The 72,089-nt window shown below is 34.1% G+C and overlaps 2 protein-coding genes across 2 annotated transcripts; one reads left to right on the top strand and one right to left on the bottom strand.

The window, feature by feature from the left end:
* The first annotated feature begins 14,264 nt into the window (after nucleotides 1-14,264).
* Nucleotides 14,265-32,561, top strand: LOC128983106 (mitochondrial thiamine pyrophosphate carrier-like). The gene is made up of 8 exons (XM_054402268.1): nucleotides 14,265-14,574; nucleotides 18,016-18,174; nucleotides 21,672-21,827; nucleotides 25,618-25,788; nucleotides 26,683-26,842; nucleotides 27,419-27,582; nucleotides 30,204-30,374; nucleotides 32,336-32,561. The coding sequence occupies exons 2-8, from the start codon at nucleotides 18,052-18,054 to the stop codon at nucleotides 32,345-32,347; spliced, it is 957 nt and encodes a 318-aa protein (XP_054258243.1). The 5' UTR covers nucleotides 14,265-14,574; nucleotides 18,016-18,051; the 3' UTR covers nucleotides 32,348-32,561.
* Nucleotides 32,562-47,939: 15,378 nt separating this feature from the next.
* Nucleotides 47,940-51,676, bottom strand: LOC128988777 (uncharacterized). Its single transcript, XM_054410404.1, has 2 exons — nucleotides 51,425-51,676; nucleotides 47,940-49,721 (listed from the first exon to the last, which is right to left on the bottom strand). The coding sequence occupies exons 1-2, from the start codon at nucleotides 51,674-51,676 to the stop codon at nucleotides 48,522-48,524; spliced, it is 1,452 nt and encodes a 483-aa protein (XP_054266379.1). The 3' UTR covers nucleotides 47,940-48,521.
* Between the last annotated feature and the right edge of the window lie 20,413 nt (nucleotides 51,677-72,089).

Genomic DNA, 72,089 nt, shown 5'->3' with positions numbered 1-72,089 from the left:
GCGTGAACGCGATAACTTGAGTAATTTTTGTCCGATTTTGATGAAATTTGGTTTAAAGGTGTAAGGCAGGATAAACTTGAATGAGTTCGCAAACCAGCATGATCGGACCATGGGAACGGGGTTTTACGGGGGGTTTTATGGGGTAAAAAATGGTATTTCTAATTTTTAAACCTCAAAACACAAAATTTCCTAATTTCTCTCAAAACTTTTTTAAAGAGCTTAAAAAAAACAAATAATTTGGTATATCAAAGTGTTTTTGTACGGTTATTGTTAACGGAGAAAATTTAAAACATCGTAAATGTAAAATTCCCATACTATCCTTATGGAGATATACATAAGACATGTTATTCTTATGGAGGATATTGTAAAATGTTGTAGTTTGCTTTTTTATGGATATATTTTGATCAAACTTAGCAAATTTATTTATTTTATACTAAGCTATTAATATTTTACAAAAAATACACTTTATTAGTTTCCTTGTTGCAGCAAACCTAGGTACTCATTAAACCTAATGTTATTTCAAAGGTTTAGTTGACAATGAATGCAGACAAATGGAAATTCACTTAGTCGGCAGGTTTGCTGCGGCGGGGGTATTTAAATATACTAGAGGTAGTCCAGTGGTTGAAAACTCGACCAAAGATATGTAATGCACTGACTACTCTATTTTCACCATAAGCTGTAAACAAAACATGTGATTGAAATTTCTTCCATTTGTTTTGATTTGCTGTTTATATTTTGTTTTTATTTCGTCCCCAGCATGGCAATCCATAAGGCCCGTATTAATTTTTTAATGAGCTTTTTTTAAAATGTATCAAGGAATTCTGCACATCTAAAGAAAAACGTTTTTCTAACAGTATGCATAGGTTTTCTCTGCTATGCACACAAGCTGAGAAAAAGGGTTTTAAAGAAACATGCTTGCCTATTAATATATAGGATACCAAAAAAGTAGATATTAAAAATTTACAAGAACCCATACAGTACAACATTTACTTCACATTACTGATACTTATAATACATAGTCCATTTGTATCAAAAAACGTTTGCAGCTATAATCATTGTGCGATCCAAATTCTTGGCATGGAATGTAGGGTAAAACTAGAAATCTGTTGTTTTATTTATTAGTTAATACATGAGTTGTGTAGCGTCGGCAACGTAAGTCGTTTCTGCGTCTTTTATGACTCATAAAATTTGTTATTGCTTCTTCATAGTGCACAAATAGACTAAACTTGGCACAATCGATGGTTTTATAATTTGATTTTGGAAATAAGTTTAAACCATAACAGTCTAGGAAACCTTTTGCAGACATGTTCTACAATTGCATTTTGTAGAAAAGGTCAATGTTTAATAGAAATAGCTATAATATTAATAACGAACAACAATTTCAGAACAACACTGATCCAACCAAACGGTGTTTTCAGATTCTCTATTTTATACACAGAGCAAAAAAACTTATTCTTATTTCGCGGTAATATTTCTCGATAAGATAAGGAACCTATTAACGTGTGTTTTTAGTAAAATATTAATAGCTCAGTGTACAATTAATAAATTAGCCAAGTTTGATCAAAATATATCCTTAATCAAGCAAACTGCTACATTTTACAATATTCACCATAAGAATAACATGGGAATTTTAAATTGAAAATTTTTTGAACTTTCTCCGTCCCCAGTAACCGTTTAAAAACACAAATTTTTAGGCTCTTTAAACAGGTCTAGAGAGAAATTACAAAATATGTTTTTTGAGGGTCAAAAATGGGAAGACCCATTTTTTACTCCATAACCCCCCCCCCCCCCCCCCCGTAAAACCCCGTTCCCATTCATGCTGGTTCGCGAACTCATTCAAGTATATTCCGCCATACACATTCAAACCAAATACTTAAGTTATCGCGTTCACGGACGTAAATATAAACATATATGAAAATTTGAACGAATGGTGTTTTAGCCTCTGTGGACATCAAAATTAAAAAGTAAATCGGTCTCGAGCCTATGTCTTTCCGTGCCACCTACGGTAATAGCTACTTCCCTATGGGGAAATTCGCTAAAAGTAGCTGTATTGTTTTTGTACTTTATACAAAAACAATTTTATAGTCGTGATAGAAAGAAATGTGTAAGAAATTAAAACCACGTCCATAGTAACGTAAAACATTCTTGTTCGCTTATTGGTGTTTGAATGCCAATATTATGCATCATATTTGCCCTATGTGTGCCCAGTATTTGCTGAAACACTTTGTAAAGCAAAGACAACTGTGTGTGATCAAAGTAAGAATGTGGACACAGAAAGTCATAGACATGCTTAAAGGTTTTCCCTTCTTTTTAAATGTGCTAGCTTATTCAATTAATTTCTCCATGAATTGCTCTGTACATTATACACAGGAATATGTTGAGATATGTGTTTGAACAAGTGTTTCATGGCTTTACAAAAATACCGAAATATCAATTAAATATAATATCAAGTCAATCTTTACGTATCGTATGAGCATTGAGACATTCCGTGGTGACGAAATAAGTTATCATATTTATCACCGAAATGATTGATCAAACAAAATTGATCATATTTATTCGAAATGATTGACCGTATTGAGAAATTATAAACTGCTTTATCTTATGCTCTTAAACGTTGCTTCATACTTATATCCCCAAAGTTTTACTCGAAGAAATGGGGAAATCGTAACATATTTTAATTTAAGAATGTCTAAAATCTCCTAAACACTAAACCAATCACAGTATATTTAAAATAAACGGTATCAGCAAACTGACACAAACTTTCTCCCATTCGCTTTTCAACAACCTTTATCGTGGGTATGTGGTGGGAGTAAGCATTGTATTTTTTGGGTAGAATTACAATAGTTGCAAAAACTCTTGGAGCGTAATGTTTACAGCAATGGGGGTTTGCACTATTTGGTTTGGAATTATAAGGACCATAACATACTAATTTCAATCAAACCCGGCTTTCTTTCAAAAATCCGATTTTCCATTATTAAGAGTGTTTTATGGGAAGATAGCATAAGTTACAATAACTTTTGAACTGTAATTTTTGCACCAATGGGAGGATACCGTTTTGTTTAAAATTTAAAGGGCTATAGCATACTTAATTTTTATCAAAATCTTTCTAACCATTTCCGATAAAATTAGATTTTTCCATTATTTGATGGGTTTTATGAGAAAATCACCCTACAAAAATATAAAAAACACCTGGATGTATCCCAGAGATTGGTAACTACATACCAATTTTCATCACGATCGGACAGCAGGTGTGGTCTGTACCTCTGTACAAATCCACACACACAGACATCACTTAAAAACCACGTTGTTGTGTTCAGGGGGACCCAAAACGGATATATCCACTCAAAACTCAAACAATTAAAAATTGAATCTACTATCATAGTTTATAAAAGGATAAATCTATGAGTGGAAGCATCAGTTCTAAGACGTCTACCGAAGGTGAAGGAGACTGGCACAGTAACATGGGAAGTCCCGTGAGTCAGCTGGGAGTCTGTGATTCCCGCGTTTTGAACTCGGGTCAGGAAATGCCAACCAACCACATTACACGTACCTTCTAGTCTTCGAGGTATCATACAAATTAACCACCACCAAGAGTTCCCTATGACAAATTCCTGAACTGTATTTGATATCGTCGTCAGTCTTAACCGAGTGCAGGGTACATTACAGTCCACTTGTATGTATTTAGGGTTTGAGTTCCTATACACATTAATTGTTGGTTTTGACACCAATCGTTATAAATATATGATGCCACAGTTCATCCAAAAAATGACTCAATGTTTAAAAATCACACATACACTAACCACTAGTCTGTTTATCAGATACACAAGAATAAATTAGTAACCTAGCACGTAGAAAAAAACATAATAAATTGTATCTTATACCTTACGGAAACGATCAGAGATCAATATTACGTGAAGACTAAAACATAATGAACCAAATGTCAGAGGACAGCGTTTTAGATTTGTGCCCCTAAATTGATTAATTAAAACGGTGTTCTATTATTCCAACTAAATGGTTAACGTTACGTGATTCGCTGCAATGAAAATTTCTCCATATTCCCCTGTTTATAACAAAGAACTTCCCGAAATGTTATTTGACGAGGTTATAATTTTTTAAACTTTCACAGATGTGTTTTGAAAACTAGACAACACATAAAACTGATTGCATTGTTGAAAGCAATGCGCCACATAAATGATGATACTCCCATGTAAATGTGGTGCAAAACAATTCAATGAGAGCCATTTGGTCCAGACCCCAGACAGCCCCATTTGGCTCAATATTAGCCTCAATGACGGTGTAACGACCACTTTGCTTTTCGATTGCACTTTTAATTCCCACATTCTCATATTTTACAACTGCCTGCTCAACACATACGCTGCTGCTTTAAACATCCATAAATCACAGCTGTCTCTCGCACGTAATTATCATGCTCCGCTTTATACTTACCACAACACGGTGTGAAAGATTCTAAAGGTTCAATTTAGTATGGGATTATATTGGTTTTATGTCAATAAGTCTTGAATATACCTAATTTATGATAACAAAAGGATTAAATTACCTGTACCCGTCAAGAGATCCTAGATTGTTGTTGGCTAACTACAACTTTTTCGTGTTGAAATTAACTTATCTTCAGGTCGAGATCAAACGTTACATTGAATTGTCATAAGGTTAAGAGTTCACAAATAACACGTACACATACACGAAACATTATGAGATATGTTAACTTCAACACGAAGCAGCTGTAGTCAACCAATAGGATCAATTAACGGATACAGGTAATTTAAACTTTGTATCGTAAAATCAGTGATCCAGAGGTTATACATAAAAATGTAATTTATCATGGGGTGGCTGTGCCTAATCCCTGGTGGAATACATAAGATTGGACATTAAAAATGGATTTGATTTCGAAATTCAGGGTTTTGCTTCTCCTGGACCTCATCATATGGTTTAACTGGAAAACTGAACTAAATCAAACAAAGTATGATCTATATACTAATTACAGAACCCCCTATTATCAAAAACAAACACTAATATTATCTTAAACATATATGTACATATTAAATGGCATTATTATCTTAAAAGTCATTTTGTTAAGCCAAACTTAAGATTTGTCTTTTGTAGTTACAATATTTGTTTGATAAGTTGAACCGTTTATAACGAACCTTACCAGAGAATAGTGAAATTTGTTATTATCTTTAATTTATTTCATTGTTCTTGTTGTTAAATATATTTCAATTGTTGCTGATGTTCACTTTAAAGATATCTGTTTGTAGGCTACATTATTTACTGTTATTTATTCGTTTAGCTACTCATTGTATTGTTGTGAAATTAAATAACAAAAGTTATTTCATCAGCACGATGGAGTTTGACCTTACAGTATTATTTATAATGCATATAAACAAATGTTTGTTAATATATTGATGATGCGTTGTAATTGGGCGTTAACCTCTTTTATAGAATTGTAATAAAATACATAAATTTAAAAAATACATCAGTCTTCCTAGGAACTGTAGATATCACCAAACACCTTTAGGTTCCTGAGACGAATTTTAATATTTAAACTTGAATACAATTCAATGTTGAAACATTAAACAAATTTTCGTTGTAAAGCGGATTGGTTCTATCCTTAAAATCATCACCAATAACACCAAACTTAAGCTTAGCAGTTTAATATTTATTGAATTATAATTAGTTACTTAATCAAAGTGGCTTAACACGGGGATGGGATTACCAGTTTATAAACCATTAGTACATTATTGTGTAAAGGGAGGTTCCCATGTTTAGCTGTATTTGTTAAATAACCAATTACAAACCTTTTACCAATGACGAGTCATGTTTGTTTCCCAGTTGTTAACTAGTACTTTTATTACCTTTACGGAGAAATTTGCGTCAGTTTAAGCTTCAGAATAGTTTGTGCATCAGATGTTTTGGAATTTTCTGAACTGATTTAGTGTTTTTTTCAAACGAATGTACCTACGTTCGATATTATATCGCCTTAGTTCGGCGATAAAACTAACAACTCCGCGATAGTAGGGAAGTGACGAAAATTGACTTTCCTGCTAAGTAATGATAATCTTGATAGCAGCGTGTAGGAAAATTTTAGAATGAAAACATATATAATAATAAGTACATTAACTAGTTACTAGTTAGTGTTAGGTCTGTATCTATGGTGATATACAGTAGACCACTATTATAAAATTGAGGTGTTGTCTGTCTGTCTGCCTGTGTGGGTGTCACGACTAAAATAATAAATCGATACAGCAATATTAGGCAAAAAGATGGTCCACATATCTATGAATGGCTTAGTCCTATTACCTTCCCTAAGTTCCACTCGTTTTACGTCCTAACTAACGTCCAAATCTTTGAGGTGAGGTTTTCAAATATTGATTGGTCTCCAAGGAAGCATGAGAAAACTCACAATGTTTACCTCTGACCGTTGACCTACAGGTATGTGGTAGGTTGGTTTATTCTAAAACTTTTTCATTGATTGTTTATTCTAAAACTATGTCGTTGCTGTATCTACCCAAGATATGCACACCCGTTCTTCGAGACTGACTTTTCTTCCCGTTGTGGAACACGGATACAGCAGCTAGTAGACTATAATGTGAAGTGGTTTTTCTTATCCTCATTATAAAAAAATCCCCTTCACGCTTGGGCTTATGATGTAGCCTAAATTAAACTGACTTTTATTTGGTATAGGGTCTATTGGCAGTGGCATTTTATTAAAGTTTTTCGTACTGCACGGTCCAGGCCCGTTTTGTTACTATCAAACGTCAACCTATTTTTTGTGTAAGTTAAAATCATAATTTTCACAATCGACAGTTTTAAGTTAAGGAAATATGCATAAAAAGACTATAATTCATGTATTTAGATATTTTCAATAGAGAACAATCTGGCAAAAAGTTCATGAGTACAGTTGTATAGTTGTAAAGGGAATTTACATGCCGTTGAAATACACCGAATGTTTTTAAGAATGAATTTACAGAATGTTTGTGACATTCTGAATACAAGAATATCGGTGTATTGCACAGATATTCTTTTAGGTAGACTGCTAATTTCATGTAATTATTTTGAATCGAAAAACTTCAAGTTTGTTTAGTACTGGTGTATACTTGGTTTACATTGTTATTGTAAAATTGTGTTTATTTAACCGCAATAAACAACTAAATCAAATTTATTAAAAATCATTTGGGCCATCGACCTACGTTTTAACTATATTTTTGACTATTAAAAATATATAGTTATTTTTTTCCTACGACTGTACACAGTGTAAAGGACTGTACAGTAATAATTGATAGAAAAAAGAAGTTTTCTAGCAATTGAAGTTTGACTATAATACTTGAAACACGGAACAGTTTTAGGAATGAACGCTGTACCGACAATAAATTTCCAAAGTAACAATGCAAGTGCCTTGACGTTATGACCCTATTGCTGCGAATATCAACGGGAAATGTAGTCAGTGATAACAACCGTTGTTCTGGTATTCTTAATACTTCTACCAATTGTAAGGAATGCAATCCCGGAAATTTTCTACCCACCATGTATATCAGCAGAGTTTATATTGACTTGTAAAACAATAATAGAGATTTAAAGGTATTTTGGCAACGCTTACACCTCATAAATGTTTCTGATTTCCGCAACCACATACATTACAAATATAATCTTATATTTTGATAACAGACGCCAAAAATGCAACAACTTAAACCTATTTAATCGGTTATAATAGCATTTTAAATGTTACACAAATGTATAATACTCTAAATTTAACTATTTATATGTTTAGAATTATTACATTGTATACAATTTACTTACTATACGGTAGTTAAAATACCCCCGCCGCAGCAATACCTGCCGGCTAAGTGAATTTCCATTCGTCTGAATTGATTTTCAATAAATCATTAGGTTTAACGAGTACCTAGTTTTGCTTCTACAAGGAAAAAATGAAAATGGTTTTTAGTTAAATATTAATTGCTCAGTATAAAATAAATCAATTTACCAAGTTTGATCAAATATATCTATAAACAAGCAAAATGCATTTTACAATATTCTCCATAAGAATAACATGAGAATTTAAAATTTAATTTTTTTTTTTATTTTGTCCGTCCCCAGTAACCGTCCAAAAACACTTTGATGTACAATTTTTTTAAGCTCTTTAAACAGGTCTAGAGAGAAATTGGGAAAATTTTGTGTTTTGAGAGTAAAAAATTATAAAACCCAATTTTTATCCCGTAAAGCTTCAGCAAAACCCCGTTCCCATGGTCTGATTATGCTGGTTCGCGATCTCATTTAAGTTTATTCCGCCTTACACCTTTAAACCAAATTTCATAGAAATCGCACGATAAAATACTCGAGTTATTGAGTTTAGGGGCACATATATAGCTCTATATATGTACATAAAAATTTGAACGAATGGCGTTTTTGGCCTCTGAGGACATCAAAATGAAAATGTAAATCGGTCCCGAGCCCAGGTCTTACCGTGCCACCTGCGGTAATAGCTACTTCCCTGGGTAAATTCGCTAAAACATTAAACTGTTAGAGTTTAATCGGAATCAATTAAACTCTTTGGCCTTTAAAGCGTATTTTATTAAAGTAGGTTATAAAGTTGAAATATTTACCATACTTTTGTTAGCCTACCGGTATTGCAATGTTTAATTACACGCTATATAATTTGCTGGTTTATGTCTTTTGCATGTTATGCCTGCTTCTCACATTCATTCTTATTTATTGCACGTATTTTAGTTGCCATACCTAATTATGCCATGTTTATGTATGTCATACACTTGAAGTGATTCAGCCTATGTAATTTTTTTTTTCTTTTATACTGATTATGTCTTTTGCATGACATGCCTGCTTTCTAATTTATTTTTATTGTTGCTCATATTTAATTACCTAACTATGCTATTTTTATAAAGTGATTTGATCCGATTTAATGTATATTTGAATTTTAAAATGGCGTTCCCGTTGAAAGAATAAACAAATAAATGCATATAATTACTCCTACTTCTAATAACGCTTTTGGAGTTTTTATTTTAATAAAAAAAATTAACTTACGTTTATAAAGGCAGAGTACACACTCGTTTACATTTATTTTATTGTATATAACTCTCTCATAGCAATAATAACATATATTTTACAAATAATGTTAAAACATTTTACGTTAAGCGTCTAAAAAAGGAGCCAACGTCTAAGCTACTGAGTGTAATTCAAGACCGACATTCAACATTGCCCAAGGGACACTGTGACCTTTCACATCTATGATACATGTTTCGTTGTACCCTGCTGAAGCGATGGTATGATTATAACAGCTTGTGTAGGTGGATAAATAAAGAATAACTAATGCACTTTTTAAGTTGTTTTTATGAATGATGATAATATTTAGTTTTTAGCGAATTTCCCGTATAAGAAATAAGCTATTACCGTAGGTCTCATGGTAAGACCTAGACCCGGGACCGGTTTTCTTTTTCATTTTGTGGTCCCTAGAGGCCAAAATTACCCTCCGTTCAAATAAATATATTTGAAATTTGGTAGAAACGTGTAAGCCTACGTTTATTAATAGCATCGAACAAATTTTAAATACTTTGTATATTGCCTAACAATGGTTTACAAGAACTCTTCCCCCGATCACAGATCAACAGTCTATCCGGGGGAATAATTCCATGTAATATATTGTTCTATTATTGTACTGTTTAATCTTTGGAATAAAAGTATTTTGATTTGATTTGAACGAGTTCGCGACCAAGCATGGTCGAGCTATGGGAACGTAGGTGTATGGGGGGTTTAATGCGGTAAAAATTGGGTTTTCCCATTTTTTACTCTCAAAAGATAAAATTTCTTTCCAAACCATTCTGTAGAGATTAAAAAAATTTATAATGAAGTGTTGTTGTATGCCTAACGGTTACGGAGTTAATACAAATGTTTAATTTAAAATGTTCATGTTTAAATTGTTAGTGTTAATTATGTTAAGTTATGTTAATGTTAAAATGTGAATTTAAAATTTTATGGAGAGTAAAGTGTTGTATTTTGCTTGTTTATGGATATTTTTTAATAAAATTTGGCAATTTTGTTTATTCCATATCATTCTATCAACAATTCAATAAAAGAACACACCTCAATATCTTCCCTGTATCAGCAAACCTAAGTACTCATTAAAATTAATGTTATTTAGATATGAATAGGAAATATTTTAGTAGAAATCCAGCCAGGTAAATGGAAATTCGCTTAGTCTGCAGGTTTGCTGCGGCGGGGGTATTTGTATATGGAATGGTAAAAGAATAATGAAATAGGTGCTAACTCACTGTAATCTTACAAATTACCCAAAAACAAAAACGATTACCAATGTCATCGGTTTCTCGAATCATGTGCTGGAGACTGGAGACATATGCCTGTGGTATGATACAAGCAGCGAATCCTGGGTACAAGACAGCAGTGAGGGTAGGTAAGCCTTAGAGGGGATGTTTTACTACTGTTGTGCTTTCCATTGATTTTTCGTACCTCTGGTTCTATCTGGAGAGCTGCCAGGTTGTTTATAATCGTCATATTCGACTACCTATTTTCTTATAACATTGGATATGTGGCGTAGCAAAATATAGGCTACTTTTAAACGGTGGGTAGGGTGTAGAAGATAGAATAGTAGGCTATAGCCACCTCACAATTAGACATTTTTTTAAATTATATATTGTACTTCCAGGTTTGAATAATGTCCAACAGACATATTTAATAAATTTACATACATCTGGACCAGATAGAAGATGTATTTTACTTAGACCCATAAAATATGTTTTGAACTACGAATAAAGAAAATTTAAATTATTTTAAACAAATTGACCATGAATAAATGCTATTGTCTGAATTGCATAACAAACTTTACTTTTTTATCATGCAAGTTGAAGCAACCAGTTTATTACTGTTGACCTACTAGGCTATTGCGAATAAAATCAGCGATAATTCTTGGAATACAACTATGCATATCATAGATTAAACACACTCCCATGTGTCGTCCCTTACACTAAGGGAGTATGTTTAATCTATGCTCTTATATCTATCATTAGCTGTTACCCGCGGCATTGGAAATATTGTATTCAATGCCCGCGGTCTTCGCCCCGTTTAACTTAATAAGTACACACTAGTGTACCTGTTGCTCGAATTCGAGCAATTGCGAAGCATTACAGGCAACTCACGAAGATTATGGAAATACTCACGATCTACACAACAGTTAGATATAATCAAAATCTTTTGTAAATATCTTATCTTTTCTCAAAAAGCTGATCTTGTAAGTTAACTCCTTAAGAAATAATTTTAAGAGTTACTGTGATATTAGAATTTTCCACTGATTTGGTAATAGAACATTATATTGCAAAACATGACACGATGCAGAATAAAATCAATTTTAAAATCAGAAAAACCCATTGCAAATACTGTACTACATTTTGAAAAAATCAATAAATCACAATTTAAATATTAACAGCTGTTTCATTAAAAAGTAGTGTAGAATTATGCATATGGTAAACAAATTTGAAGAGGCAACTTTAAAGGCTTCTGGGGCAGAGCCCCAAGGGAATTTACCTCGTTCCTCTTTTGATGGCTCATCTATAGACCAAGACCTTTCTTTAGAGACCCCTACCAAGTTTCTATGCCCAGCCGTTCTCTCAAATTAGCTGGGACAAAAACCCAGTTTTTCCTCCATAAGAATAACATGGGATGGGAATTCAAAGGCCACTGGGGCAGAGCCCCAAGGAAATTTACCACGTTTCTCTTTTGATGGCTCATCTACAGACCAAGACCTTTCTTTAGACACCTCTACCGAGTTTCTACGCCCAGCCGTTCTCTCAATTTAGCTATGACAAAGAAAAACAGTTTCAAATTAATATATAGATACTATTGACTTGACTTACTAGTGAAACAGCTGCTAAGATTCTAATCTATATATAAAGCCAAAAGTACCCATGAACTTTTGAGAAAACTACAAGTCACACCCCCATAAACCATATACTTAAAATGTTCGTCATGACGAGAAACCTTGCGCAAAATTATCCATTATTTCATAAATTGCCCTATAAGGTCGTAATTGCTTTCCAAAGGGACCTTTCCATTTACCTAATGTTAAAAATACCTCTGCTGTTATTATTTGTTCGTATTACCATTACTGTATTCTGTTTTGTTTATTTTATCTTAACTTAACCAATCAATAGTTTTATTAATACTAATGTAGTAAAACGGGGTGGAGCAGCCCGTGGGTAACAGCTAGTTCATTTTAAATATGAAAATTCTTAAGGTTAACATGGGATGGGAAACTCCAGAGCCAACTGGGGCGGAGCCCAAACGTCAGATCAGAATTGATCTACTTAGTTTTCCTATTTAATGCCTAAAGAATTAGAGTACTAAGTTTCAGAATGGTTTCAGTCTCCTAGTTAAATAAGAAGTAGAAGAATAAAGTTATGAGTGAGTCAGTCAGTTAGTCAGTACTGTAAGACTTTGCATTTTATAGGTACAGAGTATGGATATAGATTCACTATTGGTAGACTAATTTAGATCAGTACAATCACAATCGATCGGTGGCTCACATCAAGATACGACAATTTTGATTTAAAAACTGGTGACAACTTTAACATGGGAAGGGAATGTCTTATTAGTTGTATCAATAGTCGAGTCAAAGGTATTGTCAAAGTTTTATTTGTATTTAAATTCAAAATTAATATATCACACGCTCAATAGTAGAGTGTCATCATTCTATATACACCTCTTTCTTCAGTCTCCTGCCTGTAGATACAAGCTGCATAATCTATTGGCGTCCCATTGAACTATGGTCTACCTTACCGACATATTTTGACATCAAAAATTACATGTTCTTGTTAATATAGCCAGTACCCTCCTCAATTGGACATCACACGTGCACTGATGCACTGTTACAATCTGTCAAGCGGTTTCGGAGTTCATAAAGGACTAACAAACAAACATACTCATTGGATTTTATTATAGACTAGCTGGCCCGACAGACGTCGTCCTGTCTTAATGTGGTTTTATGTCAAAAGCTCGTCCATTTTCAAGATGAGCTCGTTCGCATGGCTCAATCACGTCCTGGTTGAAGTTCGTTCGCTACGCTCACTCGCCTTTAGGTTGGAGCTCGTTCGCTGCACTCACTTGCCTACAGCTTAGCTCGTTCGCTACGCTAACTCGCCTCCAGGTTGAAGTTCGTTCGCTACGCTTACTCACCTTTTGGTTCCAAATTAGCTGTTGTCATAAATAAAAAAAATAATAGTGCTGCACCCTGTTGGTAAACCTATTTTCTTAAATATTACATTTAAATATGAGTACTCATAAGATTAACAAGGGAAACATCAGAGCCACTGGGGCGGAGCCCTTTTGACGGATCTGCACCAAACTTCACACAAACCATCCTTGAACAATGCTTAATAATGCCTGAAAGTTTCATTACAATCTGTCGAGCGGTTTCGGAGTCAATAAAGGACAAACAAACAAACATACATTGGATTTTATATAGATTTCGCCACACTACTCTGTTTACATACATACATGGTGGTTTACATAATGAACTTCCTACGCAAGGATTTAGGCCTAGTTCCGGAAAACAGCTGTTTGCGGGGTTTCACGTACTGGTATTAGTACTGTACTGTATAGAATGAGTTTTGAGTTTTTACCGGACACAAACCAGCTGATTATTATTTGGTCATGCACCGCTGGTCGAAACGGCACACGGAAGATTTCTCAGGTGCCGTTTGATGTCACTAACTGCTGACGTCACTTTGAGGGAACACCAATACCGCAACGTATACGGCTTCAGCCATCGGCCTCGATGGTGCAGTGGATAGCGTTGCGGGCAGATATTCCGAATGTTTCGGATTCGAATCCCGCCGGCGGCACTAACTTTTTATCAACAATTTTTTCATATCAGCAAGTTTGGTTGGTTTGGTTAGGTTATTACAGTTTAATTTTATAATTAAAAAATTATAAAACTGAACTTTTAGGCAATTATAATTTTATTTTATGAACAAAACTATTTTTTATATTAGTAAACCTTTATTCGATTTTTCCATTATCAGCACGTTTGGTTAGTTTGGTTAGGTTATGACAGTTTAATTTAATAATAGAAAATTATAAAATTGTCTGTTTCTTCAGACGCAGCAGTTAGTGACGTCAGCAGTTATTGACGTCAAACGGCACCTGAGAAGTCTTCCGTGTGCCCCACCGCATGTCTGGTTATCAGATTATAAACAAAAACATAACCTCTAGTTTTATGAATATGAGGAGTGATTTTTGGTTATTTAGTTGGTTAAGTATGTTTTATCTAACTTTATGGTTAAACCAAACCAAACAAAACCATAAACCAACGAGCTTAAACAAATGTAATGTATATTGAAGTGAACGAACAATAATTGAACATTAACACTAAGTTACAGTCACACACAAGTCATAAAAGTGGATCTGCTAATCGCATCTGAACAAACAGAACCCTAATGACGATAATTAATATATAGAAACCAGATACCAAACATACGCTGGAGGAGGTTTGAAGAGTGCAGATAGAAGCCAAGAGGTACAAATAAAATCATCCGAAAGGTAAGGCCTCGGTTAAGTAGGCCTAAGTTATAAGTTATGTTTCTTGAATTTATAACATTGCTACAGGTATGTCTATTAACTTAATAATTAAAATAGGCCTACACAAAATAAAAAAGTTGTGTAACTTAGGACAGTATTAGTAAGTTAGGCCTAGGCTAGGCATAAGTTAGATAAACTTGTGTACACAAATTGTTGAATTGATTTAAATAGGCGAAGCCTAAGTTACCGGTACACTAAATTAAGAGACAAAACCTTGTGTAGATTAGCTTCATAACCCAAGAATTTGAGACTGTTAGGCCTACTGGTTGAAACCAGAAAAGTTTAAACAACTTTTAAAAAAGCCTAGGACACCGCAAGCCCATACAATGTTAACTTACACACCCTATTCTAAAGTAGGGTAAACTTCCGTATCTGTTGTCAAAAACAACCGAATGAAAAATTATTCGATAACTTATATCGATTATTTCATTCAATAACTTATATATCGTTTGGTTTGATTAGGTTAGCTAAGGTAGCCTAACTTAAAGTGATGAGCATCAATAGGTCAACCAACGATGTAGGCTACCGATAACATAGGCCTAGTCTTCAGTTAAAAAGACATCGATGTTACATTGATGTTTTACTGGCGTTTTTTCAGTTTTTCATCTGCTCTCTGTAAATTATAGGCCTACTGCCTCAGCTAAGTTAAGTTAATTAACCTAAGTTACTTAAGTAAGTTAAGCATAGGTTACTCTAACTTAGGAGCATTGATTAAACACTGCCTTGGATTGGTTAAGTTAGTTTAAATGCTGCTTACTAACTTACACGTTCAAGATTGGCAGTTTCTCTTTCACATTTGCAAGACGAAATAAATAAATATCGGTATTAACTTAACTTACCTAAGCTTAGGCCTAATTTATCATGCTGGAGAGCAAGAGTGAGCGCTGCCTTTGAAATTTATTACATCCCAGTTAACTTAGGTAATTATATTCCGTATATCTAACTTACACTGGTTAAAAATGTATTGGGTTTCATGCAGATTCGTGACTGTAATTAAGTGTCTTGAAGTTAGGTTGGATTAGGAAGGTAAAGTTTAAGTTAAGCATTAAGAACTGACTTATTAATTTATGTTACCGGGGTACCTCCAGACTGTTTTTGTTCAATTAAAATAAGTTACAGTGTACGTGAAACACAGTATAACAATAAAAAAATGCTTGCATTCAATTTGAAATTTGATTTTAATGACTTGCACATAAAATAATTTTTCAGCTCTTTGCATGAAGTTAATCTAAAATAAACGGTATCAGCATTCTGACACATACTTTCTCCCATAAGTTTGTCAACAACCTTTATCATGTGTAAGCGGTGAGAGTAAATATACGGAAATGGGATTTGTACAATTTTGTTCAGAATTTAAAGGAATATAACATGTTAAATTTTTATCAAAATCGTTCGGGCCTTTTTTGGGAAAATCCGATTTTTCTGTTATTTAATGGGGGTTTTATGGGAAATGACATAGTTTACAATAACTTTTGAACCGTAAATTTTACAGAAATGGGATTTGTACAATTTCGTTCAGAATTTAAAGGAATATAACATGCTAAATTTTGATCGAAATTGTTCAGGCCATTTTTGGGAAAATCCGATTTTTCTGTTATTTAATGGGGGTTTTATGAGAAAATGACATAATTTACAATAACTTTTGAACCGTAATTTTTACAGAAATGGGATTCGTACCATTTTGTTCAGAATATAAAGGACTATGACATACTAAATTTTTATCAAAATCGTTCGGGCCATTTTAGGGAAAATCCGATTTTTCTGTTATTTAATGGGGGTTTTATGAGAAAATGACATAATTTACAATAACTTTTGAACCGTAATTTTTACAGAAATGGGATTCGTACCATTTTGTTCAGAATATAAAGGACTATGACATACTAAATTTTTATCAAAATCGTTCAGGCCATTTTCGGGAAAATCCTATTTTTCCGTTTTTTTATGGGGTTTTATGGGAAAATCCCCATTAAAAATAAAAATGTCTAAAAAATTTAAAAAAAAACATCATAATTGTAAGGACTATAACATACTATGTTAAATCAAAACAGTATTTTTTTCTAAAATCCTGTTTTCGTTATTTTATGGGGTTTTTATGGGAAAATAACATATTTGACCATAACTTTTGAACCGTAATTTTTACAGATATGGGATTTGTACCATTTTATTCAGAATTTAAAGGGCTACAACATACTAAATTTTTATCAAAATCGTTCGGGCAATTTTTGAGAAAATCCGATTTTTCCGGTTTTTTATGGGTTTTTATGGGAAAATCCCCATTAAAAATCAAAATTTCAAAAAAATGAAAAAAACGCCTGGAGATACCATAGATTAAAACCTACATACCAAATTTCATCGAAATCGGACCGCAGGTGTAGTCTCTAGCTCTGTACACATCCAGACACACAGACACACACACACACACACACACAGACATCACTTCGAAAACCACTTTTTTGGGTCCAGGGGGACCCAAAACGAATATATCCACTAAAAACTCAAACTCGAAAATTTTGACGAAAACAATACTTTCTCCATATACTATGGTATAGGGGGAGAAAGTAAAAGTACAACTTAATCGCACATGAATAGGTCTGGCGAACGAGGAGGCAGATTAAATGCTTAATGTTAAACTTACCAAATCGCTTTCATTGATGAATTATTTTTCCAAATTTCTATCCGTGAACATATATTTTTTTAACTTACTTTACCCCAATTTTATTAGTCATTGTGTGAACTTTTGCTTCAAAAATCATTAATTTTACATTGGGAAAGGTTTAATTGTACAATTATAGGTTACCGGTAAACTTACATACAGATAAAAAATAAAAATAAATAAAAACACTGTAAGTTCTTAGCCTACATGTAAAATTCCCATGTTGTTCTTATGAGGATGAAGTAAGTTAGAACCCCAATCTGACAAATGGAAATTTACTTATTTAGTCCGCAGATTTGCTGTGGCAGGGGTATTTTACTGCAAAAGCTATACTACAGGGAAGAAATTAAAAAATACATTCCTCTAATATTGTCTATGGCCAACTTACATAAGTTAATCTTTTAGATTAAGTAAGGCAACATGGATGTTCCTAAGTTACTCGCTGCATCACGCTATGGGTTGATTGTTGACTGAAAATAGCATATCTACTATAAAATAAATAGGCCTACATTAGTTCACATAAATGAATGATTATCCTACATAACAAGAAGAAATTGAATCCTCTTAGGTACTTGTGTCAGCTCCTCATTTTGTAATTGTTTAAATGTTTCTTATAACGGTTATTTTAAAATTAGGCCTTAACTTTATTACAAAGATATTAGTCACATGCAAAATTTGCTTCATAAGTCTTTTACAGTGTTTTCAAGATCTAAACTTAATCTCATTTTAACAATATGCGATTGTTTCAGGATTAATATATTAATGATTAGTTCTTATTCAACTTCATGTCTCACAGCGAAAAAGACACAAACGTTCCACGTTACATCCCTCTCCTAGCTGGTGGCTTCAGTGGAGTTGCCACACGGTTTATTTGCCAGCCGCTAGATGTTCTTAAGATCAGATTTCAGGTAAAGCAGCATGAATTAAGTTTAGGTAAAAAAACAAGGTGAAAAAATTGTGTGCTAAGAAATTGAAATTACTTGCTATAAAGCACATCATCTGCAAAGTTTCTATGATGCAAAATTGTGAAACTCTAGTTATATCTATGATGGTTGTTTAAAATCATCAAATTTCTCTATAGGAAAGAAGCTACCTATTTCCATAGGCCATAGGTAAGACTTAGATCCAGGACCGATTTACTTTTTACCTTGATACCACCAGAGGCTGAAATAATATTTGGATATAATATACAATATATAAGTTACTCATCACCACTAACTTAGGTCAAGATCAAGTGTTATTTAAATGGGGAATAATAAATGAATTGTTTAATAGATTTGAGTCCAACCACACAAATTGGCATTCACTTAATCTGCAGGTTTGCTATGGGGGGCCCTATTAAAAAAAAAAATTAAATAGAGTTTATTGGGTCCATATCAATTGATCCAGAAGAAAACAAATAATTAATAATAATACCCCCGCCGCAGCAAAACCTGTGGACTAAGCAAATTTCCATTTGCCTGTTTTGGATTTTAAATTAAATCTATTTAAGTAACATTAGGTTTAACAACTACCTAGGTTCAAGGTTTGTCGCTACAAAGAGGTTAAATACATTTTTTTTTTCAGTGAAATATAAATAGGTACCTAGCTTAGTATAGAATAAACAAACTTGCCAAGTTTGCTCAAAATATATCTATAAACAAGCAAACTACAAAAGTTAAGTAAATTCTCCATAAGTATAACATGGGAATTTTAAATTTTCATTTTATTTGATTCTGTTACCAGAAACCGCACAAAAACACTCCAGTGTAGTAAAATATTTGTTTTTTAAGCTCTTTGAAATGGTGTTAAGAGAAATTTTGAAATTTTATGTGTTTTGAGGGTCGAAAATGAGAAAAACCAACTTTTAGGCCTATCCTATAAAACTCCCCATAAATCCCCGTTCTTAGTCTGATCATGCTGGTTTGTAAAATAATTCATGTTTATCCTGCCCTACACCTTCAAGCCAAATTTCATCAAAATCGGACAAAAATTAATTAATCAAGTTTATGGCGTTCATGGACATATACTGTATAAATAACGACTAGTTTTTTTGGCCTCTAGGGACATCATAATGAAAAACTATATTGGTCCTGGGCCTAGGTCTTACCGTGCCATTTACAGTAGCCTAATTGCTATTTCCCTACAGGGAAATTCACTAAAATCATGAACATCTCCGTTCTCCCACTGTCATTAGGAAATTATCGAAGTCGCGATTGCAGCAAAATTCATATCATCTCCGGTGGTTGTGTAGACATCATTGTTGCTTTGCGGTCGTGTAGGCCTAGACATCATAATCATCTCCTGTGGACTTGTAGACATCTTAATCGTCTCCTGTTATTTAAAAAAAAAAAATTGATAATTTCTCTTATTCATGAAGACATCGTCATTGTTTCCTGCGGTCATAGTGAAATCCTGAATATTCCCCGTGGTAACTGAAACATCATCGCCTAGTTTTCCACGATTACTGCAAAATCATGAACACCTCCCGCGGTCATTATCGTCTTGAGCAGTCACGGAAACATCATTGTCGTCTTGAGCGATGGCGGCAAAAGCGTTAATTTTCTGATTGCGCGATCCTCGCCAAAGTGTCTGATATCGGTATCGAAATCCACTTTTGACGATTGTTTCTTGATATCGATACCATTGTCCAAATATCGTTGGTATCGAGATCTTGTAGCCTATCAACAATCAACACTTCTTTAATTAATAAATTTATATATATCAATACATTTTGGGCAGGCCCGGCCCCCTTGGGCCCCCTACCCCAGATACGTCACTGCTTAGTAGATTTCTCATCCTTGTGGATGAGCTGAAGACAATTTTATTGTTAGTTCCATCCGGTGTACTGTAGTAGTAGAGGTCGTGTTTTGTTTACAACTTGTTTCTTGTTATTTCAGTAATTTAAAACCTCGTTTAATCAAATAAAGCGATCTAATTATACACAATAACTGGTCTAGTGACAATAACCAAACCGTGAAGTAAAAATCATGAAATTAACCCTAAATAATAATAGAAACAAAATTTCATCGACACTAGATGGTGAACTAGACACAAAAAACGGGCTTCAAATTTTACAATGGAATGAGAAGTCTACTTGTGTTGGTTAGTCTATGATTTAGATTTGGCACCCTTTTCTAGCAATGCGAACACAACTAAAATTGGACATAAACTGAGGTGGACTAATGATATCATTTTTGGGGTGGTAATACTTTGGATCATTTAAAAGAATGCAAAACATGATGTGTCCTGTGAGTTAGTCGTCAGTCAAACACACTGCGGTAATCACCTTATGCTCGTTCAGGGTCCACCGTGGTCACTGTGTAGCGGATCGCTACAATAGCGCAAGTCACGTAACGACGATGCGCGCGCAGTCGGCCCGGGAAGGCACGTGCAACGAGCCAGGAGGGTAGTAGTGTGTCGACCGCCTGGAGCTGTACATCTTGACCGGATAAGTACTAGTGACTATGTCTAGATAACTTCGTAGGGGTTGGGGAAGGGTGTAGGTTAGGGTAGATAGTAATTAAATTATGTAATTTATTAGGTTCTCGAATGGTCGTGGTCTGGCCATCAATATCACAAATTTAGAATTCACATTTGCTAAATCTAGTTACCTTTTTCACGAATTAGAATAAGTCCATATATATATATTTCTCTGTTCACTATATTATAATTAGATACATTAAGAACATAAAAGCTGGCTGTGATAGGCAGCTAAGGTAATATTGTGCACTTTGACGAGTTAGATAATTAATTCCTTGCAATAGAGTTGGGTTAAGACAGGAAATGTGCGTGATTTGGCAGTGGTTAGAGGAAGATATATAGGGCCCAGGTATCTTCATTTACACTCATACTACTCCACATCATCACAACTGCACTGGATTCTTGAGAGGGCGATGGCGTCTGCACCCCTTGCAGACACGAGGTTATCAAGTTTTATGTTAATTAATATAAATAATATGCGTAACAATGTGGTTGAGCATTATGAATAATCTGAATACCAAAACAACCACCTTCAAAACAAGCTTATCAAGTTTTTTCTAGCGTTTGCCGTGTTTTTGATGCCATACTCGAGCAAAAGTAATTTCATTAAAAAACCTGGTTCATTAGTATGGACTATCTTATGACTTATTTTGTGTACAATATTTAAAAACATATAGCCTTTTCAATTTTAAAACAAGTTGTAAACAGGAAAAAAATTCTAATGCTTTCCAGTAAAAGCAGTTCAAACCCCTAAATGATTTCACGGAAATCATTTACTGACTTCCCGGGAATCAAACGTGGCCCTCTCGCACCATGTGAGACACTAACCATTAGGCTACAACAGACTCAAAACATTACTTAGAATTTATTCAAAAACCTTTTGGATAATTGCAAGCCGTATCTTACACAAGTTGCCTGGCTCAACTGGTTTTTCTTGTTTCAGCTTCAAGTGGAACCCATTGCAAAAAGTGGAGTAGAGTCTAAATATAAAAGCATTCCCCAGGCTACACGGTTGATCATTCTAGAAGAGGGAGTTGGTGCACTATGGAAAGGTCATGTTCCAGCTCAATTTCTGTCTCTCACCTACGGAATGATCCAGGTAACAGAGCAATCAGAAACCATCTATCATCAAATATCCAATAATACACCGAGAGCATATGTAGGATTTATTATCTCTCGATTTTTTACATTGCATTTTAATAACATGTAACCGTACCCAGTTCTCTTATCTTTAAATTGAAACTGGACCATGTTAAAAAAATGTCCTGTACGTGACAGTTAGATGGATAAAACGCTAGAATGTTTGCTATTGAGAACATGCTCAATTGTATTTCATAGTACACAAATTTAAACTCAAATAACTTGGTAACATACAATGTCTACAAAATGTGATAATTAAATTTAATACTTTTTAAATGTAAACTCATAATTACTTGACTTGAATAACCCTCAAGATTTATTTATTATTGATCTAGTATTAACTTAAAACCATCTATAATATTAAAACGAAACAGAGTTTTTTTATTTCACGATTCTGAATCAACCACTTGACGGATTTTCATGATTTTTGTGTTGAAAGAAAGATAATTTTGAGAACTAGGGAATGTCGAAGCCATAATTTTAGTTTAGGGTTTCAGTTTTTTCGAAATTAAGTTTTAATTTTTTAAAAGTCTAGCAGCCGACGCTAGCAATTTAAAGTATTTTCAATGCTGGTTTAACTAACAGCTGGTTTATAACTGTCATTGAAATGTTTATGTTACGAGTTGTTTGTTTACAAAAATATTGCTCGTTGGTATTTGCGTTTGCTTACATACGATTTCACTTTAAAATGTAGGTAGTTTTCCCTTACCGTGAAGGATCTGCGTTATCAGGAAATGTGTTATTTTTAACTAAACATCTCAAACACTTGCGTTCAATCAAGTTTTTTCGTAAATACAATCTGTGTAAGTATTTAGTTTATGCATTGCAAATATCAACTCATATTTGGGAAATATTTTTTCAGCAGTTTATCGCTTAATTGTTTAAGATATAAGTGGTTTACGTGTTGATACTTCTTTTTCTGTATGTTTGAATGTGAGTATGTCGGCATACTAAAATTTTGGTTAGTAGGCTAATGAAAGCGTCAATCGGTGTAGTAGGTCTCTTTAAAACTGTTAAATAAACTGCAGGGTGCAGCAGAAACCAAAGTCGACTCACCATACCAACTATCCCCGTAGTACTGATGATTCAGAAACTCGGGCACTGACCAAAGAACCGAAAAACCTTAATAGTGGGTTAGATAATAAAGTGCAGAGAAAATATACAGACCAGTTCAAGATAACGGCCCGGAGGTCGAAATAAAAAAGAACAGAGAGATAAGAGAAATGTGTTAACACCGAAATATAGGGATGCTTTCCAGAAGTAGGTAAAGCTTGGATGGACAGGCTGTGCATAAACTTTTAAAAAGTATATTGCAAGGAGTACCACACGATAGACGGGAAATATCAAGTTATGAAATGCATCCTCAGACTGGGGTCCAAATTTTGAATAGGCAGGTGATAGAAAAGAATCCTCATAAAAGTTTCAGTGGTCACGGAGGTAAGATAAGGTACGGTAAGTACATATATTAAGTAAGTACATAAGTAGTACAGTATGCAATTGGAGGTGGCATGTAGCTACTCTACTCAAAACCAGTGTGAATCGGTCGCCAATCTCACTTCAAGATTTTTCAAATCGACACAAAATGCTGTTTTATGGTAAAATTATCGGATTTAAAATACATATTGCCATATTTTAGGTCTATATTCGAATGGAATAAATAGGTGGTCACGTTACATTTGTTTATAAGGTGATCTTCCCCATTAAAACTGCCAGAATTTGTGTATATGCGTGTAAACTAAATGTTCTGAATTATTCAGTTTTAGTTGACAAGTGGATTCCCGTACGTAGGACGGGCTATCAGCTCGTCTCAATAAAAAAAATAGCTCTGTATTTAGGTTTTTTCATTATAGTTTTTTATTAGGTAGAATACCTTGGACATTTTGCTTCTTTGGTTCAAAGTTGTTTACTTCAACAACCACCAATGATTAACTGATAACAGCATGCTGCAGATGAGTAAAATAAGGCACTTTTTAAATCTTCTTTTGTTTTTTAATTTTGTTATTACTAGGCGTACATTACCTTAATTATCTTCCTTGTCACCAAGACCAGCGATGCCGGATAGGTTGTTTCAATTACTAATACTAAATAAATACTAATAAAAACTTCTTTTTTAAAATCAAATCTTTTATATCATGGCAGTGGATGTATCAAATCTTTGAAAAAACTCTTACAATATAATATGGCCTATCTTTTAGCCAGGGCAGTGCTAAATTTAGAAGCTTCCAGGTTCTTCAGTGTTTGGGGGTAGGCTACCGGTATTGTAGATGGTCGGGTATGAATTTTTTGTTTTTGAGAGTCTGCAGAAAGGGATGTCTATTTCATTGTTATGCCTGGTTTTATGTGTATGTATAGTACTTCTGGTAGGGAAATTCAAAAAGTTGTTTTTAACATTGACAGAACACAGAAGGGTGTATTGGCTATAGACTGTTAAGACATTTGTTTTCATGAAGAGTTACTTACAATGATCCAGTCTTACTAAAAGTAACTATACAATTAATTGACGTTGCTATACATGTATTTAATGTCGATGGCAATAAATGGATTTTATTTTATTTGCCTTCTGGAGTAATAGGATATCGTTGCAAGCAGGCACATGTTTCCATAGCATTAGGTCATAGCTCAATTCACTATGGAAGAGAGCGTGGTATACCACCAGCAAATAGTGTGGACTTATTATCTGAGTGAGTTTTCTAAGCAGATGTACAACTCTTGACAGTCTTGTGCTGACCTCATCTATGCTTGGTCCATATAAGTTTCTGGTCCATTCTAAAGCCAATGAGAAAGACTACGCCATTTTCTTGGACATGCTTAGCCAAAGTGCAAACAATCGCTTGTGTTTTGTCTTCATTTAGCTTTTACAGTACATTTTCTCTCCAATATTACTTCTAGGCCTACACATAGTCTCTTCAATATTATTTATTTTGTAAATGATAGACGTGTGAGGAAAAAAATGACCACACATATTGACCATTGACTTTGATATGCATTCAAAGTCAATGTGTTTGTTATTTCCCAGGCATTTTTGGTTAGGTTTGCATTATCCATAATCCCTCAGCCCCACATTATTGTGGATAATCAGGATTATACTCTAATAGCATTGACTATAGGGGAGCGAGCTGGCGTAGTGGTTAGAGCGCGGGACTTCAGTCCCTGAGGTCCTGGGTCCTGGGTTCGATCCCCACCAAGTCACCAATGGATTTTATCTAAGTGATAATGCCGCAACCCCTAGTTCTAGCCTGAAGTAATGTGAAAAGCAATCCCAGGCTCATGCCTAGCGTCCTAGGGGTGGGGGGGGGGGGGGAATAGCATTGACTATACACAGAATAGACTTCCCATGTTATGTAACAATTTGAAGCGAAGAAAATAGATGAAGTTCAGGACCATCTCACTTGAGGGCACTAGTGTATTGGGTTAAATGTTGTATCAATAGTCAAATGTTGAATATAAATTAAAATCAACGCAGTATCATAGCAAACAGCTGATTGGTATACCACTTGACACATAATATTGTAATTAGTTGGTACTAGACCATCTCAAAAGGTTACACCACATTTTTGGCTTCATATTTTACATTACATGGGAAGTTGACTACTCCCCAATCAAACAATCGTGGCAAAGACACCAGAAGTAATAAGTAAGTAAGTAAGAAGTAAGTTTTTATTCTGTGTATAGTCAATGCTAATACTGCTAATAGTTATTGCAATCCTTATAAAGTTTTGTTTGAACTTATTTGGATATTTTTTTTTCAGTTTGGTGTCTACAATGGCTTGGTTAAGGAATCAAAAAGCTATCCACTGTTAGCGGATAACAAATCTAAAGTGGAGTTTGTTTGTGGATTCACTTCAGGATGCTTGGCTACTATCTTTTCGTTCCCATTTGACATCGTTCGAACACGGCTCATCATCCAAGGAAATAACAAGGCATGTAAAATTTATTTTAAATCAACGTGGATACACAAGTATCATACAATTTCAACTTCGTAAGCATACTTTGCATAACTATGGATCACGAGAATTGATTTTGTCCCCTGAATAGTTGGGGTTTTGCTTGGTTTTACTGACTACGATCAGCTGTTTCAGTAGCCAGGATATTTTATTTCGGCTTAGAGCCCAATAACCAGGGACAGCTGGGTCCAGTTTAGAACCATCAAAAAGCTACTGACTTTTCTCTTGATCGAACCAGCGACCTTTTGATTGTCAGGCGAGCAATATGACCATTCAGCTACCCAGACAGTTATTACTAAATAACCTTAATAAGCTCAATCTTAATAGGTACCTAGGATGTCTCATAGGCATAGTCTGGTGTAATTTTAAGGACATAAATAGGTCTCCCTATTATTAGCTGGATCAAACTTTTCTTAAATTACTCTAATGTAAATTTTCAGCCCATTTGGGTTGTTAGTTTTTGTGTTAACTTGGAGAAACACATGATACAGATTACCGATGTAAACAATCATCATTATCTAAATTTAAATATTGCCTTCGTCAGCCAGCTCCTGTATTGTTACCAATGTAACGGCCGTTTCAGCATCACTGTGCCATCATCAGACTGTTCAGCCAGTCTCAGCTGACTGTTTCAGCCAAAAGGTTAAACAACGCCTTTTGGCTGATCAGTCTGATGATGGCACAGTGATGCTGAAACGACCGTAACATTGGTTTGGTAACAATGCAGGAGCTGGCTGACGGAGGTAATATTTCAATTTAGTTATAGAACCAGCTCAGGGGCTAGAAAATATGGATTTCATCTCTATCTTCTATGTAATACGAAATAGGTTGTTTGTTATTTCACATTACTTAACAACAGCAATTTTCTAGGTATACAAAAACATGTTTCATGGGCTGAATCATATATATAAGCACGAGGGGGTTCGTGGCTGGTTCAAAGGATTGTCTCCTACACTTCTACAGATAGGACCACTTTCAGGACTCCAATTTGCTTCATACCATTTCTTTAAGAGACTCCTTAAAGAGTTTGGTAAGTACTAAGTAGGTTAGTTAAATTAAGAAAAGTGTTTTTAATGGTTAATAGTTGCTTTTGAATCCCTGTGTAGTGTGTATTAAAACATACATATTTTACAAGCTCACATTTTTAACAAACTATGTGTGCACACTTTGTACAGGAAGCCATATAATAAATAATTACTGTAGTTGGAACCTCAAAATGTTCAAAACATAAGCTTTATTTTTATGATATTAATCATCCAATTGAGTTTACTTTACTAAAGTATAATTGTATCAATAGACCTAGTAAAAGACTACTGGCCTTAATGAAATGGTTCTGGCTAAAGAAACTTATGGTTTTAATGGGTAACAAAAATAAATATCATTTGATTAATTTTACACTCATCCATCAGTAATTTTCACCTTAAAATACACACTTGGCCATGTCTGTATCACACAAATCTGACCTAATCCATCCTGACTCCATCAGTAGATTACGGAAAGTGTTGCAAAGTAGTAAATTATACAACCTTGTTCTATTAAGTACGGTAACAGTTTTAGTTTTATTTTATTTTTTTTGTAAATGTTAATTTAATTGTTATTTTGTCAGAAACCAAGTCCAACATGACAAGCAAGTGGTTCACAGTGTCAGAGACGGCTGTCGCTGGCTCGATGGCTGGCTTTACTGCCAAAATACTAGTCTACCCTTTGGATCTCTTTAGGAAGCGATTGCAGTTCCAGGGTTTCCAACAAGCTCGCAAAGGCTATGGAAAGGTATGAAAACAAAATTTGATTACCTATATTGTGTGATTAGAGGTTAACTGTAAGATTGGACCATGAGGTCCTAAGTTAGCTTCAATAAAGAAGGATTTTCATTTCATTAATTAATTTTATTTTGTAATTCATTCTTGTAAACTTCTGTGAAACCACGAGTGTACACTAGCTAAGTTTTAAATCACAGTTCATTGAAAGTTTAAAATATTTTTTAAAGGTACAGGGGGAAAACAATTACACAAAAAGACAACATACTTAAAAGAAAATATTTTTTCAAAGTTTACTAAAAGAATTATTTCAGTTATGAACTGAAATGATATTGTTTGAACAGCAATGTGACCGTGATCATGTTTGCTTTAGCTAAACACTGTTAACACTTCTACACATAGTTATAGAGAGCTACTTGTTTGCTGCATTGGTGATTGCTTTGGAAAGTTTCTTGAGATTTAGGAAAAGGGTGGGGGGAGGAGCAAAGAGTAAAGAAAGAGCCTAACAGATTAGACAATTCCATTAAAAAGAAAAAATCAGCATTAAAATTTTTTTTATTAAGAGGACTAAGGTGTTCACACTGCTTAGTCATTGATTGGACATTTTCAACCAAATGAAATAAAACAGTTATTCTTAAAGTAAAATTTTGGCAGTCCAATGTTCCTTCAAGCAAGCATGTTGTTTCTACTAATTCTTTAACCACTCATTGGTCGCATAACATTATGTGTAACTTTTAACTTACAAAGATTATAACGAAATAAAAATTCATTTCTTAGCATTGTGTATCTATTAAACTGTATACCATACTGATATTTCCATAGTGATATGAAGTAGGCCTACCCATTAAAATTTACTTAAGTGAAATTTTAAATTATTAGATACATATTTTATTTTTACCAATGGAGAAAGACGATTCTTTGAGTCCCTTAGAAGTAGAACACTACGACATTCTATACCAGTCAGTGTGTAATAGGCTGGCCAACCCACCGACCGCCAGGATGGTTGTTGAGTTCTTACACACTGGGATGGATGAAGGGTCAGTTCAGGGCCAGACAGTCTGTGACAAGATAATTGAAGTGGCTAACACACCAGATAAACCTCTAGACCAGGGTCAGTTCATGGACCTGATGAGGGATGTGGCGTTGTCTGTGCATACATGGGACAGGATCTGGACCTTTCATATGGCGTTCAATGTCCGACTCATGGAAATGATCTTGTCATCAATCCCATCAGAAGATATGTCCAGGAGTCGTGTTTAGTTAGCCTAGTAACATTTTGTGTATACTATCTTTGTGCTTGGTAAATTATTTTGGAATTGTTTAGTGGAATTTGTTTAACTGGCAGGTATTTCCATTTTACTGTGTACAAGGTTCTATGTGACTTAAGTTCTATATGTTCCACAAACTGTGAAATCTTTTATTTAACACATTCACTACTGGGTGTCAGGAGACTATACATACAGAGTGAGTGTAACAGCAACAGCTGGTATTGAATCTGTTAAACACATCATTCATAGGAGCTATTGAGGAAAAATGTAGAGGGGAGATATCATTCTTCTGTTAAAGTTATTGTAACTCAAATAATGATGCCCTTCTCTGACTATTTGAAGCTAGGAGATGGATAACTTTTATTTGAGTGTAACCACCTAAACAAGAAAAAGTACAGACTGTTCATTGTAGTTGCGACTAATTTTATTCAAGACTTGAATGGAACACTCTACCATGTGCTAGTGTAGAAAAAAATGTTACCGGTACTGTGAGATATTATCCTGTCATACAGTACAAATACATTAATAGTTATGCTTTGTAGTTTCAAAACCTACGCATCAAACATACTAAAATAAAGGGTTAGGCAATAAAACGGCTCGATAAAAGAAATCACCAATAATTTATTAGGAAAAAAGTATAGTTATTTTACCAAACGTCTTCTTAAGTACATGAGTAATTTTTTCTTCATAAACTATATTTTTTTTAAGACCTGTAGTGTCAGAAAAAGGGCATCGTTCTTGGTTTTGCGCGCTTCGTTGAAATCGTTTATGTCTGTAAAAGTCTACATTTGTTTTGTAACTCTTTGTCGTGCTAGTAGTAGCTTCAAAGTTATTCACCCAAAGGAGGATAGCTTTCCTTGATGGCACGGGAGCCTGTGGCGGTAGACTGAACTCACAATGGAAAGCGCCCTGAGCACAAACCACACTATCCACTGGGAAAGGGGTAAGAGTGGGCGTAACCAATTCCGCAAAAGAGGTACATGAGGTATGTCAGGCGATAGCCCTGCCGAACGCAAACTATAGTTTTTGTAACGAAAAATATAGTGACCCGGAGGTAACTTCCGTGATGCGCTCGATGGAAGGTTAAGGTCATTTCTCCAGTGGTCTCATAACCCCCCCCCCTCTCTCCAGTTGGAGTAAGAATTGTGCCTTTTTTACTGCCTCATTCTAGAAACTAAAACTTGCTGTTCAGCTAATTAATTAGTAAAACTCGCCTAAACTTTTGTTTTAGAACTTGTTAAAACATTGAGTCTGAACATATGTTTCACTTCATGTTTTGTTGATAGCACCATTAACTTTTGTATCACAACCTCAAATACTATTGATTCATCCACTATGAATTTATGTTTCACAACTTGTGTTGCAGAACTTCACCTGTTCCAGTCTTGTTACATGTGTCACAGAGACTGTTAGAGGAGAGAGGACAGTGGGTCTATTCAAAGGCCTTACTCCGAGCTTGGTTAAAGCTTCTATTGTCAATGCTCTGATATTCACCTTCTATGAAGAAATGTACAGTTACCTACTGCGCTTACATCAGGTAATATTTGGTTAACATTATGATATAGGCCTACTGTACAAATCAGACATACAGAGATTTTAAGTTTATCGTCGTGGCTCCAGTCATTGCTAGTTTTCATTTTTATTTTCTGGTACATGGATTTTGGGTTTTGCAACTGTAGGCAAGCTGGACAAGCTATCTGCAAAATGTGGCATTACAATGTTTGATGTACACATTATAATGTCAATAATTAATTATTATAACTGAGTTGACTTTAAATTTGACTTTCCAAACTAGAATAAAATAAACTGTTACCTTGTTTAATATATTTTTTTCTTCTTGCGACGACCGGTTTCGTGACAACAGCCACATCATCGGGTCAATCCTCATAGAACGATTTGTTATATATACAAGTTTTTAGCTAACACAAAACAAAAACCCATTATATTTATAAAGTATTTACAAACAGAAACCATCGCGATGCTTGCACGCTTACGTCGAGCCGGCCGCAACTGGAGTTACGTCGAAGGTCAAGGTGAAGTCATCTGAAATCAACTTGGTTTCCTTTCTCTGTCTAGTTAGATTATAGTGTGAAACAACTCGTTCGCCTGACTGATTTTGTCATTTAAAATATGTTTTGTTTCTAATTTAAAGGCCTTATATATTTCAAAATTTTCCGAGAGCTGTCGTTTTGGCCTTATTGTTGCATGTGTGAATTCCTGTCATATTTTCTTCCACTTTTGAATAGTTGTGGTTGCTACTGACTAGATGTTTGGCGTAATTTATTTTGAATTGGGGTGTTTTTTGATAAATGTTTTTTATATCAGGTTTTAAATGAGCGCCTAGTTTGGCCGATGTAAAATTTGGGGCAATCTGTGCAGGTCATCTTATAAATCATAATCAACTTAAAAATCGTCTTATATACTGTTTCATGAGCATAGAATTACTAAATTTGAGGTTTGGGAGATTACATTGAGCCTGTTTTTGAAACATTTCGTCATAGAGAAGAAATGATTTGATCGCTACATGAAAAGGGCCCAGCAGCATTTTATATAAAACACTATAAAATATTTATTTATATTGGCCTTTATAACTATGCATGTTCATGTAGGGGAATAAATTTACTTTCATTTTCTATAGTTGGTATTTGGGTTTTATGTGTTTGAAAAATAATATACATGTTTGAATAACAAAATGTTTTTTTTTTCTAAAAAAATATAAAGATTTATAAAAGTGATAAAGATTTATAGAAATGACCATTTTCCATGAAAAATTCTTAATTAATTTAATTTATAATGTTATTGCCTTTAAAAAAATGTGTACTTTTCTTGAGAAAAAATGTATTCGGGTTTTGTCTGAGATTTGTAGCGCAAAATCGTAGAATTTGCCATTTTTGGTTTTTAAGCCATAACTTTCTAAAACAAAATGGCAATTAAAATATTTTTACATTTCCATGTAGGGAAATAAATTTTAAACATTTTGTATATCTTGAATTTCACATAAAGAATTTTTGGTTCATGCAACCTTTGCAACAAAGTTTTACTTTACAAATTTCAAAAACCAATTTTTTATTATTTTTTCTACCTAATAGCATACATAATGTACTAAATATTTATTCTGTTGCCATTTTCAAATTCTTCATTCATTACAAACAAGTATTACGGTTCAATAAGTTTGATCTGTTGGTTTTGTTTTTGAAAATATGACTGCAAAATGGCCAAAAATGCCTAGCCACTACAGAGAACGCCAATAGCCAGTTGGAGGGTTAATCGAGTCAGTACTGTAGTTAGATGATGATTTATTTATTAAGATCTCAATATTAACTATAGATGTAGATTTAAAGCTAAGATGGTTTGTCCTGTTACAATTTGCATTTATGGTTTCATAGATTGTTCATGTTTCTTAATGTTCAATCTTTGACTATTAATACAACTTCAGTATCCAATAGTCAATTGTTCTATGTAAATGTACTACACAATAACAGCAGTCCTTTTCTGCAGGTTCCTAGATAGCTGTGAAGTATGTCTACAGGAACTGGAAATGAGGATCAGGAATCTGTGAAATGTGTGCCTTTACCAATTTATTGTTAATCTGTGATTATGTTCCTTTATTATTAGGTTAAAATATCTTTATTAATCACAATTTATGTAGTAATATGTGTTATAGCTCTTTTGAGTAACGTCATATTCAGTATTGTATTTATGTTTTCTTTATAAAAACTCTTATAAGTAAAATCATCTAATTTATAACCCACTTTTAAATTTCATGATGGATAGCCTCTGGATCATTAAAATTAGCAGAATATGGTTTATTTTACCTTGCCTAAAATGATCCTGTATAGTTGTCAGTTGTCACACACAACAGCTGTTTTGTGCTACAATGAGCACATCTTCAAAGTGAAGAAACACAAAGTCAACTCATTTATCCTGCGGTTGAGCACGTCAAAAAACACATAAAGTACATGAAGTTCACACAAAAACACATATTACAAACACTTGGCCAAGCACCGCGAACACGGGACGCGGCGCCGGTAATGTGTAGGAGTCATTTTGGCGGTGTTAAATCACGCAAATTTCCTGTCGTTGCTCAAACCATACTGAAATTAACCTAACAACCTCGTCAAAGTGCACAATAATACCTCAGCTGCATATCACAGCCAGCTTTTATGTTATTTAATACATCTAATTAATGAATAGTGAACAGAGATTTAACAATATAAATGGACTAATCTGATTTCATAAAAATGTATTTACAAGTAGCTAATGTGAATTTAAATATTAATTATTATAACAAACTGGAAATTGAACCACTATACCACGGCCGACTTGGTAAACCTAATAATCTACATAATTATTAAAGAAATTGACAGGAAAGCAGGCTCACCTTTAAATCAGTCCATAGAGACCCATAAAATATAAAACACAAAAGTATAAACGGTACTTCAGTATTAAACGGAGGCCACATTTTGTCAGCGCGCTGCGGCGGTTATGTTAGGTTGGGTTATCGTAAATATTATGTGTGTAGGACTTTCCTCGCTTTGTTATGAATCGAACGATACTTTCTATTATGATAACCCAACCTAACATAACCGCCGCAGCGCGCTGACAAAATGTGGCCTCCGTTTAATACTGAAGTACCGTATAAACTTTTGTGGCCACTGACCACTTTTTCAACCACTGGGAAAAAAGTGGTTCGATTTTTCCAGTGGAAAATTTCTACTTTTGTGTTTTAAAATTTTACGTGTCTCTATGGACTTATTTAAAGGTAAGCCTGCTTTCCTGTAAATTTCCTTAATAGTTCCTGGCAAATGCCCTATCTTTTTATTGGATAATCTACATAATTAAATATTATCTCATTGCCCTAGTCTACACCATTCCCCAAACCCTATAATATTATATACTCATGCTAAGGCTACTCATCCGATCGAAGATGTCCACACAATTTAATACAGTATATAATTGAACGATAACTTAATAAGGGGTATAAAACTTCACCTCAAACATCGAAACGCCTAGGATCACTCCGACTGCACTGATCCCATTATGAACATGTCAACAAAACACTGGATGCCGTAACTATTGTTTGCATCAGTACTAACTGCTTCGCTGTCCGCTGTTTCAAACGAGTCCATGGCTGTTTTCAGGATTGAATCTTGGTTGAAAATGAAAATAAAAAATCATTTATTTTTCAGGCAAAGTTAGGGCCACATGTCCCTTTCTTACATTTAACCTAACATTCATAAATATATAGAAATAATAATATAATGGGATTACGTAATCTAATTAAACATAAACATAGAGCTTCTTCAGGGCCGCCACAAACTGGGAGCGTTAACAGCTAGTGGACCTGGAGGTGGCTTAACCCACCCAGCCAAATCTGCGTTAACTACTTTACATACATAAAAAAATAACAACAAATTTTTTGTTAGAAGGTTCAGACAGATCCAGAAATTCCAAGTTTTACTTTTTAAAAGAAACGAGGTGTTAGCCCGTCCTACGTACGGGAGTAGTCAGTTAAAACTGTGTATAATTCAGAACAGCTAGCTTACACGTAAAGACAAATTTTATTGCAGCCTACAGTAGAAAGAGTAATTATGAATTGAGAAGTGTATAGGCCTAGTCAACGATATCACCTTCCAATTCCATCGCATACCTGCCTCTTCCATAATCAATATCACCACAATACAATAACTCATACTATACACAATTTCCAGTAGGTCTGAATAGAAACTCCCTAAAATAAAACAAAAACATTCAATAAAATTCACAGTACACATAATTATAACGTTGGTGTCCTGACATCATTAAACGAATCGTCCACAGATATCCTTTATATCAATTTCACTGCATCAATTGCTAAATAAATAAGTGTAAACAAAGAAAAGTAAAATCAACAACATATAGTTTGTTTTGGTAAACAGCTGAGTCAAAAATAAAATACTATTCATTTGAACAAAAGAACTGGTCACATGTTGAAGGAACTTAAACCGTAAACACGCTAGTAAAGCTAGTTACGTAATTAATTGTCTATGTTTATTATCCATTCCGTTATCAGTTCTAATATCCTTAATAATTAAACCAGCCACATTGAATCAATGTTCACCGTAATTCCCCATATTCATTTATTTATACTATAAAATATTCTGAGCCACCAAACTTAACCATAACTAAACACACGCCAAACAACTTTTTAGATTTCATAAAAAGATGGTTAGTTTAATTGCAGTATCCTAAGTCAATGATGACGTTTTGCTCAATTTATGTCATTCATCTGTATATCTTTGGATAAAAACCGTCTGAGGTTGTGGTGGTAATTTAAAATCGTATGCCTGAGGGTTCTTGATCTCCTTCTTTATGACATAAATATTTCCGGGCCTAATCCAAACAAAGTTTAAGCATTCAAAAACATTGATTGTAAACAAAAAGCTACCAAGATGAATTAAAACTTGTAAAAAATGGATTTTCCTACCGTTTTCTAAAAAATTTGAGCAGTAAAATAATTTGCATATCCTTTTTAAGACTCGTGTACAGAGCCTCGACTTGTATGATACATCGATTGTGTTACACATCTCGGTGGTCTACTAATCTTACTTATTTCCTATAATCAATGACAAAATTAGAGTAAATGAAATAACCTCATAATTCTAGAGAGCATTTTTATATTTAGTTAAAAGAAAATTATATTGCACTAAAACAAACCGAAGATTACAAAGATTTATTTAAAAAATCCTTTGAACATTCTAGTATTTTACTGTGTATATTTAAATAATCTGTCATCCTCTTATATCTTAGCATTACACATAGTATAAATAAGTCAACCCTTAGTATGTATTTTAATTTTATCCAAATGCTGAATTTGTGTCACATACACGCTTAATGTTTACAGCTGTTACGTTAAGCAAATGATTTTATACCAAAAGCTAGTGTAGAATGATAGCGTCGGCTGCTAGACTTTTTAAAATTTTAAACTTATTTTCTAAAAAACCGAAACACTAAACTAAAATTATGGCTTCGACATTCCCTAGTTTTCAAAATTATCTTTCTTTCAACACAAAAATCATGAAAATCCGTCAAGTAGTTGATTCTGAATCGTGAAATAAAAAACCCTGTTACGTTTTAATATTATAGATAGTTCATAATGAGCAATATACTACATAGGTGTAGAAGGTAGTGAAGAGCCAGCAATTTTTAAAAGGTTTTAATTTTTAAAAGAAATATGATTAAAAATTTTAAAAATGTATTTAAGATTTGCCAGCAAACACAACTGAAAACCCCAACAGCTGTTATATTCTTGTTTTTATTATTTTATAAATATAAATATGTTGCTCATTTTGATCAGCCCTCTGGTTATGTTTACTATTCTTTTAACGTCATGTCCTTCGTTTCTGGAAAATACATCTTTATAACTTCAGCAACTGCTGCAACACAGATTGTACACCAGGGTTTGCACAGATTTTTTACAATCCGTCCTGTTTCTAATTTGTGAGCATAGATTAGGGCCCTTGGGTCGTTTTGTATTTTGGAATGTTTCCCCAGCTCATTAACCATATAGATGTAAGCATAAAAAAAATATAGCCTTATTCTAACATACATGATCCTACAAGGGCCCTTCTAACCGAAAAAAATGTCATCTTTTAAATGCGATCTTAACTTACAATTTAAAGTTAAAAAAGGTATGCAGGAACATGGTATGTGCCTGCGCCGGTTTTCTAGACACCATTCTCTCTTGAATTCTTGGAAATTTTCCTCCGTGATCTCTTTGCAATCGCACAGATGTCGAAAGTAAAGCTGGAGGGTTGATGTTCTGAATTTTAGGAGTTCTTTTTTGTTAATGGGAGTATCTAAAAATGACATATCGAGTTGAATCTTTGACAATGGCTAGAATAAGACAACTTTAAGTACATCAAATAACACTTTTATTAACATACTTTTACTTAAGGTACAAACTCACAGAACATGGCACAGTGTGGTGTGGCATGGCATGTGAATAATCGTCAACCCATGCACACAAATTGTAAATTAATTAAATTTTTATAGAAGCAAAAACTAAGTGATGTGTAAATCTAAACAACACAGCTTTTTTTTACTGTTAAGGAGTCAAACTAAAAATTTAGACAGTTTGGGAGAACATAAGGGATTTTGATTCAATGATTGAATAAAATAACTGTTGATACATTTTTCTTTAAATTTTCATGGACTGGATAGTAAAAACCAACAATCATAAAAGACCAATAAATGAATGTTGACAAAAACGAGGTATTTTGTTGAAACTTTGAATGAATAAAGTCAATAAGTCTTATCTCTAATAACACGTTTTTAAACTAATATTGGCGAAGTTATTATTTAAAATTAGTAATATTTTGTATTTGAAGTGTCTAAAGTTAATTCATTTTATTTTTAAGATATGAAATTTATGAAAGTCAAAACGTAAAAATGTTGTTTTCAACAATATTTTTGTTTGGAAGGTTTTTTGAAGATGTATGATAATACATTGCATATAATACATATATTTTCAACAATATTATCGTATGTATGTTGTTTAGTTTATAATACGTATCTTTTTTTCAAAATATGTCATGACACGCCGTACCGTTGATTGATTGATTGATTGATTCTGTAGGGGCGGACCTTATCCTGTTGCACGTCAGCCACTGATGGGCTTTTTGCGCTCCCCACATGGTACTTCAGAGTCCGTCAAACCTGAGTTGCTTAATGAACTCCAGCATCCTGTCAATGAGCTCCTCCTGAGGAAGGTGTCTGCCCCTTGTCATTGCACCAAGAGTACTGTCCCTTACCTCATTCAGAGCTGTGCAGTCGTAGAGTAGGTGATCAGCAGTCTCCTCTAATTGCCCACATTTCCTACACGCAGTGTCACCATTGTGGATCCTCAAGCGATGCAGGTGTAATTTCAGGAAGCCATGTCCAGTGACCATTCCTGTGATCTGTCTGAGTCGCCTCCTGTCTAAACGTAGGGCATTGGAGGCGACCGTCTGGGAAGGGGAGAAGAGGGTGAGCTTACTTACCCTATGGTGCTGAAGCCTAACCCATCTTTTCCTGTGTTCCTCCTGAGCCCATGCCATGACTGAGTGACATGCATGCCCACGAGAGATTCCACAGAAAGGCTGTGGTCCCACGAAGTCTGAGGCTGACGCGACATTTGCTAGCCTGTCAGCCACCTCATTCCCTTCTATCCCTGAGTGCCCAGGAACCCAACAGAGCGTTACCTTGTTGCGCCTGCCCAGGTCACATACCGCAGAAAGGCAGTCCCAGACCACCTTAGAATTGAATTCATAGGAGTCAAGCGCTTTGAGCGCAGCCTGGCTGTCTGTAAATATGGAAATGTTGATGTCCCTGAAGCCTAGCCTCAGGTTTTCCCTAGCACATAATCGCAGTCATTTCGGCCTGGAACACAGTTGGGTGAGTGCCCATAGGAAGACAAATGTCCACCCCATTCTACACTCCATGAATTCCAGCCCCAGTCCCACTTCTTACCTTTGAACCATCAGTATACCATTCAAGGTCGCCTTGTGGAAGAGGATTCCCACCGGACATCCACTCATCCCTGGACGGAAGGAGGACAGTGAATGGTCTGGCGAAGAAGAATCGAGTTGGCATGTGATCCGAGGGCATGTCTTATCTGCTGAGTGATCCGAGAGTGACCTCGGGATCCTCCAACATCCAACCAAAGGTTTTCACACTGGAGTCTGTAGGCAGTCCTCCTCGCAGTGACCTTGACATGTAGGTCAATCGGAGTGAGGTTGAGAAGGCAGTCCAGTGAGGCTCCCGGACAGCTGCTCATTGCGCCCGTGATGATGAGACAGGCGAGTCTTTGGACGGCAGCCAGATCTCTCACCGCCGACACTGAGTCCATCTTGGGCCACCACACAAGTGAGCCGTATGTCATGGCGGGCCTTACCACGGAGACAAATAGCCAGTGCATGAGCACCGGCTTGAGCCCCCAGGTTCCTCCCACCATCCGTCTGCAAGCCATGAGTGACCACTTACCTCGATCAATGACCTTTTGGAGTTGTGGCCCCCATTGCAGCTTTCGGTCCAATACCACCCCCAGGTACTTTACCTGATTCTGCATTTCAAGCACTGTGTCTTGTAGTCTCAGAGGTCCTATGCCATTTAGATCGCGCCTCCTCGTGAAGGGGATAACCACCACTTTGGAGGGGTTGATAGAAAGGCCTACCTCTGTGCACCATTGTCCAACCGACCTCAAGGCTGTGTTCATGAGGTCGGAGACCGTGTTGTTGAATTTACCCATAACCAGTATCACAATGTCGTCCGCGTATCCTTGAACGAATACACCACTATCACTGAGAGATCTAATTAAGTCATCTACAACAAGGTTCCAGAGAAGAGGAGAGAGTACACCCCCCTGTGGACACCCTCGTGTGGTCCTGGCCTCCAGAACCTCATTGTGAAGAGAGAGTCTTACCATCCTCCTCCTAAATAGAGACTCTACCCACTTGCACACCACCTCATGGAATCCACGAGCTCTGGCAGCATTGATGACAGCCTGGGTTTCAGTGTTGTCAAAGGCGCCCTGGATGTCAAGGAACGCCCCGAGGGCAATCTCCTTGAACTCAAACGCCTTGTCGATTCTGCTTACCAGGTGTAGGGCAGAGTCACAGGATCTTCCTGGGGTGTAGGCGTGCTGATACGTCGTACCGTACTGTTGTATCTCTATGTTTCAAATGCTATGCATTTAATAATTTAATCATGTTATTTTCAAAAATGTGATTCAATTGATGTAAATAAACTAGTGACAAAATAAGGCTCATTTTTCATCCTACATTTATTTAACTATTTATTTCAAATATAAACTTACAATACACAACAGAAATGGATACGAGGAGAGCCTAACGTGTTTTTATTTGTTTTTAAAGTTGATTTTATATATATTTTGAAAATGAACCAAGAACAACAGTTTGAAATATTAATCAAGACCTTGTCTTCAGCTATTCAAGGTATGTCAAAGATTCAACAATCCAACATTACTTTGATTTCCAATTTTGAACAATTTGACTCAAACAAAGAAACTTTTCAACTATACAATGAAAGATTTGAAAATTACCTAAAGATAAAGAATGCTTTTGATGATAAAACTATTTGTGCCCAGCTTTTTCTCAATAGTGTAGGTTCTAAAACATATGACCTTTTATCTTCACTCTCAGCTCCAAAAAGTATTAATGAACAAACCTATGATGAAATTACAAAATTATTAGACAATTACTTTCCAAAAACCAGTGAAATTGTAGAATAACATAAGTTTTTATCCAGAATCCAGGCACAAAATGAATCAATAACAGACTATGTAACAGCTCTTAGGAAACAAATTGCAACTTGCAAACTTACCTGTACATCATGTGAAGCATCTGTATCTGACTTATTCTTAAGATCACAGTTTATCAGGGGAATTCATGACTCTTCAATTATAGAACAATTAATCCAGACCAAAGACTTAACATTTTACATTGCCGTAGAAAAGGCAATAACAATTGAAGCTTCCAAAATAGACAGTGCAACTCTGAACAACTTTTCTAGTCCTCAAACATCTTCACAGGCGGAAGTCAACAAGTTATTGACAAGACCAATACACCAGAATTATACACCAAGAAGGACAGCCTACCTCAACAACAGACCTGACAACAGACTAAATCACCCTTCCACAAGACGAAATAAGGTTGATTTGGCAACACTTGGAATTGGAAACCTGTGTTTAAGATGTGGTAAAGCAAATCACATGTCCAGGGAATGTAAAACCAACATATCACGCCTTCACTGCCAAAGCTGTGACAAGGATGGACACATAGCCAAGGTCTGTATATCAACTCTACTCTCTAAGAAATCCAGGCCTACAGTTAATACAATAAGTACTACTCCAAATGATTCACAGGACTTAAACTCACTTTATGGAATAGGGCAACTTCAAATTCTCAATGTAACTGACTACAATTCATCAGACACAGAAACATTTTTCACAACTATTCTAATCAATGGGAAACCACAAAAGTTTGAGGTAGATTCAGGCGCAGCTCATACCCTTCCAAAGGCTCAATTTAATAGACTTAATCTTCCTCAAAACACAATCCAGAATACAAATATAAGGTTTCCAGTGACACAGTCAAACTAGTCACTGCAGTGGAATCAAAATTTCCAGAAATATTTTCACCAGAAATAGGACATATTCCTAATGTCACCTGCTCTCTAAAGTATAAACCGTATGCACTCCGGGATTGAGTGGGACATGATCTTGACAAACTCGAACAAGACAAAATCATCACTAAAATCGAATCATGTGACTGGGGTTCACCCTTAGTTGTAGTGCCAAAGCCTGATGGTACACTTAAGGCTATGCGTAGACTATAAAGTCACAGTCAACCCTCAACTCTACGATTCACACTATCCGATTCCTAGGATCGACGAAACACTCCACAAACTGAGAAACGCCAAGTTTTTCTGTACTCTCGACCTCTTTAAAGCTTACCTACACATAGGTGTCGAGGAAGAAAGTGCTTGTGTTCAAACAATATCAACCCATAAAGGTACTTACAAAGTCGACAGATTGTCTTTTGGAATCAAGACTGCACCCAGCATATTTCAAAAAGTAATGGAACATGTTCTACAATACCTTCCAGGTGTCAGCTCTTACTTTGACGACATAATTGTCTACGGTTCAACTTTGGATGAATGTTTCAACAACCTTGTAGCTTGTCTGGAGCGACTTCAAACCAACAATCTTCACCTCAACAGAAATAAATGCACATTCTTCCAAGAAAGCATCACATACTTAGTATATGTTATTGAAAACAACAAGATATCCAAGTCTCCAGCAAAAGTGTCAAATATCCTCAATATTCAAAGACCAAATTCAGTAGAGGAAGTGATAAAGTTTCTAGGACTTGTAACTTATTATTCAAAATTCATTCCAGCAGCTTCTACCATAACTTACCCTCTACGCCAGTTACTCATCAAGAATAAACCATTCAACTGGACAAAAGATTTTGAGAAAGCGTTCATCAACATCAAGAAGGAAATAGCCTCAGATAGAGTGGTAGTTCCTTTTGACCCAGACCTTCCAGTATCCGTAGCCTGCGATGCAAGCCCACATGGGATCTCAGGAGTACTATCTCACATTATCAACGGAGAAGAAAGGCCCATTGCATTTGTCTCCCGCTCACTTTCAAAATCAGAGTCCCAATACAGCCAACTTGATCGCGAAGCACTCGCTATTGTATTTTCTATTGGAAAATTTTTCAACTACCTCTATGGAAGAAAGTTTGAATTGATCACAGATAACCAACCACTCACACGAATATTTCACCCAAAGAATGTTCCTCCAATGACAGCTGGTCGACTTTTACGCTATGCAGTTTTCCTCAGAGGATTAGAATACAACATCAAACATCGGAAAGCAGAACAACACCAAAATGTAGACTTTCTATCCAGGACTTTTCAAACAACAGAACATCGTGGTATCGACACAGCACTGAATAAAGAAGAAGATGAAATAGAACAGAATTCAATCCTTCAAATCTCATCAATCAACATCACGAGTGATTCAATTTCAAAAGAAACTGCGTACGATCCAGGAATGAAAGATCTTATGAAACAAATAAAAGAAGGTGCAAATGATCCAATCTACTCAACCAATCAAGGAATTGTATTCAGAGGAGAACGTGTATACATTCCAAGATCACTACGCTGTCATGTTTTAGAAGAGCTTCATGCAACACATATAGGAATGGTAAGAATGAAGCGACTCGTAAGACTCCACTCTGTTATTGGCCCGGAATTGACAAAGACATTGAAAATAAAGTTTGATCATGTGCAGCTTGCGCTTTACAGTCAAAACAGCCAACAAAAGTTTTTCACCCTTGGGAAATCCCTAAGGAAAACTTTGAAAGAGTTCACATGGACTACGCAGGACCATTTAATGGACACCATTTCCTAGTAGTGATTGATGCTAAATCTAAATGGCCTGAAGTTTGAATAACCAAAAACGCACCATCCACGGCTACAACAATAGAATTTCTAAATGATATATTCTCTACACATGAATATCCTGCTGTACTAGTTTCTTGATAATGCCACCATTTTTACTAGCCAAGAATTTACAGACTTTTGCCGACAAAGAGGCATATTTCAAAAATTTATCGCCCCAGGACACCCAGCAACCAATGGATTAGCGAAACGCTATGTGCAAACGTTAAAGACATCTCTGAAAAATTGTGCTGAATATCCTCGAAAGAATATTAAATCACAAATTCAATACATACTGTTTCGCTACCGAGCTGTACCTCTACAATGCGGACAATCACCGGCTGAACTGTATTTAAATCGAAAGATGAGAACAAAACTAGATGCTCTCAAACCCCCTAAGAAAAACACATCATTACATCCAGGTTTTCAACAAGTAAGCCGCTCATTTAAAGTGGGGGAGAGAATATTAGTACGTTCCTTAGACGGCTGGAAGTTCAGAAAAGTTATTTTTCAACTTGGAGCTCTGCACTACAAAGTCAAACTGGACAACGGTTACATTAGCAAGAGACACATCGATCAGTTGAAGAGAACATCAGTGCCAGAAACAACAGACAAAACACACTCCAGCTCATCTCCTAAAGAAAATACCAGTTCACAACAACAGAACGTGACAATCAAGGACAATGATCTGGAAAATATAGAAATCAGGCTTCAACGCAGAGAAGATAACAATGATAAACTTGAAAATGCAGAAATCAGGCTTCAACCCAGTGAACATAATAATCCTCAAACAGATGACAATGCTTCAACAGATGTTCCTCGCAAATCAGCCAGAACGAGAAAGCAACGGAAAAGACTGGACTTATGAATCAAATTTAGTGGGGAAGAAACTGTTGTATCTCTATGTTTCAAATGCTATGCATTTAATAATTTAATCATATGTTATTTTCAAAAATGTGATTCAATTGATTTAAATAAACTAGTGACAAAATAAGGCTCATTTTTCATCCCACATTTATTGAACTATTTATTTCAAATATAAACTTACAATACACAACACGTACCGTGTTCTGTATGTTTGTACCCTTTTCGATTTTTGTCTTTTTCGTAAACTTTTGTTATTACCCATGTACTACGTATCTTAAAGATAGGATGCTATAAACTCACAAAAAATTGTCTCCATAAGATTAATATTATTATAAACCATTAATATTTTAATTCATAAGTTCATAGTTCATAAGTTAATAGTGTTCCATTAAAGTCCAAAAATACACACTAGCTAAATTTGTTTGATAACAATTTTTTGATATTTTGCAAAACTTATTATTACTGTAGCTTTACGTTTTTCAAATTATTGAAATAAGCGATTCGGTTAGTTGGAGTTCGGATAATTGGAGTTCTACTGTACTTTAAAACTATATATTCATATAATAACAATTTGAGTTCAAAATATAATTATGTTAATTATTTAACACTTGACTTGAAAATAAATATTCTAGCCTATATTGGTTTTAAAGATTCCAAAAGAGGCTTAAGGCTTAAACAGTAGTTTTTGACTAATCACAACCTGTTAAATTCCAATTATAGTTTTTATAATAGGTTGGTTTATCCGGCCAAAACTTGTCATCAGAGGCTTGGTCCCGTTGAGGCCGGATATAAGGGGTTCTACTGCATAAAGTTTGGCGTTTTTGAGATTCGGGATTTGGGGTTTTAAGTTTGGTTTCCGTTTCATGATTTAACATTTCTGGTTTTGACCATTACAAAATCAAAACACTGTTGTATTTCTGTAACAGTTTTATTCTTAAAACAAACACAATCAAAAACATAAATATGATTTCTATCTATAAAGACTAATACTAAACATTAAACTTTCTGAATTCAAGGCCATGAGAAAGACATCAAGATAAAATATACAGTCACCTGTTGAGATAACAACAATATTATGCTGTCTAGTAAAACATTTATTATATTGGATTTCACACAACAATAAGTTTTATTTATACATGTTTCCATACACTGCTAATATTTTCTTTTCAGAGTGTAAACAAAATTCTGGTTGTACATAAAATTAACAACCAGTAAAATACTGCACAGTTCCTTACTAAATTTTATTTGACAACTATGTACTACTCGTAAGAAGTAGTTTGTAATATTTTAGGTACAACAAAGAAACTTATGTCTAAGTTTTGAAAATATTTTAATTTGATAGAGGTTTTAGGACAGTCTTACAATGCAATTTCATCATGGCCCAAGAAAACTATAGTTGAAAAATATTACCTGGATCTGGATTTATAATCAACAGACTATTATTTTATCACATAAGTGGTGGATCTGTATTTAAAAATAACATTTTTGTTTGATTGATTTAGTAACAGTGATATCCACAACCGATTGAAACTATAATTTTGTTAAAAAAATAGTAGTAAAGTTTGTGGATCTCTGTATAATCTACTTACAGTTTGTGATTTCTTAAATTTATAAAAATATGAAATATTCGTCATTCAGTTCTTTGATAAAATCTATTAGCTGTACGGGTTGATTACCTATAAATGTTATTTTACTCTTTTATTGTTATAAAACTCTTTAGGCCTCTTCCTTTGATTGTTTACAGATAAAACTATTAGACAGTTTAACCTTAAATAACGCTAATCTTCAACCCTTATTTTGTAATTCAGCAGCGTAAAACGTTCCTCTCCAGCATAAATACAGTTTGATAAAATTATTTATTTTCTTGGTTTATGTTCAGCCAACTGAACCCAAAGGTGACCGGCTGGCATTTTTGGCTTGTTGTTTTGTTTGAGTTCTGGTTTGCAGCATTGTATTCTACTAATAAATACTTTTTACTTGACACGCATAATCACATGTATGCTTACATTTAAGATTTTTCTCACTCCTGGCTGCCCCTCTGAGGAAGTAGTGTATCACTGAATAACATGTTGAAATAATGTTATATGCCCATCAACAACTTTGCTCCAAATTTTGTAGTTCTATATATATTTTTAAAATATTTATAGGCCTACACCCAGGACTGTTTTCCACCAAGTCTGTTGAAAAAATATTATTGGTATTTATTAGTTTATTTGAGGGTTTCCCTCAAATAAACTATTTGATTATGTCAATAGACCCAACTAACATGATCATTCATTGAGTTAGGATAGGCTTTTACCTAAAAGAATCAGGTTATTTAATTCAGTAAACCAAGCTAAAATCTCATCATTTTCACTTTTATATCATTCCTTAAAATTGTTCTTACCTTAACGACCTTGGTGTAACTGTCATAACACGTTAAATATTTTACAAACTTTATATTGGAGAGGTGTTTTAGAACTACTTTCTACAGAAGTTTAAAGAATTACAAAACACTGAAACATAATCAAACTCTTAGACTATACACAAACATGCCAGGTAACATAGATCTCACTGGGAGTATATTCTACTGAAAGAATATACAATTGTTAAAAACATAGCGTTATAACACTATCTTATATACATTATATACACTTATAGCTCAGCACCAAGGACATTTTAAAATAAATAATTAATACTGATTGGAACAAACGTTTGTGTCATCAATCTGTGTAACATTTTATCGGATCAACAAAATGGGTTTGACGTAGTATGGTTGTTATTTTTAACGAATGTAGGGACGCAAACTTTTAACTCTCAAAACTCATTGATAAGCATTGCAAATAAACCTGACTGTTTTAATCTCTTCTTCACAGCATTTTCCAAAACTTGGGCAAAAAATGACTCACCACTCATGCTGTAGAACTGCTCGATTTATATGGAGTGGAATTTCAATAATAAATATTTGCTAACTTTTTATTGCTCAGGCGCAAAACCCCTACAATATTTTAGTAGCAGTTGTACAGTGCGTATTGGATGGATACATCTCTCATGTTATGATCTGATCATTACAAGAAACTTGTTAACTATTTGGTAACTTATCCCTTTTCTTCCGGACATGAGTTTCAAGTACCACCACTCTCAACCCTACTTCAATAGAAATGATCTACAACAATGTTATGTGAAAAAGATAAATAACTGCATTACAATTAAAAGGCTTTGGACAATTTGATAAATGGTACACAGAATGACCACATGACAATAATTCATAAGAGGTATTGTAAACCACAGAGGTCTTAGATGAAACACAGAACCATTTATTTAGGTAAGGAAGGAATTAATGAAACTAATCAACATTCTCAATAAGTATTGAATTTTCAGAAAATTATTTTAGACTTTTTTACGCTTTGTGTTACATCTAGAACATTAATAAAATATTGCTTAAAGTTGGTACAATATTGGTTAAAAGTATACCTGGTCAGTGCAACAGTCCTCTCCTAGTATTTCCTAATAGTTCTTGTTAACAATATACTATTGAAATAATTCACAATAAACATCAAAGATATAGATAACCACTTAATATTAGAGAGATAAAATCTGGCGTGACAAGAAATGATGATAGAAACATATTACAATTAAGTATTCATTACTGAGTGATGGTATTGGTTTGAAAAAATAAACACATTTTTACGAATTTATGAATTATTTTTAACATTAAATAAATGCTTTTGTCATGACGTTTCTTTGGATCAAACGACAAAGACTTAAAGATTTTTAAATATTGTACTGTATTCCAAAAATGCATGTATTATTATGGACATTCATGCCTGCGTTTATCTTTTTATGTGCTTGTTTGGATATCCAATTATACTAAATTACTGTAGCGTGAAACATTTTATTGCTATTTCACATAGTATATACACAATGGAATTTCTAAACAATAATTTCCACCACTTGCACAGTTTGGAATGTGGCATGAGATTGTACAAGCGAGATGTTAGCTTGTCTTGCTTACACTATGCCAATGCTGAATGTATTTTTTACTCTATGAGTCAGCTATTGAACACCTCAGTTTAAACTTACACAGTGTAAACACTTGTATTGTTGTTTTGGGACTCAATATTAAGTCCACATTGGGTGAGTGGGAATTATTTTGGAACTTTTAAATCATATGTTTGTGTAAACATAACTGACCAACCTTTGAGTCCAAACGGCTGGGCTCAAATCCAATAAAAACATGCTATAATTGTGCCAAAATAGCTCATAAAACAGACATAGCTCAAGTATTAGAGAAGGAAATTATACCCCATTCACAAAATTTAGACGGTTTTAGGGGAAGAAATCAATCCCCTCCACATCTTGATCCTACCATTAAAAAACAGCTCAACAGCTGAGATATGTTAAAACGCCAATCAGCTGTAACATAAGCAGAAAAAAGTGGTGGAGGAGCTTCCTCAAACCGCCTAAATCTTTGTGAACTGACTATAACACATTACTCATGTCAAAGTTTGTCCTTTAAACATATTATGAACAATTTAATACTGTGTATAAATATATTTTTACTGTGAAATCATTATTTTTAAAGTTGGCTGTGAAATATTTGTAAATTAGTTAATTTGAAATCGATTTTAACAATCAAACTACTCATCATCATCTAATAATTTATATTTTTACTAAGACAGAAGAAGTACAATCTATATTTCACGAAAGATAGAAGTAAGAAAGTGAAAAGTGTACAAAAACCAAATGTAAATATTCAGTTTCAATGAAGTTACATATATTTTCAATGATAAAAATATTAATCAGATAAAAAATATATTTTCACCCCCCATGGAGGTTTTGTTTATAGCTATTTCACAAAGAGATCTTTTAGCGTAGAGCAAATGGAATTATCACAAGATGCCGTTGCTCCTTCTTCGTCCGTTTGTTTATTTTTAGAGGATGATCCAAACCAAGAGGTTTTTGTGGTTTTGCTTGGAGTCGCTGGAGTTGGCTCTTCTTTCACCACAGTTGGAGTGCCAGTTTCTGAACCCTTTAGGTTGAGATATTCCTCTATTGCACTCCCAATAACTTTGGGATCCACCACCGATCCAGAAGGCTTATCCCAGACTACTTTCTCAGTCGATAACTTCTTATCACTTTTGATTTTAGTCGTATCTTCATCAACTTTTCTCTCTGCTATAACTGTTTTCAGTTTTTCATCTGCAAATGTGACAATAGCTTTGACTTTCTGATCACTATCATTGGAGCATTTTTTGCTCGCCATAGGTTGATGTCTTCTAATAAACCAATTGGAAGCTTCATTTCCAGATTTTTCTGATGAAATATGCCCTTTACTATCAGGCAAGAGAGAAATATCAAAACTGTTGGACCTCGAACCTTTTAATCTTGATCGTTTTAAGTCGATCGAGCTCTGTTTGGAAGCTTCCACTTTGCAAAGATTGTTGATTTCTTGAGCCGATGATGTAAGTGAGGATAGCATCGATATCAGGTCCGTGTTTGAACAGACAATGCCTTTTCCCGATGTCGAGGGTGGGGGTGTGGAAACCCTTCGTGGAAGTTGAGGCATTTCTGAGGCTCTCCGCCTTGGAGGAATAGCAGGAGGAACAGGAGAGATGCCGGTTATATCAGAAAACCTCCGAGAAGTACCCGGATACTGGTGATACCTCGAGGAAGGACCTCCCTCGATGGGTTGTACCTCACATACCTTGTCTTGGTTGTCCTCCTGCCACATCTTTAAACGGACCTTACGAGCCGCCTTGATCTCTGCTATGTTATCCATTATGTCAAGCTGCAAGTTGAAGCTACTGCCAGTCATGCTAGAGTTGGAGTCTCGACGTGGAAGACCACGGCCCATGGCGGCGATGGATTCACGACGGTTGCGGCCAAAGATGACCGAGGACGGTGGAGCCCGAGAGATAGTGACCACTGAGTGTCGTCGTCCTCCAGCCTGAGGGGCAGGGGCCTGGGAGAGAGTCGCTAGGAACGCAGCCTCCATAGGAGATGGTCCCTTGCCTTCTGCCCCTCCTTGCTCAGACAGCCTCCTCACCTACACACAAGACAAAGCGAAATAAATAAACTAATTATTAAAAACAATATTTCAAAAAAATAATTTTTGTTTTGAGTAAATAAACATTTATTTACTTAAGTTTTATGGGCAGTGATTTTATTACTTTTTGATTAGGGTTCCTCAACATTTAATCTCTACCCAAATTTATTCGAGCTAATTTATTCCAAACATCAGTGAATGAAAACATGGTAAGTTCTGTTACTGCTATTCCTAATTTTTATAGTATTAATTGTTTTCATGTTTGAGCATACTTATTCTACCTGCAATTGATGGTTCCTAAATCTGGACTGGACCCTACTACATATAGTGACAATAATTGTCACTGTACGTATCCCGAGAATTATTCTCGGGATCGGAGGCTATGTGAGGATAATAAGTGGAACAGTGTGGTACATTTAACATTTTGTGGAGGCCACAATCAAGGCAAAGAATGTCCGATTTGAATTGCCTTAGCTTAACCTCAAGGAAAGTCGCTACCCCAATTTAAAAGCTACCCCAATTCCATAGCTACCCCAATTTAAAAGAGTCAAGACTATTTAAAACTTGTTTTGTAAGGATCTGTAACAAAAAAATATGGACTATGGATGAACCTAAACATTCCATTTCCATGTTAAAGTTGTCACAAGAATACACATGGACATAGTTAAATTCGCCCGCAAACATGTAAATGTGGTATAAATTTCTGATTTTTGTCAAATATGCTGACTTTTTAACCAAGCCAAACTTATAGCATATCTTTTATATCACATTGACTGTTATAGGGTAACAAAATCAAAATCAAATGAGGAAATAGAATTTATGTCTGTGCGCACATTCAACTCCGGTCCACGTATATTAGGAATGGACGGGTCTCAAAATTTTAAGAAATCTCGGGAAATTTTAAATCTTGTTCGATTTATTTTGATCGAAAATTTTTCGAGACGAGAGTATTTAAGAAAAGTGAAAAACGCCTGCAGAAAGTTGATGGGATACCCGCAATACAGGAACGCGTTGTTGTTGCGTTTTCTTTGCGAATGCATTCTTTATTGTATTTACATGTAAATATTGCTTTAATTTTTTTAATATTTTTTTGTTTTGCAAGTGATGAGAGGTTTTGTTAAGTGTTTTAAGCAGTATGAGACATTTTATTACTGTAAACATAGCCAAAACAAGTCACTCCAAAACCATTCTAAAAATAACTCACGACTAAAAATCATTACTTGATACTTAACTAGTAAAACTGATGTTTTAGACTGATAAATTTTGTATTTTTAAAGCTCTACTATTGTAATTTATTACGTAACTAGTAGCTCTAAGACTGATGTTTCATACTGATAAATTTTATATTTTTCAAAGTTGAACTATACCCAAACTGATATCATCATGTTTTCTAAGTGCAAGAGTGTTTGTTACGTGTAGGCCTAATCCCCTTAATTATTATTTGTTTTATTTTTATACTGATGTTTTTTAGTAAAAGATTTGAAATATTCTTGCCTGTTATTACTAATTTTTTATTTAAGCAGTCTTTTGTAAAAAAATCATTAGGTATTTAACAGTGTCACAAAATCAGGTTAAAATGTTGAACGTGCATGTCCCGTTATGAACGAGAAGGGAAATCCCGTCTCAAAATTTCATGAGAAATAATAACCCCTTCTCGTCTTGTCTCGAACGAAAAATTCAATCTAAATTGGATGTTACTTGACCTGGCTGGCCGTGATGCCTGTGGTGCACTGCGGTGTAGGCAGGGAGCGTTTGCGCATATCGCGGTACGGAGACAACAGGAAGGGGTTGAGATGTGGAGAGTCAGTGCCAGAGTGAGGGGTGTCTGGAGGTCCTGAGTCATCCTCGCCCTCCTCCTCCTCTAGAAACCCACCGGACTCCTCCACCACGATGAGGGGCTCCTGGGATGACCCCATCATGGAGGTGCCGGGAGTGTAGGACGCTCTGCGGATCATCTTGTAACTGGGAACAGAGAAAACACGGTCAAGGTTAGTAACTGGACCTGAACCAGCTGATATAAAACCAACAATTTTGGGTAAAGATGTTTAGTCCTTAGATTATGATCAGGTAAAGCCCGGTTTACCTACGACCAGCGTCATGGGCACACGCAGGATTTGGAACAGGGGGTGCAATATAAAGGTATAACGAACATTCGGGGGTCAGGGAAAATTTCTGAAAATATAGGGGTTTAAAACTTATTTTTACTTTATTTTATAACACATAGAACCAACCAAATCAAAATAGTATGTTGTGCATCAAGTCATCATTTATATACCAACAGGAAATTAATAAGTTATTTGAAGTTATGCCAAATTTTTTTTTATCAAATCCACAAGCCAAACAATTATAAAGAAAAAAATTACAGTTGAATAAAGCCTAGATAACAGCCAAGAAAGTTGATGTTTTGTTTTATGGATAGTTTTGTTAAAGTAAAAGAATAGGTAGCACATCAATAAGTGAGCCAACTACTTATTTTATTTAAATATCCAATTTAAAACATTTCTTTTATACATGACCACTATGAACATACTTTTATAAATTCCTTTAAACCTAACCTTCAGTTAATGTTCCTTATAGAGGGATTGATAAAAAGTGTGCCAATTGTTGTATTTGAAAGCTATAAGAGGTATCAACAGTTGTTAAATTAAAACCACCTTGGATTTGTTATTTAAAAAATTTTGGTCATGATGAAAAAAAATTAGCCACAATTGTTTTCAATATGGCCGCCAACTTTGATTTTTCTTATGGAAGACCCTATATTTTATGATTTTTTTTTAGAGAGTTAATGAAATTTAAACACGTGTTTATTCTTGACATTTTTCTCTAAAGCTACCATAAAATAAACTTTCTTATTTTTTCACTTAACTTGTTTTCTTATTTTCAAATTTGCTGCCATTTTGAAAAATGGTAACCATTTTTTAAACAATGGAATCAATATTTTTACTTTAATATTGGACAAATTGGTATTTAATGGTCTCTTTAGAATGTAGATGCAATTTTCAGACTTTGGCCATCTACTGTACTGGCTGTCTAGTGACGGGTCAATTCACACCGCAACCGCAGCGTTAGCCGCGGCGACAGCTGCTGCCATGTGTACGGTCCTGGGCGGCCGCCGCGGTTGCTACTGCGCGGGAACGGGAACCGTGGTGGTTGAAAGTAGCCTACTAGACGCAGAATGTAAACCGCAAGTATTTTTTTCTTAGTTTTAACACGATGTAACTCCTAAATGAGTAGTTTTAGAGAACAAAATACCAAGAACAAAAACGTTTTGAAATTGCATTTACTTTCTAAAAAAAAATCATAAAATATAGGCTCTTCCATAAGGAAATCAAAGTTGGCGGCCATATTGAAAAAATATGTTTTGATATTAGAAACTATCACAAGAATAAAAATACAGGTTTTTGAAATACTTTAAAACAAAGTTCTCTGGGCTTTCCCTAAAAAATGCATTTGTTTATGGTAATTGTAGGCTTACATAAAGACTTTTTCCATAATTTGAAAAATACTATTTAACTTTCAACAACCAATAATTCCGTTTTTATTGGCTCTGCAGCAAGTATCATAAGCACATGATTTTTTTCAAAAGCTACAATAGTTTTGCTCTTTACAGGTCATTTCGTTTAAGAGCATATTTTTCGAGTTTTTTTTTGTCCAAAAGTGAGTTGAGTTCCTGATGAAACCGTATGTTTTCACTCGAGAACAAGTCGAAAGGAAAAGTATTGCCTTTCAGAAAAAGCTTTATAGAACAAATGTTGTTTAAAATTAGTTGATTTATCGATTTTCGTTCTTATTTTCAAAAATAAATGTATCACTTAATAAAGGGGGATTCTTCCTCAGGGATAGCACCCCCGGCACAGAATATACTTTGAAATAGAGGACAAGTAAAACCTAAATCCAAATTTTTTTAAAGTCGTTGCTGTATAGGACAAACACACGGAAATGGCCATTGATTGGGCGTGTGTAAAAAGCACTTAATTAAATCATAATAAGCAAGTATATTTAATTTGACTAAAAGTTTTGATTAAATTGAAGGCCGTACTGGTACAAAATAGGTACTAAAAATCTTTATCTTATTACTAAAATTACTGTTGGGTTATTATTTTCCCTAATCTAGAGGAATCAGATGACATAGTTCAAATAATATAGTTATATACCTATAGTCTAAGAATAAAACACGAACACGACATTAGCTATTATCTATTTTCTAGTCGCGTCGTAACAATTGTTATGGTAGATAACCTTGGTAATCAGAAATTTATAGGTATAAAGTCTGTAATCGAAGGGGATGAAATTATATTTAAAATATGTAAGCCTACTAAGATATTCCCAATCCTACGACTTTTTCCTGTTACCAATCCCGTTTGCACTATCTCATCTCATGTCCTGATAGCCGTGATCGTATAGTGGTTAGTACCTTGCGTTGTGGCCGCAAAAACCCAGGTTCGAATCCTGGTCACGGCAGGACACTTTTTGTTTTAGATTTGTAATTATATATAAACAAGATACAAATTATTGCGATTATATGGCAATATGAAGTTGTTATTTTTGTTAAAAATTTAAATTTTATTGTGAATTTCAATGTGAATAAATGTTTTATACATGAAAATAACACAGTTTTAATTCAATTTTTTGCTAATTAATTGTCCTAGTTTTACACCGACTATGGTACAACTACAATACTCAGTCTAGAATGTTTCTTAATTTTCTATATAGGTACTATATTGTATATCATAATATCATAATTCATTGTTTTACAACCAACTACTGTACTCTAGTGAAATCCACGGACGCGAGAACAGCCGGCCTGACACCAGCTCCCCAGCTGACGCAATAATAGCCACAAGCTGATGGACACGGTGCTTCACTCTGTGGGCAAAGCTTGGAACTACTCGATGGCCAATACTATAGGAGTATGGTTGTGTCTGTCCGACACATAAATTCAATCCCAATTGGTTTGTCCATTGACTATGCATACTAGTAAATTTTGTACTAGCCTATGTATAATTACAATGTTTTTATTGTATTTTTTTTGTACCGTACAGATCAAGGAAACACAACTAATAATTGCATTTCTCTTTCAAATAGCAATTTTGGAAAACTATTTTGAAATTAGTTAAATTTGTTATACGACAGGATTTGTAGCTAACTAGCAGAGAACACAGTACTTATATGTGAAGAACCAGTTATTAGTAAACATTACAACGTTAGGTTTTGGTTACGAATGTTTGCTTCAGACTAACGATGTAGATTGTAGATTGTAGAACAGAGAATGATTGTTGGTAGTTAAACAAGACGTTATTGGCATCTCAGAGACTTACTCTTAACATGTCTTGAGTAACGAGAAGGCTTAAGTCGTTGTCAACTTGATAATAACATGCATTTATATCACGGCAACATCTATAAGTAACTATAAGTTATAAGTAACTAAATAAATTATTAACAATGGTGCCCAATGTTACCATATCCTTTCACAGTATTATTTATTAAAGCTTTTACTTTACGAACAATCCAAAAAATAAATGTGTTTTGTACCTGTAGATGAATTTGTAATTCATTTAAATGCAGAAAGATGATTCACTGTTATATGTGTGGTGAAAAATGCCATGACTCGGAACAGTTTTGTTTATAACTTTGATTTGAGAAAAAATACGTTTGCAGCCTTTTTACTAATATATTATAACTAATGTTGAATTGGTATTTACACTTTCAAACACTGGTCATATTTAAACTTTCTTGGTACCGGTACTCTTGCGTTTTTTTTATGAATTTCAAATTTTTGAGACTTTTTAGGGAAAACAGCCTTATTGTTAACCATCACTTCAAGGTCTACGCCAAGAATGTCACGTTATTTTATAGTATATTTCATAACAAGAGTAGAAAGTAGTAATTAAATCTCGCACTTTAAACATGCATAGACCCACTTTCACTCGTGTTTTGAACGTTACTTTTCGCTACACTGCTACACTACAAAGAATAATTATTTTCTTCATTACACAACTCATAGCTGACTTTAGTTGTTGAAAATTAAAACAATTGATGAAACAATAATAATAATTTGTTTGTTAACTTCACCAAAATAAAAAAAAGATAGTAAGCATTGCTTTCGCATAGTAAACATTCTTTTTCCGTAGTAAACAATGTAATGATGGATTTTTGCAGTGGCGAAAAAAATTGTTCACAAAAATATGTTCATGCTTTATTAACACTTCTTTCATCAGGTCCTTTATTTGTTGACTTCGCCATGCCCAGATTACTTTGAGATTTGCAGAATTATTCTTTGTTCATTGAATCATGTGTAACTACCTGAAGTCCTGCTACGTCACATTCTTCTTCGCTATTAAAATGCTTCCCTACGTAAAAATCTTCATAGATTATACTCCTGTAAACTCAGATCACTAGTTATGAATCAAAATTCATGTTTCTAAACTATATTGTTAAGCTAATAAAAGGTTTTTACATACGTTCGTCAAATAGTCCAACCATATTGCTCATCAGCTTAAATGTTTCATTGCGAAGACAACATTTTAAATGACAAGTGCAAATTGTATTTTTGACGAGTTGCAAGCTTTGAAAATCAACAAGTGTTGTCTTCGCAACGAAACATGTAAGCTGATGAGCAATATTAATCGTTGGACCATTAGACGGACGTATATAAGAAACTATTATTGTCTTAACTAGTTTTTAGCTATTCCTTCAATTTTAGGTAATTTATAGTCATCGAAATTTTATCCTACTAGATACTGCGTTTTTAAGTTTGCTCCAAACAAAGCATTAACTTAACATATTAGCACAACAAAGCACAACAAAGCGTCGAGCTATTTCTCAAGACGTACTTAGTAGACTTGTAAAGGAGCTGAAGAGATTCGAGTAAAGCTTACTGGACAAAGCCTCTAGGGTTCAGCAGAGAACATCAACACGAACTTTTAATGTACTGGAGCTCAACATTGCTGTATTGATGTTGTGTTTAGTCACAAATCATTATTTACAACATCTAATAATGGTATATTTTACTGTAAAACAGGTTTCTAATTGAGTTTGCTTTAAACAGTTCAATTCAACATCTTTTCTCTCTCATAAACAGGGGCTTATTTTATAATTAGCTAAGAATAAAAATAAATCTGAGTTAAACTTTAACTCTACTACGATATACACTTACGACGAGGTATTTTATCTAGCAATCAAGTACTTAAGTTATACATTATAACCTAGGTCCATAAAAACGTTTCATGGCTTGGGGGATATGGATCCGCATACTAAAAAAAAAAAAAAAATGTTTGTTAGAAGGTATGTCAGACAATTCATTTTTACCCAGATAAAGTTTTTCAACCGATCAAATTGATGACTACTGAAATAGAAAGTCACTTCATTTTGCCTTATCTTGAAACTAAAAATTTTCTATTTCAGTTATTTTTGTGACCCAATCTTTTGATCTTGTTGTCAGATGATAGAGACTTTTAAATAATAAATGGAAGTGTCCTTGACGAGGTTTCATAAAATTATAATTTTCTTTTGCAATTTAAACTTTAAAAGTTAAACCGGCTGCCATTTTGAAATTTAAAATTGGACAGACTTATTTTTTCACCTAACGTGGGTTTCTTCAAAGAATGGTTTAAACACATCAAAGATGAAAAGCTTTATGTTTACAAAACAAAATGGCAGATATCTGGGAAAATATGTATTTTCGGACATACCTTCACATACACTTTTTACTTTATTAGTATATGAGAATTTATATCCCAAAGTTCTGAAACGTTTTTCATAGGCACTGTGTATACAATTTAACAACTATTTCAAGTTCGGTGTTTATACAAACAAACAAGACACATTACAGATACTAACTTTCCTAAATAAACAGATTTTATTAGTTTTAGCGAATTTCCCATATAGGGAATAAGCTATTACCGTAGTACTCATGGTAAGACCTGGACGCGGGACCGATTTTTTTTTCGTTTTGAGGTCCCTAGAGGCCAAAAACACCATCCGTTCAAATTCATATATATGTGTGTGTGTCTCCGTCAGCACGATAACTCGAGCAAAAATGATCCGATTTTGATGAAATTTGGTACAAACGTGTAAACCTACGTTTATTCGAACGAGTCCGCGATCCAGCATGATCGGACCATGGGAACGGGTGTTTACGGGGGGTTTTATGAGGTAAAAATAGGTTTTCCCATTTTTGACCCAAAAAACATAAAATTTTGCAATTTATTTCCAAACTATTTTGTAGAGCTTAAAAAAACAAATAATTTAGTATATTGAAGCGTTATTATGCGCCTAATGGTTACGGAGAAAATTCCAAAAAATTGTAAATTTAAAATTCCCATGTTATTCTTTTTTATTTCTTACTAACTATTAACATTTTACAAAAAAAAAAACAGTTTTACCCTCCCTGATGCAGCAAACCTAAGTACTTGTTAAACTAATTCTATTTAAATCGGGAATAAATGTGATATTTTTAAGGAGACATTTTAGTGTAAATCCAATCAGTCAAATGGAAATTCGCTTAGTCTGCAGGTTTGCTGCGGCGGGGGTATTAAGTATTATTAGAAGTTGGATAAGTATAGCCTATGGTTATTTTGTTTTCTGGTTGTGCAGGCTTTCATGTCAAGATAATTAACAAATTGAGTTGACATTAAATTTAATGGATTTATAACTCTGAAATTAAATGAAAAATCATTTATTTACACAGGCATTTAGGGCCACATAGCCCTTTCTTACACTTAACCTGTTGGGTACTCAAGTAGAAAGTTATCGCGCTAACGGACACATATATAAATATATATATACATATGAATTTGAACGGATGGTGTTTTTGGCCTCTGGGGACCTCAAAACGAAAAAGTAAATCGGTCCCGGGTCCAGGTCTTACCATGAGACCTACGGTAATAGCTTATTCCTTATATGGGAAATTCGCTAACAACTAAAAATACTTGTTATGTGCAGGAAAGAGGGAATAATAAATTTACCGGACTCGAGCTGACTTTACCGTTCCCTTTCTGTACAAAAAACGACTTTCTCGTCTACAAATAGTACAGAAAGCGACTACTTCCTGTCGAGTGTGGTAAAAAAGAGTAATATTTGAACAAAACACTATTATAAAATATGTCTTCGTTAAATGAATAATTATGAATTAGTATATCATGATGCGATTAAATCACACCCTGGCCACTATAGAGAATCAGACCAGTCTAGTGGTATTAGCCGTGTGTGCCTGGTGTGAATTATTGGACCACTGACTCGAGAATAAACACGAACCTGGCTTTGAAATGCACCCGCGTGTCCTGTCTGGACATTTTATATTTATCAGAGTTCAAATATAACTACAGTACTTACTCTTTACAGATATGTTATAATAATAATACCCCCGCTGCAGAAAACCTGACGACCAAGCGAATTTCCATTTGTCTGAAATGATTTTCAATTGAATCTATTTAACATTAGGTTTAACGAGTACCGAGATTTGCTGCAACAAGGGAACTAATAGTGTGACTTTTCTAGCAAAATATTAATAGCTTATTATAAAATAAATAAAATTGATAAATTTGATAAAAATATATCCATTAACAAGCAAACTATAACATTTTACAATATTCTCCATAAGAATAACATGGGAATTTTAAGTTATCAGTTTTTTTAATTTTCTCAGTTACCAATAACCACACAAAACACTTTTGTATACTAAACTATTTGTTTTTTAAGCTCTTTAAAAAGGTCTAGAGAGAAAATAGGAAATTTTGTGTTTTGAGGGTTAAAAAATAATTTTTACCCCATAAACCCCCCGTAAAGCCCCGTTCCCATGGTCCGATCATGCTGTTTCGCGAACTCATTTTAGTTTATCCCGCCTTACACCTTTAAACCCAATTTCATCAAAATCGGACAAAAATTACTCAAGTTATCGCGTTCATGGACACACACACACACACATTATATATATATACATATATAAAAATGTTAACGAATGATGTTTTTGACCTCTAGGGACATCAAAATGAAAAAGTAAATCGGTCCCGGGTCTAGGTCTTACCATGCCAACTACGGTAATAGCTACTTCCCTATAGGGAAATTCGCTAAAACACATACAAATATTTTTCATTTGAATTTTATGGGATATTAGTTAGGCTGAAGATTTTGAAGTATCTATTGCACTTTAGAGACAATAATTTAGTAGGAAAAAGGCCATAGTCCAGTAAATATGTCAGAAAATGTGTAAAAGGTCGGGTAGTTTAGATTTTTTTGGTTATGTTGTTAGTGTTGGGCCCATAACATAAAATTCAAGTTTTCCACCTCGAGCTTGGTACCATGGCGTACCACGGGGCGTGCCACTTGTTAACGAAATAGCAAATATTTGACCATTCCTATGGTTTTTCAATCTATCTTGCGAACGGTTGGTTTAACTGAAAGTATTACTTTATTAAATTACAGGATGATAAATTTGTGACAGTTTAAGCTTAACACCAAGTATCTAGCATAAATAATGGCCAAAATACAGACCTTCAAAATAAAAAAAAATTTCAAAGATTTATAAAAGTGGTAATTTTGTTATAAATCCACAATGTAGTTGTTTAAATCAAACACGGTATGGATTTAGTGAGTATGCTAATTTATTTGCTATTAATAAAAAAGTTAACGTAATTATGAATAAAAATACTTCCACCGCAGGAAACCTGCAGACTAACCGAATTTCTATTTGCATGATTTGATTTTCACAAACCTATTTAAATAACATTAGGTTTAACGAGTACCTAGGTTTGATGCTACAGAGAGGGTAACAAAATATGTATTTTATTAAAACCATAAAATTATAGTAAAAAACAAATAAATTTACAAAATCTTTTAAAAATGTATCCATAAACAGACAAATTTTAATAGTTAACAATATTATCCATAAGCATAACATAGGCATTTTTAATTTCAAATTTTTAAATTCTCTCCGTAACCAATAATCGTACAAAAAAAGCATTTTTAGATTTGTATGATTCTAAACATTTCAACATTTGTGTACACTGCACAAAATAAAAACCACCCGGTCATTTGCATACCCCAATGTCTTATTTTACTGGACTACAAGGCAAAATGTCAAATATGAAAAATGAAGCTTGGTATTTGGGGGGATCGAAGTGACCCTTCTGAATTAGATTGTACATCCTATAGCAGTGGTAGAGTTTGTACACCACACTGTACAATCCTGACTAGTCAGTCTCTACAATTAAGCTAGGTCTCTAACAGACGTTGATAACAAGACTCTCATAGGGATTATAAAATAAGACTTGTTATAAAGGTCGACTTCTTAACGAAGTTTGCAATAACATGTGATTAGTGGTAAAATAATTTCAAGGGGATTTGATAATGACAATTGTTATCAAGAGTGACTTGTTTTCGAGGGTTTTGTTATCGAGGTTCTGCTGTAGCACAGACAATATAATTAGTTCTTTCTCCTCAAATTTCACACCCAGAAAGCCACGATAGTCTAGTGCCTAGTGATAAGATATTGCACTTCAAACGCAGCAGCAGTTTCGAATACTAGTCATAGCAGGGCAATTTATTTAATCATTTATATTTGAAAGCACAATTTAGATAATTGTATTTTTCAATTGGTTGTGTAGTAACAACAGTATTTAAGTTACAATGCTACATTTTAATGTATACTGTCACCTAACATGACTCTTGTAATAAGACCAAATCTACTTCTATCTATGACTGAATGAAAATATTTGCCCTAAAAAGGTAAATGTCAAATATATTTATATTATATATCATTACGCTCTTAAAAAAACTTCCTACATTATTTTTTATTATTTTTTGAAATTACATATTTAACCTCTAGCGAGTTGAATTAAATGCATCAATATGTTTGCGTTCACTGTAAAAAACAAATAGAATGAGAAAACAAGTCTCGATTATTAAACACAATTTTCCATACAAAACACACAAAAATAGTCCATTACTTTCTAAATAGCACATTTCATAACAAGAGTAAAAAGTGGGTAATTAAATATTTGAGACCATGTTTGAAGTGCGAGATTTATCGAGCTGAGGTATTTTTAACATAGTTCCCTTTAGAAAGGAATTACGACATTAAAGGGCAATTCATGAAAAAGTTTTTTTACGTCGGCAAAATTAAAAAAAGATAGTAAACATAACTTTCGCATAGTAAACATTCTGCTTAGTAATGATGGATTTCGCAGGTGATAAACATGCAACGAAAACATGTCATTTCACAATATAATTTCAACAATAATTTCATCCTCCCTTCATTTTTGAAAAATACCAGAATTTTCATAAAATCAGGAAATTGTTATCTGTAGACCTTTAATTATAATTACCTGCATTACCTGTACCTGAAACATTTTAACATAGCACACAGTGTTCATGTTATTTGAAAAATAGGTTGAAAATGATTAAATATATTATTTAGAAAATTCATGATACAACAAGAGAATGGTAAAAGGAAGTGCAGAGCATCATCATTCAGAGATCTCTTTTGTTTGAAATAAGTAGATCTGCTGGGATTAATAAGATTTAAACATCACTTAACTTAACTTAACTAACTGAAATTAATGAAATAACTTAACTTATGTTAGTCTGCTTATTAGTTACGCAGTCGTGTTATTCATTTCTTTAAGTGTTAACAACAAAAGCTGCTTAAACATAGCAATGTCGAGAAAAGTTATTAACAATGTTACGAGTAAAATGGTTTAGGAATAATATATGAGGTTTTGTACTGTACCGCGATGTATATTATTGTGGATATTTATAGGCGTGCACTGTGGATGTGATACTCCCTGGTGTGGATTAACGTCCGCACTAGTGAGTACTACGACTATCCACAGTACTGTACTATCCTGATATAGACAAATTTGTTAATACCAAGGCAATGATGTGGCTCATATTCCACTATAAAATGTAGGTTTCTTAGTCGCCATTAGCTGTATGGGGTATTAATTAACAGCTGTGTCTAAGGAATATGTCGGCCTTAGTAATTAAAAAGACTAAAAGATCATGCAACTCATCCTACACTCATCTTTATTTAAAATACCTACTTTGTACGGTCGTGATTTCAATAAAAAGTATAAAAAGTATTAAAGTAAAGTATTACATTAATTAAGGAATTAATGCTGAATCTGTCCAAACATGAAATAGTTAAATCATGTATAGCAACGTCATTTACTTTTTATGATAACAATTTTAGCAATCACTTAGTAAACATAGACTTTCCGTTTTCAAAATCACCAACGACGAGGAGTTAAATACAACAACAAAAACCCTGAACAAACTGTATTAGCCTTGAGGTTGTTGTTCGCGGCTTAAATCAGATGTTTATATGACTTCGACGGGGTTTGAGGGGGTTCTCTTTGATAATGGTTTTATCCGGGGAGTAAAACATATAGGAAACACAACTAACTTTCCTTTTAGCTAGAATGGATATTCACAATTGACTAAATATTCACCATAGTATAGTTGGCGATGTTACCCGTTGGTAGCGTGTAATTTTGAATGTTACTATGATTATTATATGTGTTATTTATGCATATACAAAAATAAGTTAAAAAGATTAGTTCAGTGTGTGCGCGTGTGTGAGAGAAAGCTCCCATTAAGGACATGTCCTCAAATGTAATTACACTAGAACGTAAATTCATTGGCAGTGATACACAGTGTCTACACAACCATCCTATGACGTTGGGTCATAATTAATTAACGCTGTGTGTTTAAAAAATATTTTTTTTGTAAAACTGGAGATAAAACTATGGTTTCAAAATTTGTATCCCATACTACCTTACAGAAATGTGATTTGGTATTACTTTTTTAGATTGGTAAAATAGGTGGCTCCAATTTAGCTCAAACAGGTAATACACCTCTCAACTCTGTCGTCTGACAGTTTAACGTTTTAGACTATGACTTGTAAGCGTTTTACTAACGAAAAAAAAAATTACAAAAGGAAATTTTCTAACTCGCGGGTTTATTAGTGGCAACGTCAGCATTATTTTTTAATCCGAAAAATCTACCTAATCCTAATTCTAATTCCTAATTCTATCCTAATTCCTAACAGCAAACTCGTATGTTAAGCGTACTAAAAAGATGTTATGTTCAACCATATGTTTGTATACGTTAATTGATGATTTATTTATCAAATGATTTGGGTTTTCTTAAAAAAAACATTTTCGTATAATTTATTCCTTTTGATTTCTTTGAAATTCATATAATGAGCTGAAGGGATAATATAATAGTTTGGATAAAACGTACCCATTTTAGGTTACTTCAATGTCAATAAATTGATTTGTTGCTTCGAGAAGGTATCCTTCTGCAAAATAATTTTTCACCTACTGATTTTTAATATAGGCAGGTTTTCAAGTAAATACACTTTTAAGTAAGCGTAACTGAATTTGAATAATACAGTTGCATATGTTTCAGCGCAACTATTTCCTACTAGGTAGACTAATATATTTTCACCACTTACCTAATTTAAAAAATATATATGTTAGTATTCTTAATAAAATGAAAGCGGTGCAGTTAAATTTGTTTTCAAAAATTGATTTTGTATTTTTATCTATTTTCGTACAATAAAATTGAATAGGTTAACCAATTTTCTCTTTTACATTCCGTCCCAGTTTCAATGCATGGGTATAGTGGCTATAATATATGAAATACATAACATTGAGACTTGAAATATCTTATTTATGTACATAATGTTTGAATACTTAGTATTTAATATTTCATAATTTGAGTACAGTACCGTAAAAATGTCGTATTTTTTCATAGGTATACACTGCATAATTGTATCTATGGTTATTGGGCGGTTATTATTTATCATAGGTATATACAATACATTAATGATATACATACGAATCAACTTTTTCTTTTCATACATTTATAAAACACCATTTACCTTAAAACCCAAATCGGTTGAATGTATTCATTAAGGTCGAATAGTTATTATTAAAACCTAATCATACAACCTGTAGCGTTTTCGATAAAACAGCTACCGACTATTTGCGTTTTAGTGAGAAAACAAGTCACGTTTTATTGAACGATATGTTTCGATACAAAACACATAAATTAATTATTTCCACATCATTCACATTCATGTCCGACACAGTTTCCTCATCTGACAGTTGCGAAATTAAATTGGAAATACATGTTTTACATTGATTATTTATGTAAAATATTGTGTAATTTATTTCCCTTTGTTTTAACTTAAGTGTGCTTAAAAATATGATAGATTTCTATAGAAACAAATATAAATATTTGTATAACTAGTTATTACTAATGACTAGTTGTTACCCACGAGCTTCACTCCGTTTGACTTTATAAGTATTAACTTAATGAAACTATTGATTGGTTAGGTTAAGCTGAAATAAACAAAAAAGAATACAGTAATAAAAAAAATAATCTCACCTGATTTTAATAAGAGGTAATAATAGCTATTTACCTTACAAGTGTAGTAAGAGCGTTTTTGCATCACGCAGGGGAATGTTGTGCAACGAGCGGAAGCGAGTTGCATAATTTACCGAAGTGATGTAAACACGCTCTTGCGTAACGTGTAACGTACAAGATTTTACCTGACCCGACAATATACAGGAGGTTACGAACAATATTTTTCATTGTCCATTTCACTCATCTTCTAACAGTAACGTTCATTTACAAACAAAAGCTAGGTTAGGAAAATTCTTCAAAACATAACAATAAAATTCAAGCGCACAGCTGATTTCTAGCGTTGAACGTCGTTGGCTCCATAGAGGTATATTTTTTAAGTTAAGCACTCTATGTTATTTAAATGGGTTTCATTACATCACCGAGTGAGTTTTTTTCAACTTTACATCACTCGAGAAGTAAGGAAGTTGTATACATCACGCTTGGGATAGGGATGTTTAACATGGCGGGTTAGGTAAATAAATTGAAAGAATAACATACAAATGAATACAGCTGAGGTATTTTTAACATTAGGTATATGGAAAGTTCCCTTTGGAAAGCAATTACGACCTTATAGGGCAATTTAAGAAATAATAGATAGTTTTGCGCAAGGTTTCTCGTCATGACGAACATTTTAAGTATATGGTTTATGGGGGTGTGACTTGTAGTTTTCTCAAAAGTTCATGGGTACTTTTGGCTTTATATATAGACTAGCTGTTCCCGCGGGCTTTGCCCCGTTTAACTTCATAAGTATTCGCATGGCTCAATCACGTCCTGAATGAAGTTCTTTCGCTACGCTCACTCACCTTTAGGTTGAAGCTCGTTCGCTACGCTACCGCGCCTCTAGGTTGAAGTTCGTTCGCTACGGTCACTCACCTTTTGGTTGCAAATTAGGTGTTGTCATAAATAAAAAATAAAAAAATAATAGTGCTGCACCCTGTTGGTAATCCTTGTAACTTAAATGCTATTGAAAATCATAGAACAGAACCAACATGTTTAATTGAAACAGCTGTTAAGATTCATTAATTCATTTTAAATATAAAAAATCATAAGGTTAACATGGGAAACTCCAGAGCCACTGGGGTGGAGCCCGAAAGCCCGATCAGAATGAAAACTACTTAGTTTTCCTATTTAATGCCCAAAGAATCGGTGTACCGAATTTCAGCCTCCTAGGTAAATGGGAAGTGGGAGAATTAGTGATGAGTGAGTGAGTGAGTCAGTCAGTCAGTGAGTCAGTGAGGGCTTTGCCTTTTATATATTTAGATAACAAATAAAATAAAATGCCCTCTCTCTTTTATTTCCATTAGTATATTTATGGAATCTATACTACTTACACTAGGCTGATGAAAATACTCTGAAACATGTAAATCGTTACAGTTTGAGATTTTACAAAGAAGAACAACGCCATTACTCTTTGTCAACCATTCCTCTGTCAGCTTTGTAGACATTATAGCTACGAAAAAAGTGAAACCCTTTACGTGTTTATCTTGTTTTTACGGCGTAAAAAGTCCTCGTCAAAGTAAAAATGTAAAAGAATGACACTTTATACAGTGAAACAGGGGCGTTTTTCATATTATTACAAGTACAGCAGTTGGTTGATGATTATGGATAAATTTAACTACACCCATCCTTAACTTAAGTCAAATTCAAGCTTCAAGATTGCCTCACACTATTGAAATTGAAATGAACAGCTGTGTTTTAAAATTGGAGATGGAACACTACCACAATAGTAGTTTTCATTACTAGTATCAAAAGTGACATTTTGCGGGGAGAGATTGCATTTACGCGTGAGGTGAAGCCGGGCGTGGAAAATGCTATCGAGCCCCGCAATGGCACTTTTAAGACGAGTATTGAACATTATTTTTCATTACGATATCGAAAAACTTGTAAACAACATGAATGTTTTTGTTTATTTAACTTAGTGGTATCAAGGGAAAAAAACAAATTCATACGCTGAGCGTTATGCAACAGCAGATCGGTCTGCACACCAAAATCCCATAACGGTTACTTTCCGTGCACCACAAATGCACAGAAAGTTAACGTTATGTAATTTTGCTGTGCAGTAGCGGGAATAACCTATTTTCCTAGCTCATTTTACGTTTAGAAAGTGTACTTTCGTGTGCAGAGTAGTTACAAATATGTTTTGGACAACCTGTTTAGTTGTATGATACTAAAGCTTGCCAGTAAAGTTTTTAAGTTTTCCTACCTTTACCTTTGACTATTGATACAACTAGACATTCCTTCATCCCCATGTTATATCGCCAGTTTTTAAATCAAAATTGCAGTAGTTGATGTGAGCCACCAACATATTGTGCTAACCTGAATTAGTAATTTCCGTTGAATCCACAAACTCTTTGCCAAGTTAAACTAATGAAATGACTTATTGTGATATATATAAGTTGTTAGGTCAACAACAATAGTCGATAGTCCGAGAGCCAATCCCTTCACCTATGCACATGTCTAGGCACATTTTGCATGAGATTAAAGCTTTTACTCCCAAGATGTGTTATTCAACTTATCACTCTCAGTTTCAAAGTTACAAAAAAAAAAAAAAAAAAAAAATACTACATTTAATGGAGGGATACAGCTTTGACTTAAATAGAATCTAGTAAAGATGTTAAAACATTGACTGGCAGCAAGTGTAAATGCTTAGTCATTAAAAACACCTCACTAGAAAAGAGTTTCAAAGTAAAGGTTTACGTTAACACTATCACTAGCAACAGACAGCTATAACCTGTTACCGTCAACGCTGCTACAAAGGTGTTTAGCACAGTTAGGTGTAATGTTAACACCTTCAATGCCAGCCTTGGTGAATACTGCGTCACAAAGGTGTGCTTGGGTAGACAAAGATGCCTCATTACCTCTGGCTCATGTTCATCTCACAGAACATGGAATATTGAAAATGTCTCATTTAATATTGTTTTACATGAACATATTGAATAATAGAGTTCTAATAATAGTCAAAGTAACATATATGAATTAATTGTATTTCAGTAATTGAAACGGTATTTCATAAGGTTAGACCTTTTGGAAAACAACAAAGTACTTGGTAATGTTTTTTGAACTATTAAAGCAATGTTAAAACAATAAAAATTTATTGAAAATGTTATTGTAATGTGTCCTCCCCTCGGTTTCCGTAAAACAAAGTTTTCATTTCCGCACCAATCACTACCCCCGGGATACAACCCCCCCGGGGGATCCGGAGACCCCGGGGGGTCCGGGATTAAATATTAATGTTAATGCAATTTTCCTATTGCAAAATTAAAACCACCACAAAAATTTAGTTTAAACAGTTTTACTATAAAACATACTATTCGTTTAATTACTTTAAATGCATTGGAGGGTAAAACAGATAAATCTAATTTATTATTGGAGTGAGATAAAAGAGATGTGTTGTATTGACTTTTTAACGGATGGAAGAGGAGACTGATAATGTCACTTTAGACGAAAGAAGAGAAAAACTGTCAAGTTAAATAATGGTTCTTGACACCTACATTATAGAGGGTGACTTTGTGGCTTGTACTAGGGATATAAAAGTAAAAAAAATCCAATCAATTAATGAACAACTACTATAAAGTACAGAGGGGCTTGACGGGAAATATGGGATTTTTATAATAATGAAAAATAAACATTTTAGTGACATGTCACTAAAATACTAGATATTCAGTTCTAAAAATACTTTGGGAATTACATGGTTGTTCCTTACACTTTTTACACTGAGAATCAAGCAGAATACATAAAATACCTTATATTGGTATATTGCATTAAACTAATCATATTTAAAGCTAGAGATTCTATTGGGTTCTACTGTAATAATAAATACTGTAGCCTCTTCAGTCAGTTACCAGAAATAAGTTTAAAATTGTACGCCCCATGACGTGGACTGACAAGAACTATTATTTTTCGGTATTTAAGAGCTCTGCCCCACTAAAAAGAAAAGTGATTATTTATTTCGTGCCTTTCCGAACCTTACAGGTTGACCCTTTTTATTCCCCTTTAATAATTGTGCCAGTCGTACTATTCCAAAGTGGCTAAAAATGTCTGCCAATCTTTCTACGGCCCTTTTCTCAGGATCGAACCGGCGACTTTAATACTTTACTTTGACATGGCTACCATAGGAATGTAGGCCAAGTATGAATGGAGATGAGTGTAGCGGCGCGGACTTTTGATTACTAGGCGAACACTATTACCACCCAGAAATTAATAGATGGATAGGTTAGATCGTAACTGACGATGTCCAATGTATCATCTTTTGTACCAAGAGGAAAGTAAAAATCTTGAAATATTTCATTTCTTCTAAAGTTTATAAAACGAAACATGTGGGTGTGTAAATGATGGCGGATTTTTAATTGCGTGCTGTCAGTTAAGAGAAAAATAATATTTTTCATACTGATGCGTTTGGAGCTCAAATCAGTTACTAAAATATTTATATCCTTTAACACTATTTATTAAACTCACTGCTATTAAATTACCATTTATATTTTGCGGTACAGTCGACACGTGTTACGATTCCACCTGCTGTATATATTATAAGTAAATTGGAATGTTTATGAAATAGATGGATGATTAAAAACTTTGATTGAATAGGTCAAGTGGAAAATCTTATTCACTAAAGGGTCAGGTAAATCAGCGCTCAGTCGAGCAAATAATTTTCGATTTACTTGTCGAGATTGTTCGAAATAGTTATAGAACGATAACAGTTAGAATTAAGTTACTTTCGCACATTTACTTAAACTATGATTTTCTAGCCATATTTTGTAAACTGATATAATGAATAAATTAATTAAGTTTGTTTCTGGTAAAGAAAATTTCAAAACTAAAATTGGTCTTAATTTAATATACGAATTCATAAATTATTGAATTTTATTTTTTGATAGCCGATCACAACTTGTAGTGTTTAATATTGTAAATTCCACCCTACCAATTGCTTTTTGACATTTATCTATAATTTACTATATAAATAGTTTATTTGATGGGTCAGATATTTAAAAATAAAGATTACAAATTAGAGTAAAACTGTCAAACGTACTAATTTTTTACCTTAATTCATGAGTAACATTCATTAGAAAAATTAAACAAGACAACAATTAGTAGCACATAATATAGACAGTAGTACATATCACATTGCTTGAATGCACTTCTAAAACTACAGCACCATACAGGCTACTAGCGTGTTATGAGCCGAGTGCGTGGGTGCCTTGGGTAAATTATTGGTCCACTGACTCTAGAGTAAACATGACCTGGCTTTTGTCGGTTCTGAATTTAATTACCAACAAAAAATTTTATATCGAACATTGACTACATTAATTTTAATTAAATTCCAAGTTGGCTCTTTGAACAACTACTACTTTACGTGATCGTTGGGTTAACTGTAAAGCAATCAGAAGGTTAAAATGCAATGTTATACACTACTTGTTCAGGGTGCACAGTATGAGAATGTTACCAAACAATTGATGTTGTGTGACGTATTAAAGCTTGAACCAAGATGCAATAGCTAAACAATACTTTTGGTCAATTAGGGCTTAAAAGTAGATTTGAGGGTTTGAAGAACGTGGATAAACACCACAGAAATAGTAGGATTAATCCGATTTCCGTCTGTGATGAAATCATCCTCTTCTTAATTATCATAATCTCACGTACAGAAAGCCGTGATCGTCTAGTGGTCAGGACATTGAGTTATGGTTGCAATAGCCCAGGTACGAATCCTGGTCACGGCAGGGCATTTTTTGCGTGGTTTAACTTACTTTGCTATTTTAACTTCACAAGATAATGATTTTGTACCTTACCACCATATTGTAAGCTTAATAATTATGAATAAGGATGGAGATAAGTAATATTTCTGTACTATTCAATGTCAGTATCAAAATGTTAAAAAAGAACATTTCCTATTGATATCAGTTTGGCAGTATTTAATGTAGTTAAAACTTTTAACATACAAAATGATGGTGTTTGTGGGATTATTTCTGACGTTTCCCATCATGAATCATGATTAGGAAAAAACAAGTTTTTAACGTGTCAGGTTATGGAAACTGATTCCGTCCCTAGGAGAGAAAGCACTTAAAATAAAACAAGATTGATAAACAACCCCAGCTAAAGTCTTAAAACAAAAACCAAATAAAAAAATACAGAATTACCTGACCCACAGCAAACACATAAAATACACAGCTGGACACAGTATTAGCACTGTATTAGCTGGACACAGTAAAATACACTAATCTCCATAATTGAGGACCATAATAATAGAGCAACATAATTGATCTCCGATCGCAAAAAAGGTTTCACAATATGATGTACATTATAGGACCATTACGTCTATGAAAAGTTTTTGTTTATTTCATTAATTAAAGGAAGTTGTGGAAAATAAGGTTAGACATTTGTAAGGATTAAAGAACTGCGACGAAGATGTTTGAATCCAAGAAGCATTTCAAAGAGACAAAGTGAAGTAAAGTAAACTCAAAGAGATTCAAAGACTCGCTAGATGTTTTCAGCTGTAGGTTCATGCTGTGAAGTCTTGGAGTGGTAAACTACATGGCTGGATTAGATTTGGATGCCATCAAAAATTATTATGGGAAAACATGAAACAGTTTAATATATTGAAACTTGTTGAAATTTGAAAATTTACAAGAATTTTATGCAGAAGGGGGTGTTCAAATAGAGTATTTTTTTCTGTAAAATGTTCATCAGAGCTTCCACAGACTTATATCATATCAACACATAACATACAACAAGGCATCTTTAATGTTTGTTTTAACAACGTGTCTCTGAAATGAAAATTAAAACAAAAATTATTACTTTGTTCCATTCTTAGTCTCGTGTATATTTATGTTTGCCATGTTGCTCTGCGTTATTGGCATTTTTAACATTTCTTGTTAGAAGAAATCCTGTTATTGTTACTCTGACTTGTTTTTAGAAAAAGTCAAAGTAGTGGGAAATGGTATTCAGAATCAACTTTACTTGGAT

The sequence above is a fragment of the Macrosteles quadrilineatus genome, unplaced genomic scaffold, assembly GCF_028750875.1.
Source record: "Macrosteles quadrilineatus isolate MER2022 unplaced genomic scaffold, UCM_ALF_1.0 Scaffold_1__1_contigs__length_201487025, whole genome shotgun sequence".
Lineage (NCBI taxonomy): Eukaryota > Metazoa > Arthropoda > Insecta > Hemiptera > Cicadellidae > Macrosteles > Macrosteles quadrilineatus.
This window is presented reverse-complemented; position numbering and strand designations above follow the sequence as displayed.

Excerpts from the sequence above, each read along its gene's own strand:
- LOC128988777 (XM_054410404.1), bottom strand. The coding sequence starts at position 51,676 with ATGATCCGCAGAGCGTCCTACACTCCCGGCACCTCCATGATGGGGTCA. Across the intron at positions 49,722-51,424 it reads CAGGCATCACGGCCAGCCAG|GTGAGGAGGCTGTCTGAGCA; the intron begins GTCAAGTAACAT and ends TCTTGTGTGTAG.
- LOC128983106 (XM_054402268.1), top strand. The coding sequence starts at position 18,052 with ATGTCTCACAGCGAAAAAGACACAAACGTTCCACGTTACATCCCTCTC. Across the intron at positions 21,828-25,617 it reads TCACCTACGGAATGATCCAG|TTTGGTGTCTACAATGGCTT; the intron begins GTAACAGAGCAA and ends TTTTTTTTTCAG. Across the intron at positions 25,789-26,682 it reads TCATCCAAGGAAATAACAAG|GTATACAAAAACATGTTTCA; the intron begins GCATGTAAAATT and ends GCAATTTTCTAG.